The sequence below is a fragment of the Beta vulgaris genome, chromosome 3, assembly GCF_026745355.1.
Source record: "Beta vulgaris subsp. vulgaris cultivar EL10 chromosome 3, EL10.2, whole genome shotgun sequence".
Classification (NCBI taxonomy): domain Eukaryota; kingdom Viridiplantae; phylum Streptophyta; class Magnoliopsida; order Caryophyllales; family Amaranthaceae; genus Beta; species Beta vulgaris.
The window spans coordinates 25143514-25215602 of NC_079204.1; the positions used below are offsets into that span (position 1 = coordinate 25143514).

General features: G+C 35.6%; 1 protein-coding gene, 1 long non-coding RNA gene and 1 other non-coding gene across 4 annotated transcripts; all 3 read left to right on the forward strand.

Moving 5' to 3' along the window:
• The first annotated feature begins 12251 nt into the window (after positions 1-12251).
• LOC125496171 (small nucleolar RNA R71) lies at positions 12252-12355 on the forward strand. The gene has a single exon (XR_007272872.1). It is a non-coding gene; the product is annotated as a small nucleolar RNA R71 (small nucleolar RNA).
• Positions 12356-39892: 27537 nt separating this feature from the next.
• Positions 39893-42964, forward strand: LOC104906789 (heavy metal-associated isoprenylated plant protein 33). The gene is given in 4 exon segments (XM_010695603.4): positions 39893-40401; positions 40507-40582; positions 40814-41670; positions 41672-42964. Coding segments are annotated over 4 exon segments (1803 nt in total). The 5' UTR covers positions 39893-40371; the 3' UTR covers positions 42512-42964.
• Positions 42965-45809: 2845 nt separating this feature from the next.
• Positions 45810-47716, forward strand: LOC104906790 (uncharacterized). Of its 2 annotated transcripts, none has more exons than XR_791942.4 (2): positions 45810-46314; positions 46784-47716. It is a non-coding gene; the product is annotated as an uncharacterized LOC104906790 (long non-coding RNA). The 2 variants fall into 2 exon arrangements; XR_008968783.1 differs by having other exon boundaries at positions 47316-47716.
• Positions 47717-72089: the final 24373 nt, after the last annotated feature.

Genomic DNA, 72089 nt, shown 5'->3' on the forward strand with positions numbered 1-72089 from the left:
ATTCTTTATGTCTCTCATTTTAACTTTTAACATTATTATATATTACGGGATAAAATTCTAATCTACGTGATAATCAATCATTGGCAACAATATAATTATTCTGCACTGCCACTTGGCAGCAAGCGATTGTTTTGGAGATCGAACCACAGTTTGCCAACGTGTTAGGTTGTTGTAGCAACTCCTAAAATGGTGCAAGGTTGTTGTGGCAGCTCCTAAAATGGTGGTAGGTTGTGATGGTTTCTAAAATGGTGGCGAGTGAAGGAAGAGGCAAGCATTAGTGGTCAAATCAATTGGCAAGTTGTTGATAAGATGAAGGAAGATCCCTAAAAAATAGGAACTAATAAGTTGCAACACATTTGACGGATTTTGTTTAAACCGTCATTCTTTCTATTATAAATACTCCAATTGTAAACCATTCAAATAGATAAACTCTCTCCTACTCACTCATAACCCTAAAAACTCTATTTCACCTCACACTCTCTATCAATTTCTTTTATATTCTTAATTTGACATATCTCTCTCTAAAACCTAAGTTGCTCGTTCGTACGTCTTGCCAATCAGGCGAAAACAGTGTACATGTATTGTAAGTTGATATTATTATTGTGGATTGGCGCAAATCTGATTCCCCCTTGATTTTCTCCCCATCTAGAGAATTTTTACGTAAAATTGCATTGTGTTTTTTTCTTTATATCTGCACCATATTTCGCCTATTTATTATGCTCGTATTACAACTTAATTGTCAACCCCTTGTCAAGGCAAAATGATCATTGTGTGAAATTTGCCCAAAACATTATATATCCATTTTGATCATACTTTTTTATCAATATATTTAAACAAATGCTATTCAATTTATCTCGACGTATATTTTTAAAATATCAACATTTTATAAATTTATTAATCGCTTCTTGAAGCTATGATGGTTAAATTAAAGTAGTGTGCGGAAAACTTGAGAGGTCAAAATGAAAAAAAAAAAAAAAAAATCAAACAACAAAAGGATTATGTTTAGAAGCCTCTTCAAAAAATTGATCATATTTATGGTTTCCTTATACTTTGGGTAATTATAATGTATATGTAGATACAGGATTATATGAGTAGGAATTGCGGGTGAGCAAGATTTATGCCCTTGTTGGAGCAATTTTGACTTATGAGTATATCTTAGATAGGTCGGGTGGTGAGCGGGTATATATGTCAAAAGTCGTTCTTGCTAGAGTAGTGGTTAGATGGTATATTTAGACGGTGACCTCCATCCACCAGTGTATGAGCCCATATACAAAATCTCAAATTATTATTAATTTTTTTAAAAAAATAAAAAATTTCATACTTTGTTTACTTTTAAGCGACATTTAAAATTCAGCTTTTAATGCGTTCTTCACGTGGTAGCTATTATTTGTATCTCTATATTTTGGACTTGTATTATATGTAAGTCTATATATTTAGGAATATGTTTTGCTTAGGAAGGATGAGCCTGTATTCTTGGCGCGATTTTAAAATCTTAAACATTTTTTTCATTGATATCAAAGTTGTAACACGTTTTAGTTGGTGGATTTAGTTTTCATGCTTGGTAGGCAAAGTTATCAATGACCCATATCAAAGGTAGTAATGTACATCCTTTGATCCCTCTCCCAACCATTTATAGCAGAAAAGAAAAGAAAAAAAGCAGCCTATGGTAATGATATCCCCCTTCTTTCTTTCAATAAAACTTGGAAACAATGATAAACAGTGTGATCAATAGTGTGCTTTCATAAAACTTTCATCACATTGGACCCCGCAATTGATAGACCAGAAGAAGTAAGATATTTTAAACCCATGAACCTTTATAACATCTCTTTTAGTATTAGGTAGGCTGACAACATTATGCAAAATATCGTAGGAGAGTTCCATAAGTTATCAACTAGGTTGAGAATAGCAAAAAAAGGTACTCTCTATGGGAGTATACAAGCTTAATAAAATTGATATATGCAAAGCTTATGATAGGATTCGATGGGATCTTATTGAAGCCATTCTCGTGACGATGAAAATCTCGGAAATATGGATTCATTGAATTGTGCAGTGTATTTCAATAGTTTCATACTTAGCCTCAATTAATGGAAAACCAACAACCTTCTTCAAGCCTTCAGCTGATCTCAGGCAGGGGACCCATTATCTTCATATTTTTGTTCATTCTCTAGATGGAAACCCTCTCTTATGATCTAATTACATCTTAGAACAAAAAGAGAACTTCAAGGTATCTAAATTACTCAATATGTTGCTTCTCTGACTCATCTATTATTTGTAGATGATACCCTTTTCTTATTTAAAGGCACTAGTAGAAAAACGCTGATTTGCGTCGAACATATAAAAAAACCGGCGCAGTTAGTGAAACACAACTTATTTGTCGGTTAGTGACATGCTAAAGTCATATCACCTAATCAAAAGTAACCTAAGGTCCACTAAGTAGTAGTCAGGGAAGTCAGGAGTGAATCCATAGGGAGATATCTAAACTCTAATATTATACTAACTAAATCAGATGGAAAGGGTTGGTTTACTAAACTAAGGAAAAATATCAAATAAGGGAAAGACTAGGGATAATTCACCATGTATGCACTTCAGGATATCAAGAAGGATTGAGAACTAGAAGAAATAATCTAACTAAGGCACATGTAATTTATGTCGTGCATTACCTCCCTCAAAGCTCTCTAAGCCTCTCTCGCATGATCATACATCGCTAAGTCTACTATTGAACTCCTATACAAAATCCTACCTCTCGGTCTATGACCTTATATTGCAACAATAATCAACTAAGTTGGCCAAACTTGTAGAATAACTTTAATAACTCAATGGCAAGAATCAAACAAATCAATGAATTAAACAATCATTTAATAAAGTCCTCATATGCATACATAGATCCTATAATCCCTAGAAAATAAACTACTCACACATAATTAGAGAAAACATAATCACAATTAAATAAGAAAACAACATGATAATACAACAAATAAGAATTGAAAAGGAAATAGTCAGGGATGAGAAATAATACCAATTGAAGAACAAATATTGAAAACAATTACTTTATTGAATCTTAAATAAATTTATAAAGTATAATAAACTAGGATTCTTGAGAGAATAAAAGTTCTTAGAAAACTAATGACATAAATAATAATAAGAAAATGTAGTGTTTCTACTTTAAAAGGATAAGTATTTATATAAATATAAACTCAGTGCAACATGCACTTCGAAAGCCTTAAAATATCCCCGCCCAGGTCGTCGAGGCGAATTTTTGCCCGACCGGGCGGTTGTCAAGTACCAGAAAATCTTCATATTGCACAACCGGAAGATCTTCGGCAGCTTGTTTCCTCCAAGAGATCGTCTCGCTCGACCAATCCGGGTGGATTTTGCCTGGTCGAGACCGCAAGTAATTTGCTGGCAAATCTCTTCAACAACATAATTTGGTTAAGGCATGGCGTCAGACCGACTAGGGCAGATACCGCCCGACCAGACAATCTTTAGGTATAAGACGACTAAAATTCTAGTTTTCAAATGCCATAAATTTTATGTTTTTTGTCGAAATTAAGCAATTGACCACTCCTTGGAAAGCTCTTGAAACATAGAATCTAACCCAAGTAAACCGATGCATTTGGGTTTGTAGAACTTTACATATCATGAGAAGAGTGAAAAGGAATCAATTTTCATCCTCTTTCACTATTCGCTTTGCTTCAAAACTATTCTAACTTAATACTCGTGTTCTCAAAATACATCATCTCTTGTAGTGGTAAAAACGAGTACAAAATGCACCAAGATATACTAATTCCTACAATGGTAAACCTGAATCCACAAACACACTACAGCTAGCACATTAGTACTAAAAATGGCTCCGAAGAGCACAATTAAGATCAATAATCAATGAGAGATGGGGTTAAAATCTCTATATAAAATAGACATATCAAACTCCCCAAGCTAGACTTTTGCTTATTCCTAAGCAAAACCTATCTAAAAATCAAGAGTTCAAGGAAGCAATAGTCGTTTCACCCTAACATAAGATCGTTGCAAAAACATTTAGGTGACTCTAGATTGATTCCAAGAACACCACAAATCACAATCTATAAAGCTCAACAGATAAGCACTAATCAGGGATAAGAATCAAAAGAGGCCACTAGACATGCACTACAAATCGATGAGAAGGATCTCACAAGGGGAATCTCCACTCATTTGTAAAACACTCTCCAAGCCGTTAAAATGACTGCTTTTATCCAACCCCGAGTGTCCAATAAGTGTGTTTCTAATGCACTTTATGAGTTTCTAACGCACTTTATGAGCTCTTTTTAGCTTGGTTTGATCCTCTTTCCTCCCTTTTCTTCCTTGTTTCTTCCTTATTCCTTCTCTATATCTTTCATTTGATCATTGTTGATCATAATGAGATTTTGCTAGATTTTCGGTCAATTTTAGCTAGATTTCTAGTACATTTGCTTTCACTTTGTTTTCCCGTGCTTTGATTGCAAGTATGGCCTTTTTCGAGGTTGAGGGTTGGGAGATACGACATAAGGAACGAGTTGGAGAGGCCGAGCATGGACAGATGTGCACTCGCACCACTCTATAGGTGCCCGCACAAGTTAGTTCGCCCGCACATCAAAGTGTCGCACCATCTGGAATTTTGGGAGCCCCAATCGCAGGAGCTTTAGTGCACTTGAAACAGTCAAGTAGTGCGCTCGCACCTATCACAATGGTGCGCTTGCACCTAAGAACGATGGAGGCATGTTGGAGTACAGAAGAAATGGTGCACCCGCACCTGATTTTGGTGCGCCCGCACCATTTTAATCTGCGAAAAAAAGAAGCAATGCTTGTTTCAATGAAAAGATTTGTTTAGTTTTTTGACTTATGCTTTATTCTATAGTTTTAGAGAATTATTCTAGGGTTCATGCTAGAGAGATAAACAGCTCAGCTAGTTTTGTTTAAGATTTGGAGATTCTAGATCAAAGTTTGTGATTTCTACAAATTGAAGGTACATTTTATTCAATTAGTTTCAAAGTTTTCAGTTTTCATTTTCTCTTTTCTTGTTATTCTTAGTTCTTAGTTATTATTAGATCTCATATATTGTAGTTTCTTAATTGCTTATTTTTATTATAATTATTATCCCTTAATCAGGTTTAGCCCTAGATTAGTTATAGAATTCATGTTTTTGTGCTTAGAATCCATGACTAGTGAGTAGTTTCCTATTTAGGGTTAGGGTGAAAGTATGAATTAGGGTTTAAAGGTATTATTAATGTGATTGTAATGATCTGCAGATGATTATGCATTGATCTTGGTGTTTTTAGCCTAAGGATAGATATTGATCACATTTATGCTTTCGTATTTTGGTTTCAAATGTTCTGAATCGAATTTTCAACTCTTTTATCATCCGCATGAATCAACTTAATTTCTAGGTCAAGATATAGGGTAGAAAATAAGGGGATCCTTTATTTGGGGTTTTTTCAAATTCATTGAATCTCTTAATCAATTGACTAAAAACCATTCGAGAGAGGATTTAGTTGATTGATTAAGTAATTATTCTTAAGGACCATTCGAGAGAGGAATCAAATGTTTTAGAGGAAAACTAAACCTTGCATAATTGTCGCCTTTGATTCACAATTGCTTTAATAATCGTTGTCCACTTTGATCCATATTAGTAACCTTAAAAATACCTTTTTCAATAACTGGGAAAATAGTTTTAGAGAGAGAAAACACTTCCTAATTTTCCTCTACCATGACGGGGAAGAAAAGGGGCCAGAAACGAGGAATTTCGTCGGAATGATACGGATCATGAGTCCCAAGTGTTACCGGAAGTGGTAAGGCGTTTAGTAACAAGACAGTGCCAAACACAGTGCTAACCACTATTCGGACATCTAAAGAAGAATGCGCTATGAGAGATTGCAGCGTATGGGAATTTGGGTTGTCACTTGGACATGGGCCAAGTAATGCTTGTATTACTTGGGTGGGCATCGAGTAGTAGTAGTATGTTATGTTATAATTACTCTAGAAGTTTCTTTTATGTTTTATATTGTTAAGTAGTTAAATCGGTTGTTTAGTACATGGCTTGTCCTATATAAAGCACATGTATTGTATTGGAGATAACATTAGGTATTGTATTATATGTTGTTGATCAATCAAATAAAATCCTTGAGAGTATTGCTAAGAATATTTGAGAGAAAGTTTAGAGACTAGCTTGACTAGTGGATCAAAGTCGTTGCCTTTGTTCCAAACTTGAAGTTGTTGCCTTCAAGATTCTATCCATCTACACCTTCAAACACATTCCATAAACGTTTCATTTAACCGAGGAAAAACCTCCATATCTATCTGGAACATCAAGTTCCACATCTAGTGGTATCAGAGCTTTGCCCAAGATCCCAGGGCGACGCTTGTTATTACAGCCCGAATTCATCCGAATTTGCAGTAAATTTGAGGGCCTCGAACTCCCAGCATACTTTGAATCTACTGAAGATTTTCGATCCTAAACTTGACTACATCTTGTCTAGTTTATTGTGTTAAAATTTCGGGGAGTTTTGATATAGTTTCGAGATCGTTCTTTGAAGGTGTGCAAAAATTGCTGGAATCATGAAAATCAATATTAAAACGAATACTGGCAGCGTTTGGCAACGAATTTGGCTACCAAATTTTAACTGGAATCTTACAACATATAGGGATACATTGTGTCCAAATTTCACAAGGTTTGGTCGACTTTTGAAGAAGTTACGAAGTTTTTTGATTTGGGTAGGTACTTGAAGCTTGCTTGAATATGGGAACTCCTATATCACGAAAGGAGTTGCAGGAGTTAATGACGAATATGATGAGGGATTTCAATGAAAGCTTTACTTCAATGAATGTATCCATACAAAACACCAATAGAAGGGTGGAATCTTAAACTGGAAATTGGGAGGAACAAGGTGGTCGAGGGCGTCCAAATAGAGAGACACCATTAAGAAATCCTATGGAGAGTGATAGGGACTTTAAACTCATGGAGTTGATGGAGTTTACTGGTGAAGGAGATGTTGAAGATCTTCAAGAATGGATTTGCCAACTCGAAAAGCTTATGGATTATTGGGGTTTGAAATTCTCAAGCAACACTATAGTAATGATGATGATTTCAAGGAGATAATTACTACTCCTAAGGGATCCTATGTTGTTCAAGATGGATTCTTATTCAAGGAGAATCGTCTATGTGTGCCCAAGTGTAGTGTGCGTGAGTTGGTAAGAGAAATGCATGCTGGAGGTATTACGGGACATTTTGGGGTACATAAGACATATGACTTGTTATGTGAGCATTTCTATTGGCCTAAGATGCTTAAGGATGTCCATCATGTGATTGAGAGATGCACCACATGCCAAAAGGCCAAGAGTACTTTCCATAAAGGTTTGTACACTCCATTACCGGTTCCTAGTATGCCTTGGGATAGTGTAAGTATGGATTTCATTGTTGGCTTACCAAGGACAGCAACGGGAAAGGATTCAATCATGTTAGTGGTTGATCGTTTTAGCAAGATGGCTCATTTTATACCGTGCCATAAAACTGATGATGCGAGTAATGTGGTAAATTTGTACTATAAACAAGTGGTACGACTTCATGGAATTCCCAAGAGTATAGTGTCGGATAGGGATACTATGTTTTGTAGCTACTTTTGGAAGACTCTTATGAAGCTTGTGGGAACTAAATTGCTATTTAGTACTTCACATCACCCACAAACAGACGGACAAACCGAAGTTACAAATAGGACATTGGGTACTTTGCTACGAGGCTTGGTGAGTAAGTCTACAAAAGATTGGGATGTGCATTTGGCTCATGCGGAGTTTGCATACAATAGAGTACCTTCCTCTACAACAGGTTCATCTCCATTTCTTATTGTGTATGGGATTAATCCACATATTCCTATTGATCTTGTTGAGTTGCCACAAGGAATGTTGATTATGTTGTTGGGTCACTGAAGATCAAACTCATCTATTGTTTAGATGTTGCTATCGTATGCAGAATTTATCTCACATTAAGAGTTGGATGGATATAAGTTATCCCCGTGTTGTAATTAATAGCGTGATCAGATGTATAAATACTTGTGGTAGAACAAAATTTCAGAGAGTAGATTGTAATGCTACAATTGTTGGAGTGGTGTAGGGTATTTGGCAAGCTCGAAACGAAAGCAAATGGAATATGAAAGTCGCTACAGTTCAGCACATGGTCCAGAGGATCAAGGAAAATGTAAGAAGAAGAATTTTTCTAGTTCTTCCTAGGAGAGTAAATAGAAACTGGTTCTACACTCCACAAGTGGTCTCTTGTATAGTTAATTGTTTTATAACAGTTTCAAGAGGGACGGGTCTAACCTAGTTGGTTTGTTCCCTCTTGTCTTTATGTTTAGGTTGTAATAGTATTTTGGTGGAAATATATCTTTTTGTTACTTACCAAAAAAGAGGACCTTAACTCTAGTGTTTGCTTATTTGATATTGCAACACCTTCCTCACAGTTTTGGAGGCATCAACATGTCCTCCACAAGGTAGACAGTGAGAGTGCTTAAGAATGTCATGCACCTTCCACTCAAGAATACATCTCCTATATAAACCATGAGCACATCTTTTGAATAAATAAGAATTCTCCCAAAAGTAGAGACGAGCATCATGGCAAAACTTTTTCCTTTGTTGATATCTTAACTCAGGAGGAGATTATCCACATACACAGAAGTTGGCAAAATCAGCATACCATGGAATTTGAACTGAGACGGCAAAAAGATGGTCGTTTGGAAATGAGTCATCAATAGGAAGATCAACATGTGCACCGTCATAACTCAACCTAGATAAGTGATATGCAACAACATTCTCGACCTCATTTTTGTCACGAATTTCCATATCAAATTATTGAAGCAAGAGAATCTATCGAATGAGTCGTGGCTTAACTTCGTTCTTTGCAAGGAGATACATCACGGCAGCATGATCAGTATAGAATATGACCTTAGAAACAAGTAAATAGGTCCGGAATTTGTCTAAAATATACAACCGCAAGCAGTTCATTTTCTGTTGTAACATAGTTGACTTGGGCCTCATCGAGTGTCTTACTAGCATAGTAGATAGCATGTAAGACATTTTCCTTCCTCTGACCAAGTACATCTCCAATAGCATAGTCACTGGCATCGCACATGATCTCGAACGGAAGAGTCCAATCTGGAGATCGAATAATAGGACCAGTAATCAAAGCTTGCTTAATCTTATTGAAAGAAACAAGACACTCATCAGTAAAAATGAATAGGGAATCTTGAGGAGCAACTAAGTGCTTTAGCAATTCTAGAGAAATCGTTGATAAAGCGGCGATAAATCCTCGCATGACCAAGAAAGCCTCAGACTCCTTTGACATTCAGAGGATGGGGTAATTGTATAATCACTTGAATCTTTGCATTATCCACATGGATGCCTTGTTCAGATTTAATATGACCAAGTACCACTCCTTCAGTAACCATGATGTGGCACTTCTCCCAGTTCAGTACAAGACACACATCTTCACATCATTTCAAAACTTTAGTCAAATTCATCAAACATGCATCAAAATCAATTCCATACACGCTGAAGTCATCCATTACAACTTCCATAATGGACTCAATAAACTTAGAAAAGATGGCCATCATACAACGTTGGAAGGTGGTGGCGGCATCGCATAGTCCAAACGGCATCCTCCGATATGTAGAGGTATCATAGGGGCATGTAAAGGTGGTCTTCTCCTATTCATCGGGATGGATGGTTATTTGGGAAAAAAAACCGGAATATACATCTAGATAACAAAAGTTAGAGTGACAAGCTAGCCTTTTAAACATTTGATTAATAAATAGGAGGGGAAAGTTATCTTTCTTGATGGCAACATTTAATTTCCTATAGTAATGCACATACGCCAACCAGTTACTACTCTTGGAGCAATTAATTCATTTTTTTTCATTTTTTACAACAGTAGTACCTCCTTTTTTAGGAACCACTTGCACTAGAGTCACCCACTTAGAATCATAAATGGGGTAGATGATTCCAGCATCAAGCAATTTCATTACTTCTTTCTTTATCACTTCTTGCATATTCGGGTTCAAACGACGTTGGCCTTGTATACTAGGACGATGATCATCCTCCAAGTGAATCTTATGCATGCAAAAGTCAGAGCTTATACCTTTGAAATCATCAATACTATATCTAATGGCCTTTTTATGTTTTCTAAAAGCATACAGAAGTTGAGACATTTGACCATCATTCAGTGAAGCACTAATAATTATAGGATAATTTTTTCATATTCATCAAGAAAAGACTACCTAAGAGAAGGGAGAAGGGGGAAGGGATTTGAGCTCAGGTTTCTTTACCTCCACCGATTGAGTATCATGTACTAACAGTTCCTTCTCGTGACTAGTAATACAGTTAAGCACTTCACCTGTAAGAGTTGCTTCCAAGTCATCCACTTCAGCACTTAAGGGACTACTATCACCTGTAGAAGATTCAAAACAAAGCAAAGCCTCTAAAGGGTCCCGCACGAGGAATTGAGGCATATGATCATTAACCATCACATCAATGGCATCAATTCTATAACAAGCTTCCTCTAGCATGGGACTTTTCAGAGCATTAGTCAAATGAAAAATTACCTTATCTTCTCTCAAAGTCAAAGTTAATTTATCATTCATAACATCTATAATAGCTCCAGCAGTATGAAGGAAGAGTCTTCCTAAAATAATTGGGATCCGAGTATCCTCTTCCATGTCAAGCATGACCAAATCCACGAGAATAAAAATTTTACCTACCCTCACAAGGACGTCCTCTAAGATACCTAGGGGGTATTAATAGAACGGCCAGCCATTTGAAGAATAATATTGGTACATTTTAAATCTCACACGTCAATCTTTTTGCAAATAATAAGAAGCGTGACACTAACACTACCACCCAAATCACATAAAGCTTTATCAATAAAAATGGTGCCAATGTTACAATGAATATAGAAATTCCCTAGATCTTTCGATTTAGGTGGAGACTGATTTTACAAAAGAGCATTACATTTCTCAGTGAATGCTATAGTCTCAACTTCATTAAAAATTCTCTTCCAAGTCAAAATTTCTTTTAAAAACTTAGCTTATGCAGGAACTTGAGTAATAAGTTCAGTAAAAGGGATAGTTACCTGGAGATTTGTCACTGCCTTCAAAAACTTACCAAACTGGTGACCAATCTTAATCTTTAACATGCGATTAGGGAATTGTATCTTTATCACAGGAGGGGTAGATGGAAAATTTTCATATATTGTCTCCTTCTCTGTATTTTTGGCATCCTCAAGAACCTTGGAAGTTTCAATGAGAACTTCATTCTTTTCCGGCTCAACCTAATCATCCTGAGGCAGCTCTGGACCATCGTATTGCGGTCTACTCCTAAGAGTGATGGCATTGGCAGTATCTCTTGGTTTCATTAGTTGTGAAGGCAATGCCCTAGATGGCCTACTAGCCGAAGAACTAGCCGACTGAGCGAGTTGAGTCTCCAAAATCTTGTGATGTGTACCCAAATTTTCCGGCTGGGCTTGGGTATCAGCTTGAAAAGCATTAAAACCTTTCTGCATCTAAAAATCTGTCATTGCTAGTTGAGCTGAGCTTTTTCAACTTTGTCATTGCTGAAAGATTAGTAGGAACAGTTTTTTGTGGAGCTTGATTTCTCTGGAAGCCAGGAGGAGCTTGTTTTTGAGGTTGATATTGTTGAGCTTGGTTTTGAGGCATATATGGTTGTTGAGGTTGAGAATTCAACACATTATTTCTCTTATATGAGAGGTTTGGATGATTTCTCAACCCTGGGTTATAAGTGTTAGAATAAGGATTGAATTGACCCCTGGGTTGTGAGTGAAAAGCATTAATTGTCTCACAGTTGCCCTCTACATTAGAAGATAAGAGAGCAGGGCATTCTTAAGAGTTATGCGTAGGTATCCCACAAGCATCACAAATGAGAGCATTGTAACTATAACCACTAGCCATCGCGTTAACACTCATGTGGGAGGAGGAATCATTACCTAGCTTCAAAGAATCGAACTTCTGGTTTAGAGCAGCTAGTTGCTCGGACAGTAAAGAGTATGCCTCAACGTCACGCTTGCCTTCTTTTTTCACAAGTGAGCAAATAGTGGACGCTTGATGCATGTTTCTCATAAATTTCATACCCTTCCTCTATAACCTTATCAATGAAGAACCCACTGGAGGCTCCATCAATAATCTGCCTTGCTTGTATCTATATCAACTCTAGTGTAGAAAATCTGAAACAAATATCACTTGTTTAAACCATAATGAGGACAAAGGCGTTGCAGATCCATAAGTCTTTCCCAAGCTTCATACAATGACTCACTTGAATCTTGTATGAAAGTCATTATCGCATGACGTATATCTACAGTCTTTTGATAAGGATAACACTTGATAAGAAAAATCTTGGATAGTTCTGCCCAAGTGGTGATAGTGAAAGGCAACTTGTTATACTAGAAAAAGCTTTGCCACACAGAGAAAAGCCAAACAAGATAAGTTTCGTCTCATCAGCAGTAACACTAGCTTGTTTCCGAGTAGCGCAACATTGTAAATACCGTTGCAAGTGCTGATTTGGGTCTTCAGATGGTAACCCAGCAAACTAATTATTCTGAACCATATTCAGAACATGAAACTTGATTTTAAAATTTGTAGTAGCGATAGTAGGCATCCGTACATCAACGGGTACATTATCAGGTTATGGTTGTGCATAATCTCTGAAGGTTCGAGTAACATATCACCCATTGTAAAAGAAATAGGTGTGACATAGAATTCTTATTATTTTGGTGAGGATGGTGGAGTAGGTCTCTTTTGGGAAAGTGTCCCTGCAAAAAACTTTGCTTTCTTGGTTTTCTTTCTGAGTCTACGAGCAGTGTTTTCAATCTTCGGGTCAAATGGAATTAGATTTGGGGATTTCAATTTCCTGGTCATACAACAAAAACACTAAAACAAACGCAAGATGTTCTGAAGAACAAGTGTTCTTCAGAGTAAGTTACTGTAATACTATAATTCAGATAAAATTTAAAATAAATCGTCTGCCCAGCATCGGCGAAATTTGACAGACTAAAGTCGTATCACCTAATTAAAAATAACCTAAGGTTCCCTAACTAGTATTCAGGGAGTCAAGATCGAATTCACAAGGAGATAGTTATACTATTATATCTAAACTCTTATATTATACTAACTAAATCAGATGGAAAGGATTGGTTTACTGAACTAAGCAAATAATCAAATTACAAATATCAAATAAGGGAAAGACTAGGGAATGGTTCACCATGTATGCAATTCAGGATATTAAGAATGACTGAATATGCAAAGAAATAATCTAACTAGGGGAATGTAATTTCTCTCGAACATTACCTCCCTCGAAGCTCTCTAAGCCACGCTTGCATGGTCATAGATCGCTAAGCCTACTATTGAAAGCATATACAAAAAATCCTACATCTCCGTCTACAACTTTGTATTGCAACAATAATCAACACAATTGGCCAAACTTGTAGATTAACTTAAATAAGTCAATAGCAAGAATCAAACAAACCAATGAAATAAACAATCAATCAATCCCTCATATGCATACATAGATCCCCAAATCCCTAGAAAATAAACTACTCACGCATAATTGGGGAAAACATAATCACAATTAAATAAGAAAGTAACATGATGGAATAACAAAGAAGAATTGAAAAGGGAATATCAAGGGATGAGAAATAATACAAATTGAAGAACGAATATTAAAAACAATTACTCTATTGAATCTTGTTTGAAGTTGTAAAGTAGGATAAACTACGGTTCTTGAGAGAGTAAAAGTGCTTAGAAAACTAATGACAAAAATAATAATAAGAAAATGTAGTGTTGTTACTCTAAAAGGATAAGTATTTATATAAAATAAAACTTAGTGTAACATGCGCTTCAAAAGCCTTAAAACATCCCTGCCCGGGACACCGGGGTGGTTGTCAGGTACCAGAAAATCGCCGTCTTTTCCGATAGGGCAGTCTTCAGCAGCTTGTTTCCTACAAGAGATCGTCTCGCCCGACCGAGCCGGTTGGATTTCGGCTGCTCGAGCCCACAATTAATTTGCTGGCAGATCTCTTCAACGAAAACATTTGGCTAAGGCATGGCGCCCGACCAACAGGAGAAGATAGCGCCCTATCGGGTGGACTTCAGGTCTAAGACGACCAAAATTCCAGTCTTCAAAATGCCATAAATCTTGTGTTATTTGTCATAATAAATCAAGTGGCCACTCCTTGTATAGCTCTTAAAACATAGAATCTAACCCAAGTAAACCGATGCATATGCGTTGGTAGAACTTTACATATCATCAGAAGAGTGGATGGAAATCAATTTTCAACCTCTTTCACTATTTCCTTTGCTTCAAAATTGTTCCAACTCAATGCTCGTGCTCTCAAACTACACCATCTCTTGTAGTGGTAAAAACAAGTAGAAAATGCACCAAGATATGATAATTCCTACAATGGTAAACCTGAATCCAGAAACACACTAAAAGTAGCACATTACTACTAAAAATGGCTCTGAAGAACACAATCAAGATCAATAATCAATGAGAGATGGGGGTAAAAGCTCTATATAATATAGTCATATCAGTTACAACCATAATCCGACGCAAATTATTAATAATTAGCGCCGGTTGTTAAGGTACCTTTGACGAAAATTACCCATCTACATCAGTTATACATCTTCATCCGATGCACATTAGGAGGACAATAAACCTTTTGGAATTTTGCACAAAATTTGGTCAGATTATCAACTATGGAAAATCCAAAATCATTTTCAGTCCTAACACCGCTCGCAAGCTCATAATATTGATGAGGAAGCCTTTAAGAGTCCAAAGTTCTTCCTCAGTGGGAAATTTTCTAGGTTGCCCAATGGAAATTGATGGCAGGAGAATTTCCCATCTCAATGATATCACTAGCATAATTCTCCAAAAAATATCTAGTCATTGAAATTCATCAACCTCTCACCATCGGGGAAAGTAATTCTCGATTATGGTTTCTGTAGCCTTCTATACCATATCAATGTATCTTCTTCCTTACAAAATTAAAAAAATTAAAAAAAAAACCCCACTTTTCTTAGATTCTGGTGGTCCTCCTCTTTAGATAAACAACCAATGTACCATAAGAAAATAACCTTACTTGAGAAACATAAGAAACAAGGAGGGCTTGATTTAAGGAATGTTTCACACCTAAATCATTCTCTTCTTTTAAGCTCAGCTTGGTGAATTCTTTATGAGAGAATTCCCTATTCACATCTTGATCTAGGGTGTTTAAGAGAAACTGATTATAGAGAACAGCTGAGTAGCTTCCTAAAATAGAGTACACATTCCTTGGAGCTTAAAAACACTCTTTATTTGCTTTATAAGAAAGCGTATTTAAGAGAAACTGATTATGCTGAATCTCTAATAGTGGGGTTAGAAATTGAATAGTGTTTTGGAATTCATTCGCGAGTGCTTGTGAGATTAAGTGTGAAATAGCACACTTGAGTAAGTGTGGGGTGAGTCGTTTCTCTAGAGTAAGAGACACAAGTGTGAGAGAGTCTTTTTGTTACTTTGAGTTACTGGATATGAAAACTATGATAGGAGGAAACCACCCTCGTTGCACCTGAGGTTTTAACATATTCGACCATAACGACATGTGGGTCTCCCAGCCTAAAAACTAATCGTCGAAAGACTCCAGATATTCGGCCTGACGACCTCTAGTCGCTCCTTATGATAATGTAACCCTAAAATCCTCCCCCACTAGGCGCTTGAGGACTTCTAATATTCGGCCATAGGGTTTCCCCAACACGCGATCGCGGGGTTGCTCTGATACCATTTGTAACACCCCAACCCATACGGAGTTGAGTCTATCGTCAACAATGCGTATCTAGGGCCAACAATTATCCTCAATAGCCAACATAAGCTCTTTCGGTGCATTTTGTCCTCACTCATGCGCACCTCGAGAAACTTCCAAGAGGTCACCCATCCCTAGACTACTCCCAGCCAAGCACGCTTAACTTCGGAGTAACTAAGGAAATGAGCTCCCTGAAAGAAACATGCCTCTTGTTGGAATGAGCAGCCTGCTAAATCCCTTTAAAGCAATCATGAGGGGTATTAGATTAAAAGCAAACAAGCAAGATAATAATTATAGGAGTAAAACATAGGCAAAATTGTTCTCAACACCCTAAACTATAGCGTAGGTGCACCAAATACCCCCAACTAAGACTTATAAAGTTATAGGTAGAACACCCCAAAGTAGAGACATGGGTGCATTCCATACCATGAATGAGGTAGGTGATCGGAATTCTCACCGGCGTCAGGAGATTCTTAATTTTTTATTATTAGTTTCCATTTTCCCCCTTTTTTATTTTCTTCTTTTTTCCCATTCTTATTTCTCTCTCCTCTCATCATGTTTGATTGTAAGGAAGCCATAACTTCCCTTTACATCTTTTTTTTTCGTGTATCCTTCATCTTAAGTCAGAGTTGCTCTATTCGTATCCCTCAAGTTCCCCATCTTGACTGATCACCAACCTATACCCATTTGACCTAAGAACTATGTATTTCATTAGTGACCACATTGAATAGGAAACAAATTCTCAAAACTCCAGAGCCTTACCATTCTCTCTTGTGTGTGACTCTCTATCTCTTTCTCTCCTTTGTCTTGCTTCTTCATTGGCGTTGATGTCCTTGTTGAAAGTGTCTTGGTTGCATGTAGTTGATATCAACGTTCAAGTCAGTCATCAATGTCGCTGCTCTTCCCTCTCTCTATTTATCTATCTATCTCTCTATCTCTTTTTCCTTTACGCGCGCTGTTGGTGCTGCAGCTGATGTTCGTGTGCTGGTGGTGGTTGTTGGCGGTGCTGCTGCCCGTATCTTCTCCGTGCACTTTTTTTGGTTTAAGTACAAAAAGTTAGTGTAAAAAAGAAGAAAATAAGAAAAGGGGGGATAATTGAAAATAATAATAATAAAAATTTACGAATCGCCTATCGCTGGTGAAAATTCTGATCACCTACCTCATTTATGGTACGGAGTGCACCTAGGTCCATATTATGGGATGTTCATGCTATAAATCTTAGTTGGGGTGTTTGTGCACCTGCTTTATAGTTGAAGGTGTTGAAGTCAATTTTGTCTTTTTATCATAAATTATCACATCGAAAAAATGGAAGACTAATAAATTGCACTTGTTGATGTTATATTTTGGTTGTTAAGTAATAAATTGTGATAACGAACCAAACTATATTATTACTTCAAAAAATTGAAATGTTTGTATTGAGTTGCAAGTATAATTATTTTAATTGTGATAAGGCAAAATCAATGAAGAAAGGTTGCCCTAACTCTAGTATGACAAAAATTTATTGATAATACATAAATTATCATATTATAAAACTCTTATTATTCTCACTCTTATATTTTGACCAAGACAAGTCGATGGGTAGATTTTTCTCTTTAATAGATAAGAACAATCCATGCATAATCAAAAACTCAATTTCAAACCTTGAAGTATACAACAAGGATTGATTGATTATGGAATGTAATTATAGATGATTGTTTCATATTGTAATTATTCGTTTGAATAAATACTCACCCTTTTGATTGTTCTTTTAGCAACTGCCATGAGTAGCTTGACATTTAAGCCTTTTGTTGTTAAGACATTGACCAAATGTAGAGCAGATGTTTTCTTGTTTTCAGGTGGGAAAGGTTCGTTGATGTGCCAAAATTGGCCTGTTATCAGCAAAAACAAAACGTTACTTTTTTTTTAGGCGATGAAATTACCATGTTTAATAATAGAGGGTCCTCGAATTCCTATAGAATACATGTGACTTTCAAGAGGTAAAAGGGCCCCTTGTCTGTCTTCCAGAGTTGAAATTCAAAAAAGAGAATGCCAAGGACAAAAGTAACAAGAGAGGTTTTATCACGGGTTAGGCTTTTAAGAACGACAATAATGATTTTGGTTTGTAGAAAAGTAGGGCCCATTCTTAACTTTGGGAAAAATGTCTAACTCTTTGATTTTGACTCCTCTGTTTCTTCCTTCTAACTGCTCCTTCAAATGTGATTTGATCATTAATCCAACTATCTTGTTATTAACTACTCCTAGCAGGTGTACTAATAGTGGGTTTTTTTTCTTTTACTCCCGCAAACAAATAGTATTAAGATTTGATAATTGGCAGTCACAATCTTCTCACGTTAAATGAAGCTTTAAATATAAGTACTCGGTATGGGTCAATGATGCATATACTCATATTGTTATCTAGTTCAGCATGTAAATACCAAATACTTCCTCTTGTTTACACGTTTGTCAATGCATTATTTTAACCATTAATATCTTCAATTATCAATAAGTAAAAATTATAAAAAGTTGATATTAAAAAAATTCACATTCAGGCGAATCTAACAAGATCCCACATGACTATGTTTTTCCTAAAATCTAAATCACCAAAGCATATTAAAGTTTAAACTGTGAATAGTAAACACTATGCAAATGTTGCACTTATTTAGAAACGGAGGAAGTATTACCTCGGCAAGTCACAAGGGTTTGTATATTATATCATCATTAAGAGTGTGTTCTCCTCAACTTAAAAAATTAAGTTTCAGGTCCAATAAGTTCAGATAAGTTCAGATAAGTTGCAATAAGGTCCAATTAGGGCAATAAGTTCCAATCAGGTTTAATAAGGTCCAATAAGTTCCAATCAGGTGCAATAAGTTCCAATCAGATCTAATAAGGTCCAATAAGTTCCAATCAGGTCTAATAAGGTCCAATAAGGTTCAAATAGTCAATGTTCAATAAATATTTGTATTATTGCTCATTATTTTATTATTCATAATTTCATATCACTATTAGCTGATTATGTTATTATTAAAATTTTAATTAAAGTACCACAATGATTATATAGTATTATACTTGTATTAATGTCTATATTTTATTAAATATTTGTATTATTGTCTATTATTTTATTATTCGTATTACTATTAGCTGATTATGTTATTATTAGAATTTTTTATTAAAGTACCACAATGTATAGTATTATATATATACTTGTATTATTGTCTATTATTTGATTATTCGTATTACTATTAGCTGATTATATTATTATTAAATACGAAATTAAAACTTAGGATTATAACTTACTTGCTTATGGAATGTAATAGAGTAATATTACTCAATAGAGGACCCCCAAAAAAACCGCTCATTGAATCGTTCTCGACCCGAAACCGCAACCCCGAAGAAAACTATTTTCCTCTTCGAAAAATCCACGAAAAAGATCCGAGAGGTGTTGAAGGTGGATGAGTGAAAATTGATGGATGATTATGATTGGTGATTTACTGTTTGTGACTCTAATGGAGTGTTGGAGAAAAGCTAAAAAAAAAAAACAGAAGGAAGAAAGGAGAAGAAATGAATGAAGGCAGACTTTGTTTTGGCTACGGTGATATACGAGATTTTTTTCTCTTTTTTTTCCTTTTTATTTTCTCCCTCCTTTATAGTAATGCATAATATGTAATTGGGTACAAGCAACAAGTGAGAGATGAAAGTAGAGTGAGAGATAAGGAGTTAATGCATTCTACTACCTTCAAGTAAATGAAAGTGGAGTGAGAATTTTTCATATGTGCCAATTTTAACTTGTTAGCAATAAATGTTAATCAACTTTTGATTTTCTACTAGTGCTTTATAAAATCAAAACAAGACTATTAGATAAATTAGTGGTGAAAATTATGTATAGGCAAATATATAAATAGTAAATTTTTTTTGTTAAAGGACGAATCTTAATAATTATTACTTCATAATAAATTTTGCTCGGTAGTATTTACGTTAGGGGTAATATTTATGTTATTAATTGTCAATTGTTTTGTCTTATAAGGTCAAATAAGTTTCAATCAGGTCCAATAACGTCTAATAAGTTTCAATCAGGTCCAATAAGGTCTAATAAGTTTCAATCAGGGCCAATAAGGTCTAATAAGTTTCAATCAGATAAATACGTTCCAATCAGGTTCAATCAGGTCAATAAGTTCCAATCAGGTCCAATAAGTTCCAATCAGGTTCAATCAGGTCCAATAAGTTGAATCAGGTCCAATCAGGTTTAATAAGTTCCAATAAGTTTAGTTCATGTTCAATAAGTTCAATTCAGATAAGTTCGAGGCCAATAAGTTGAAGAGAACGCACCGTTAATCAGGTCCAATAAGGTCTAATAAGTTTCAATCAGGGTCAATATGGTCTAATAAGTTTCAATCATGTCAATAAGTTCCAATCAGGTCCAATAAGTTTCAATCATGTTCAATCAGGTCCAATAAGTTGAATCCGGTCCAATCAGGTTTAATAAGTTCCAATAAGTTCAGTTCAGTTCAGATAATTTCAGGGCAAATAAGTTGAAGGAGACGCACCCTAAATTGCAGGATCGTAAGTTCGTAACTGTTACGACTAAGAAACTAGTCAAAAGAGTGATGTGCTTAGAATGATAGTCAAATCCCGAGTTAGATTTTAATCTTCGAGTCTGGTCACTGCCAATCCTGCAAAACAAGGAAAAACTGGCCCGGGGGTGTTCCCGAAAAAGCCCCTCCAACGCTCAAGTCAGTGATGGGTTAGAGAGAGAAAATAAGCAAGTCTAGAGAGAGATGCACTAGTTTAGTTAGGTGAGAATTGAATACCTTTGTCTGATGAGACAACCCCTATTTATAGAGGATGCGACCTGTAATAAATATGGGCATTTTAGTCAGCTCCATCTGATGGAGGATTATATTAGATGTAGGGGTATTTTAGTAACTTTTTCGCGGTATGCATCTCCCGAGTAGGGAGATCTCATGAATACCGAGTGCTCCAAATACTGAGTCGGTAAGCCAGGTTAGTAGCACAGACCGGAATGTGGGCATCTCTTAGCCCCCGACTCGGGAATCAACCCTCGGCCAAGCAACAGTCGGCCAGTGCAATGGGAGTGTCTAAGAGATCCCGATAGCGAAACTTGCAGACCGTGGGAGGTCGCGCCAGGCACGCCCGAGAGGGTCATTCCCGAGGGGGTCCAAGAGAGACAGCCCTATGGGGGACCGAGAGGGTCAGTCCTGAGGGTATCCGAGAGGGTCAACCGCAAGAGGGTCAACCGCAAGAGGGTAATCCCCGAGGGGGTCCGAGAGGGTCAGCCCCGAGGGTGTCCGAGAGGGTAAGCCCCGAGGGGGTCCGAGAGGGTCGGCTCCGAGGAGGTCCGAGGAGGTCTGCCCCGAGGGGGTTCGAGGGGGTCAGCTCCAAGGAGGTCCGAGGGGGTCAGCCCCGAGGAGGTCAGGCCCGAGGGGGTCCAAGGGGGTCAACCCCGAGGGGGTCCAAGAGGGTCAGCCCTGAGGGGGTCTGAGGGGGTCCGAGAGGGTCAGCCCCGAGGAGGTCCGAGAGGGTTGCACCATAGGGCTTCTTTGCTCGGGTTGGTTCCTAGACCGAGGCACTCATTTCCCGAGTCTAGTTAGATGCCAAAAAAAACTATACTTATTCGTTTTTGTGCTAAAGTCACTAGGATGTTTCTCTTATGACCGAGAAGGTGATTATCAGAGAATTCTCCACTCGTGGGTGTTCCTCGGAAATCCCCTCTGACGCTCAAGTCAGTGATGGGTTAGAGAGAGAAAGTAAGCAAGTCTAGAGAGAGATGCTCTGGTTTGGTTAGGTGAGAATTTAATACCTATGTCTGATGACATAACCCTATTTATAGAGGATAAGACCTGTAATAAATGAGGGGATTTTAGTCAGCTCCAGCTAGTGAAGGATTATGTTCCCTAGAGGTAGGGGTATTTTAGTAACTTCGTCATAGATGGGCCATTTCAGGAAATGGGCCCAAACAGTAACCATAGTAGAGACACTCTTGGAGATCATTAGTATTGCAATTTCTTATAGACTTTCATCTTTCACTAGTGGAAAAATAAGGAAGGGTTGCGCTAAAAAAGGCCTGTAGGGCTGCGTATTTTAACAGCAGCCCTTTCTATAGCAGCCCTTCACTTTTTAAGTAGGGCTGCACTTTTCAAACGCAGCCCTTCATATTGGCACAAAAACGCAGCCCTTCTGACCCATAAAAAAATTTTAAAAAAAAAAAATTTACATTTTTTTAATTTACTCTAAATATACCAAGAACAGCTGAAATTTACAAACGAAATTACTTGTGACCGCAACATTATAGATGAAAGGATCAAATGAATACTTCAACAAAATGAAATTAAAAATTAACAACAACATCAAATTAGTTCCACAAAAAACAAAAAAATTAACAAAAATGAAAAAAAACCCTAAAATTATAGATTTGAAGTTCCTGCCAACAAACGAACGGAAATAGAAAAAAAAGGAAAAACGAAAAAATAGAACAAAAATGAAAAAAATGAACGAAAATGAACAAAAAATGAGAAAAATAAATGAAAATAAACAAAAATGAAAAAAACCCTAAAATTATAGATCTGAAGTTGCTGCCAACGAACGAACGAATGGAAATAAAGAACGAACGAACGGAACGGAAACGCTCCGCCTGCAAGGAGCGAAAAAAGAAGATGAAATTCCAAATGAGAAGTTCTTATATACGTTCATTTTTTCCTTCGTGGTAGTTTAGGTCTCGGCGCGTTCTTTTTTGGACGGAACGAACGAACCCAACGAACGACGAACGACGAATTGAATATTGAGCCGTGAAGATCCGTGAGGGAGTAAAGGACGGAGGTTTTTTTTGAAGAGAAGAGGAGAGAGAGAGAGAAAAAATGGGAGAGGAGAGAGAATGAAGGGTTGCGTGATGGAGGAGAGAGATTGAGCCGTGAAGATCCGTGAGGGAGAAGGAAGGACGTGAGAGAGGAGAGAGAATGAGGGAGAGGAGAATGAGCCTGCTTAATATGATAAGCCTGCGCTTGATTCTTTTCAAAATTGTTTTTAAAAAAAGCCCATAAAGGGCTGTGTTTTTTTTACAAGCGCAACCCTTCTGTTATGTAGGGCTGCACTTTTTTAAAAAACGCAGCCCTACAATAAAGAAGGGCTGCGTTTTGAAGAATGTGCAACCCTTTCTTTTTTTTCCCCTAGTGTTTTTAGGTGCATATTAAGACGTTATTTCATATATTGTCTTGGTTTTGTCTTTTTAGTTTTGTTTTAATACACTGAAATTTTTATGTATAATATCAAGGAAGTTCTCAATGAATTATAGGAAATCCCATTCATATCCTCCTATTCCTTGCAAACTTATCTCCAAATGCTAAAACTATCTACACTTTTGTCAAAGCTCTTGCATTATCACTAAACTTTCCTCAGAACTCCATTACTACATAAATGAGCTATTGCAACCCCTAAAAATCGTTGCAATAGACTCGATAATCGTTGCAACAGAGCTATTGCAACGGTCAGACAACCGTTGTTGTTGATGCCCTTGCATTAGCTATAATACAAAGGTCTTGGACACCTAATGCAACGGTTAGTTGCAACACCAAATAATTGTTGCAATAGTTCTAATGCAATGCAGTTATTGTTAATGTAACGCCTCTATGGTATATTATGAATCGTTGCATTACATATGATGCAACACATTTCATAGTCTAATGCAACACCTGTATGGTATCCCATAAACTGTTGTATTACATATGATGCAATACATTTCAAATAAAGTCTAAGGCAACGCCTCTATGGTACGCCTCTATGGTATCCCGTGAACCGTTGTAATTTATTTTCATATTGTGGCTAGTTGCAATTTGATGTCATTTATTTCATGTCATTTGAGTTTTCTCTATAAAAAAAAGCAGTGATTTTGGTTTATTACACCGTAAATTATGATGTAACAATCATAATAGTTATACATAGGAATTTATGTATATTTTTTAATCACTAATTAACAAATATGACGGTATCATTGTAAGTTGTTACTACAATTATATAATCGAGCATACCTTATAATTAAAAAGTTAATTCATGGAAAAATTTGAGATTTTACTTGTTTTTACATTGGCTTAATTTTGAATAAATAAAAGGAGTTTGCACACTACGTACTACTAGGGTAATTAAAGATCATTAGAACAATTTAGAAATAGACTAAAAACATATTACAAGAAACTAAAAAGGTAAAAAGCGCTTCTCCATTGGATTCTTGATTATTGAGATGACTTGGTTGACAACATTCAAGCTTGTTGAAGTCATCATTACTGATTCTAATGTAGAAGATTGGCCTCTAGTTGGATGGATTAGTATTGAGCACCTTTGAGAACCTCGAGAATTTAGAAACCATTGAAAGAACTAAAAGGGTAGTAAAGACTCAAGTCAGTGAGACTAACAACAAACTTGCATTGTGAGTTTCTCACAAGCAATATGAGTTACTACAACTGACTCAGGAAGCATACTACGAACCCAAAAAAAATGAGGAGCAGCGTTCAGATAAAATGTTTTGAGAATGATGAAAAGCAATATCATCACTAACCTGGATTGCGAATTAACATCAGTTAATATCACACACAAACAAATAACCCTAACTCCTGAAATCGAAGACCCCCTTCCACTCAAATCTTTTTTCCTTGACATACCACCCAGAGTATAACTTCTAAGAACATTATCAAAGGGAATTGGGTTCTCCATCCCAGTATACCACATTACACCTCCTGAGAAAGCCCAACTCCATTCATCAAAGGAAGAAAAGATACCAATTAGCAGTGCCTCTACTAACATATTCACGAAACTCAATTGTTCCCATAAATTATCACTCAAAACAACAACCTTAGCAAGACGCATCTAAGAAAACAAAAGAGAAGCCAAAGCAAAATTACCCACCATTAACAACTAACATTAAACATATTCAGACAAAACAGGAAGGGCAAGCACAACTAAACCACCTATAAACCAGACAATAACGAAGGCAAAATTACAGAAAACCAACAAGACCCAACACTAAAAGAGAAATCATAACCTAACCTAATCTTTACCTTTATCGTCCTGATCGGGGTCCATTCGAAATCATAATACGACGACGATAAGGTTAGCTCCGGTGAAAGCTTGTCAAATTCCCTATTTGAATAGATACCACAAGCCTCGAATTTAGCACTTCTTAAATTAAAAAAGAAACCCTAAACTTTACCTTTATCGGTGAGATTATGGACGGAGGCGTTTGGGAAAGATTTAGAGGGAGACTACCCGAGGTTGTGAACTTGGATATGTGGAGTTTCTCCTTGTAGGACTCGATTAACTGACAAAAACTTCAAAAAGAAAACCTAGTGAGAAGAAAACACGAACTAAGAGGAGGTGAGAGGCGACAAAACGACATTGCGCCTCTTTGCTTCTATTCTACTAGGGAAATAGAAGAAAAAACCCTTATACTTGGGCGACGAAGGTGATGCTGCGGTAGTGGAGTAGGGTTCCCGTGACTTTGTGAGCGGCACACGCTTAGGTCGGCTACCAACGAGCCTGCTTTGAGCGGCAACTAATTCGCTAGGGTTTTTGGGATGGGACATTAATATAGAGAGAAAGAAAGTTTGGTCAGACAAATTAATTTGATATATTATTGAAGCCCCTTATGCATGGGTAAATACAAACGAATTGGAATACCATTTTACATTTTACTCTTCGCCGCAAAATGCATAGAAACAGTATGGAATTATTTGAGTTTAAAAATCCAAATTCGAGTATCTCCCTTTTGGTGCTGATACTATTATAATTTGTTTTCCTAACTACTATCACTAGTAGAACAATTGATTAATTATTGCTGCGATTTTGCCCGTATGCAGCAATATATCACGTTAAAAGAAAAGGTAAAATATAAAATAAAGATATTGTTGCGATTTCGGCCAAAAATCGCAGCAATATGTTTTCAACGGAAAGTTTTTGAAAAAAGTTAACTTTTTGACCAGATATATTGTTGCGGTTTTGGAAAAAAACAACAGCAATATATTAAAATAATATTACTGCGGTTCCTTTGAACACCTGGAGCAATAGGCGTCTTATTTATATAAATAAACACGCGACCCACTTAGGGTTCATAACAGCCGTTTCATCCTTTTCTTTTTCAAAACATGGTCAGCCGTCTTGTTCCTCTTCCTCACTCTCCTCTTCCTCTCTCATCCTAACTCCTCTGATTTTCCAAACACCTCTGATTCGCTGCCAAAACTCCTCTGATTCGCCGGCTCTTCGTCTCCAAATACGAACTCCCCTGATTCGCCGGCCAAAACTCCTCCAAACACAAAAACTCCTTCCATCGTCGGTTGTGATTCTCTCGTATTTCCTTCGTCGGTCGTTCGAAGCTCGTCTCTCGACAAATCGTTCGTCGGCTGTGGTTCGCTCGACAACACGTCATCGTTTGAGGACCGTTCACCGACTACAATAAGAGAGCGACGGTTTAGTTCTCGTGATTTTTTGGCCATCGGATGGATTCAAGAGAGCGACGACAGTTTTTGAATTTTTTAGTTTGTTTTTTCCCTTTTTTTTTTATTTTTCGATTTTTTATTTTTTATTTGTAATATATTTTTCTGCAATTTTTTTTGTTTTGGTTATTTTTATTTTAATTTATTAGTGCCACTTGATCTTTATCTACATTTTCATTTTCATTTTCTCATCGATGCCTTGGTTAAAATAATTAATTCATGCTGCTTTTTAGTTTTTTCATTTCAGTTTCTTAATATTTATTAGTTTCGAACGTTTTTAGTTTTAATTTGTTTCTTAGTCTTTTTATTTCATTTTTTGAATTTTTTAGTTTGTTTTTCTCTGATTTAGTTTCTCTTTTGTATTGGGTGTTTGAAACAGTCGATTGTTGTAGCTATGTAACATATTATAATGGTACTATAACTCCAAAAAATCTACGCCTCGAGAATTGAAAAAAAATATTTAAAATGCCCATCTTCTATTGCTGCGATTTTAGGAAGAAACTGCAGCAATAAACCTGTTTTTTTAATATTAAAATAATACCTATTGTTGCGGTTTTACCTAGAAACCGCAGCAATATGCTCAAATATTGCTGCGTAAAACTGCAAGGATATATTAATTACATATTGTTGCTCCCTTAATTGTTGTGCGGCCAAAACCGCCGCAATAGGCCACTTAATGACCGCAACAATAAACATTTATTCTACTAGTGTATGGGGACAATGGATATGGAATTTATATGAACACGCTGCTCTCTTCCTTTTCCTACTTGTGTGAGTTTCTTGACGTTATGACTATTTTTTGAGGGGTTAGTAAGATAATGATTAATGTCCTAAAGTATATAAGGGAAATCTCCACAAGACATTGAATTTTTAGACTTGTTCTACGCCTAAAGGCATTAGTTTAGCGAGATAATGGATAGTACGATTCTCGTTCCTCTTTATGTGATAGTGATGTTATGGTTTTATATAGAGTTTTCCCCCTACTTATATAATAAAAGGGATGCTTGTGGTGCTCTTAGGAGCCATTTTGTACTAACTTTCTCCATCTAATTGTGGTTTGCTGTTCTGTGTCGAATTGTAGGTTTTAGGGAGCTATTCCCTATTTTCCATCTGTTATATGATCGCTACACTGGATTGGAGAGGTTTGATGCTGAGTCACGTGGTCCCGAGGACACTTTCGGGACCCTTGAGCAAAAGAAGAGTTGAAGACTTGGCACTTGGAGCCAAGAAACGAGGAAAAGATGCCAGACCCGATCCAACCGAGTGGTCTAGCCCGATCTAGCGCCCACGAGACACAAATAGCTTTGTTACGGGCCTGATCGAGAGCTCGCACCCTGACGTAATTCGTTGTTGACGCTCGAGCGGGCGGTTGGGCCCGATCATATCGGGCGCCCATGGATATTTCAGTTGCGCCACTACCGAGTTAACATGCGGCTTGATGACATCAGGCGGTTCGGCCCGATTGTATCGGGCGCCTACGTCTTTGATGCTACTCCCAACTCTTTGATCCCGATTGGGTCGGGCATAGTTAGCCCGATCAGGCGACGACCCACCACGCGCTTTTTAATGAATTCTGGGCTACTTTTTAAGACTTTTTCTTATTGGTTTTAGGACTTGTATAAATAGCAAAATTAGAATTTCTATTATTCATCTTGGTTTTGACATTAGTTTTCATAGTTTTCTCTAGAGAGTAATTAAAGAACCCTAGTTTATTGCTTTTTACTTTCAATTCAAGATCAAACCTTTGGATTATTCACAAGTTCAATACAGTTCTTCAATTTGGTAATCTTTCTTTATTACTTTCTCTATTGTTGATTAGATTACTTTCTTAGTTATTTGCCATGTTTCAAAGTATGACTTTTTATATTGATTTTGTTTCAAAGTATGCAGTGAGGGATTGATACATTAGTCTAATTGCCTAGATTTATAATTTAGGCCTGATTTATATTTCTAATATCGCAATACTGAATCTACTTCAAGAGGAGATACCGTATAGGCTTTTAATCGTTAGGCAAAGTGACCCTTGAACATGCGAGAGCGACTAGGTGATCTTTGAGGGAGGTAATGTTCGAGAGAAATTATATGTGCCTTAGATAATTTGACTTATTAGGTGGTTGTTATTCGTCCCTGATTTCCCGAATTCTATGCGTAGTGATCCATAATCCTAGTACTTTATTAATTGATATATACCTTTGTGTTTAATTCTACTATTTGCTTAGTTTAGTAACACAACCATCTTCAATATGATTTTTGTTAGTATAATATTAGAGTTTCGATTATAATAATATAACTTTCGCCCTATGAATTCGATCCTGACTACTAGTTAGTGGACCATAAGTTATTTTTGATTGGGTGATACGACTTTAGCCTGTCAGATAGCTTCTCCTTCTTCCAAAAAGCAATATCTTTTTAGAAATATACATAACATCTAAAGTACTCACATTAAATTTATATATTCAGCATTTTCCTCCTTTCAAAAAACATTTCGGTCATTTAATTTTGGAAGGATAAGAATTTTGATGCATAATGGCATAAAAATGGGAGGAAAAAAAACAGAATTATAAGAGTACAAAGCTGCAACTTCACAGACTTAAATTCATTGCCCAGAAACACATGAGGACTGCAGTGAAATAACAAACAGGATATGAAGTGTGTGGGGACTAGGAAAGGGAGAAAATATATAAATATACTCTCTTTGAGAAAAATCATTTAATGAGGTAAATTAAATGTACCTCTCAATTGTGGATGAACAATCTGACATAGCCCACAAGGGGATTTCATTTCATTCACTCGTTTTGGAAGTGTAGTGGAGAGTACTATATTTCCAAATCCTAAAAAATCTTGTTGAGTTGCATCACTAGCTGTAAGTTCAATTAGGGAAATCATTACTTGCACTATGACACACACCTAGACTAAACTTAAGTTATGTACGAGATTTATGCCATTCTTTTAGCTAATCTTTCTTTTGGGTGTTCCTCCATGTAATTCATAGCTTACTAGATTTCAACAATTAAACGACTCTTTATATATTGAGGCTTCAAATCGAGGTCTCTAATTAAGTTGAAATAGCTGTCGAAGAACTAACTAATCTAAATATTGTCTATTATGCATATATAAAATATCTATGTAATTTCTTAAATGTGCATTATAATTATATTGTTTGGAATGTAAATTCATTAGTCAACCTTTTAAGCCGTAAACTTTGCATTGTATGGCTCATATAGAGTCTGGATACACCATGATGTAATAAAGATGTGGGAGTCCCTATTCTTTTGCCAATTCTTCTAGAAATAATACACACAAGTTACACTAATCTATAGTAATAAGTACATATGATAAGAATCTTACTTTTGGTCACGAATAAGTAACTTTCAAAAAGGAACGGTGCCACGTGATACTCTTTAATGCATGTGCCTCATGTTTATGATCTCATTAAAAATATTATTTGTAACTACTAGGAATCAAACCCATTACCTTTAAAATGAAAGGTGAGAGTTTAACCACCACTCTTCAACGTATGTGCCTCATGTTTATGATCTCATTAAAAATATTAACAGTTTGTAACTACTAGGAACCGAACCCATTATCTTTGAAATGAAAGATGAGAGTTTAACCACCAATCCATTACAACATTAATGTTTAATGTTTCAAAGTAAAACATAATAAAACCTTATAATTATATGTAACAATAAAAACATAAACAATTTTTTTCCTTTTGATATCTAATACTTTTATTAAGGTAATAACATTATTGAAAAAGTACGAAAGGCTAATAAATTCAATTATGAAATTTATGAATAATAGTATATTTGATAATTATAACTGTCCAGGAGCATTGTCCGGGCCAAAATACTAGTTAATCATACAAAACGTGCATTGACAAACATGAAAAGCGGAAATATGAAGAACTTTGTGTAATGGAGGGAGTACTTATCTATTTGTTGAAACTATGATGTATAGTGCGCAACACATGTGAGTGTTGCACATTGATAAAAGAAGAGAGATGAGTTCACTTTATATTGCAAAGGGATTACTCTCCTTATTGCCATATGGTTTTAGGTGGAACCTCTTTTGTCTTGTGAAGTGGACTCTCTCTCCTTAACGGGTGCGACCCAAACCCTTTTTTTAACATGGTATCAGAACCAGGCCCACAATCAGGACCGTTAATTACTCTGGGCTAATTGAAAAAGGGACCTCACATGTGAGGGGGAGTTTTGTAGCTATGATGTATACTCCCTTCGTTTCCTAAAGATCTTCCTTGTTACTGTTCCTACAGATACCAAGGAAGATCCATTTGTGTGGGGTAGGTAAAGTAGGAGAGAGAAAGGGGTTAAGATAAATAAACAAATAAAAAAGGGTTAAAATAGGAGAAAGAAAGGAAGTAAAATTGAATTAATAATGTAATGGACCATATGAAAGGGACATGAGAGGGTAAAAAGGAAAAAAAATTCCAAATAAGGAATAAAGTAAAAAGGGGAAGATCTTTTGGAAACGCACTTAAACGGAAAGAGGGAAGATCTTTAGGAAACGGAGGGAGTAGCGCACAACATGTTGTGTCCCACACTGATAAAAGAAGAGGGGTGAGTTCACTTTTATATTGCAAAGGAGCTACTCTCCTTATTGCCATATGGTATTAAGGTGAAACCTCCTTTATTTTACTATATGAGTTAAAAGAATCACTTAAAAAATAGTTTAAATAAAATGATCAAATCCCTTTAAGATGAAAATACCATTAATTGAAAATTTAATCAATTATGAGATAAAGATTATAAAAATTGAAAATGATCCTCTCCCTCTGTTTCAAAATATAAGTCATTTACGCTTTACGAAAATTTGTTTTGACCACAAATATCTCTCAAATACGATAAGTAAAAATTATAAAAATTATACCGTTAGATTCGTCTTGAAAAATACTATAATAATATTATTTTTTAAAATTTTATATCAACATAAATTGAGAGTAATTAACGGTCAAAGTTTGACCTCGAACATCGTGCGTGCCTTATATTGTGAAACGGATGGAGTATATGAAGTGAAAGTACTAGAAACTCGTACAGGTAAAGATAATATTTCTCTAGCAAATTGTTATGAATTTGAGGTCCATGATATAATCTTAAAACATGCTAGAAAGCAAGAAAAAAAGAGTGAAGTAGTTAAGATAGATAACTGAAGCATCACATTGGACGCATTTACTAATGTATTTTTAATTGTGCAATTCTATAAGTTAACTTTAACGATTATCACCTAAATTCCGAGTTGTCTACCGCGCCTTTTCCTCTATATTCGTCTTCTGTTCTGTCTGTTATCATACTATTGTTTTATGAATTATCGATTCTTACCAATTTTCCTTATTAGCGTAATATTACTATTACATATATATCTTGATCTCTTTGCACCATGTATGGCCACATCTTAAGTTGATTGTGTTGTCATTATAACTGCAAAATTTAACAAAATCTCCTTTTAGAGCATGACATTTGGCCGTAAGTTTGAACCAGAATTCAAGCTTGAGAAATTTTTTACTACTCCGTACTACCTCCGTTTCAAATTAATTGTTACATTTTGACATTTTACACTATTCACAAATTGCACTTTGACCCTCGTTTGTGATTTATACGTGAATAAAAGCATACTCATGTGGGATCTTGTTAGATTCGTATTAGTATGTATTTTATTAATATGTACATTTTATAATTTTTACAAATACAAAACTAAAGATATATGTCCTCAAAGTTTTGCATTGACATGGGTGAAAAGTATAAGTGTAACAATTAATTTGAAACAGAGGTAGTATGTTATTACTCCCTCCGTCCCAATTTATTTGCTACATTTTGTCATTTAGGTGTGTCTCTTTTTATTTGCTACATTTGCCAATCTTACTACAAATGATAATAAAACAAATCCTACAAAACATCAGCCCAAAACTATTAGCCCAGCTAATACCCACCCAACCCATTTAATCCCCCAACCTCCCCCATTTAATCCCCCAACTCCCTTTATAATCCTTCCCTCCAAACCCTAATCTCATTTTCTTCCGTCACTTTCCTCTCTCTCATTTTGACTCTCTCTCTCCTTCTGACTTTCACTTTCCTCTCTCTTCTTCTTCTTCTTCAAACCCTCAGATCTAGGGTTTTACTATCCAAATTTGTTCAAAAAAACAGTAGATTAATTATCTACTCTTTTCTGCGAACATTATAAACCTAATTTTTGTGGTTTTTGAGTGATTTAAGAAAAGTGAGTCCCCTGTTTCTTGCTTTTTTTGGGTATTTGATGAATGAGTTAACTCCGAAATCAAAGAAACGACTCTTTGATTTGCTTGACGAGTTCGATGCGGAAGCAAAAAATTCTAGGGTTTCAAAAAAAACCCTTGGATTTTGGTTCGTTTTGTTGGGCTTGTGGCACGCCTTCAAGAAAACCTCCAGATCTTCAATTTGGTGGTGTAGTTGAGGGCAAAAAACCTGAAAACTTGGAAGATCCACCTCCGGAAGGCTTTAAATCATGGCGAGCTTACCTCTGTTGGTATAAAAACCATCTCGAAATGGTTTCCGAGCGTCCCCTTTCAAATTTTGGCTCAGATTGGTCTACTCCTTAACTTAAATCTCTGTTTTTAAAATTTTAGGAAGTTTTTTTAACATGCTTTGCCTGTGGGGTTGCGTTTGATTAGATTGCATGTATAGGTTTTGTGTTTTTTTCTTGTTTTTGGCTCGATTTGTTTATACGCATGTTGTTTTTGCCTCGATCTGTTTAAAAATTTGTTTATTTTCCCTTGATTTGTTTTATGTATGTTTATTTTGCCTCGATTTTTTTATATATATGTTGATTTGCCTTGATTTGTTCGAAAATATGTTTAGGTAGCCTTGATTTGTTTATTTTTTCCCTTGATCTGTTGTTTTTGCCTCTGGATGTGGGTAAATGTTATTTTTTGCCTTGATCTGTTTAAAGATGTTTATAAATTATGTTGTTTTTGCCTCTGTATGTGTGTAAATGTAATTTTTTGCCTTGATTTGTTTGAAAATAAGTTTAGGTTGCCTTGATCTGTTTATAAAAATGTAATTTTGCCTTGATTTGTTTAAAAATATGTTTAGGTTGTCTTGATCTGCTTAAACATGTTATTTTGGCCTTGATTTGATTTCTTTATATGTTTAGGTTGCCTTGATTATTTTGGCCTTGATTTGATATGTTTATATGTTTAGGTTGCCTTGATCTGTTTAAACATGTTATTTTGGCCTTGATTTGATATGTTTATATGTTTAGGTTGCCTTGATCTGTTTATAAATATTATTTTGGCCTTGATTTGATTTGTTTATATGTTTAGGTTGCCTTGATCTGTTGAAACATGTTATTTTTGGCCTTGATTTGGTATGTTTATATGTTTAGGTTGCCTTGATCTGTTTATAAATGATATTTTGGCCTTGATTTGATTTGTTTATATGTTTAGGTTGCCTTGTTCTGTTTAAACATGTTATTTTGGCCTTGATTTGATTTGTTTATATGTTTAGGTTGCCTTGATCTGTTTAAACATGTTATTTTGGCCTTGATTTGATATGTTTATATGTTTAGGTTGCCTTGATCTGTTTAAACATGTTATTTTGGCCTTGATTTGATATGTTTATATGTTTAGGTTGCCTTTATCTGTTTATAAATGTTATTTTGGCCTTGATTTGATTTGTTTATATGTTTAGGTTGCCTTGATCTGTTCAAACATGTTATTTTGGCCTTGATTTGATATGTTTATATGTTTAGGTTGCCTTGATATGTTTATAAATGATATTTTGGCCTTGATTTGATTTGTTTATATGTTTAGGTTGCCTTGATCTGTTTATAAATGTTATTTTCGCCTTGATTTGATTTGTTTATATGTTTAGGTTGCCTTGATTTTGTGTGTGTATTGGTGTGATCCTCTAGGATGAAATGTGATGTTACATCCAAATTATTACTCCATTTTGCATTTAAACAGTGGTATTTTGATTAGGATTGTAGTATAAAGAATTGATGAGGCATATGAGTTACATTTTGGTTTTTGTTTGGCTGTCCAATAGAGTTTTAATGACATATAATATGTTTACATGAGAGGTTAACTATGTTCCTTGGTCTGATGATTTAACAACCTTTGGACATTATGCCTTTTAATACCAGTATAGTCATATTGCCACCAAATTTTTGTGCTCTTCTTTTCAACTTTTCCTCTGTTTTAATAGCATGTGTTGAGTATTATGGATGAGTGCGGACTCCCTGAGAGGAACTTTAATACATGCCTAACTTGTGTTTTGAAAAATTGGCCTTCATTATCATTTTGTCTTAAATATGATGAGAAAAAAATGAAATCTGATTGAATTTTTTGCGACAATGTTTAATTTGATTTTCTTTTTTTCTCATCATTTGTTTGATACAATGATACCCTGTTTTTTTAACTTAACTTACATGAACTATTTTTTTACATACTTCACGCACTGTTTTTTTAACCTAACTATACATTGAACTCTTATTTTTTCATAACTTCACATGAACTGTTTTTTTTTTTTAACTTAACATAACCCAAAATGTTTACATATTATAAATGTAAAGGTTTATACAAAATGTTTCATGTACATATACAAAATGTTTAACAACCTATATATGTTGTATTTTACTTACAAAAATATGTTCTTCTTGCACTCTAATGCCCAAAAAATTGGCCTTCAAATGCCCATTGCTTGCTGTTTTTGTTTATATTATCCCAATACCATCATCTGAATCTTCATCCCCATAGTTTGCTTCTTCTTGTTCATCTTCAAGATGACCTTCTCTGCCCATTTTCTGCTCTCTTCTACTAATTGTGGCTAATGACAATACTGTTGGTAACTCACCCCTCCTCTCTAGTGATTTCTTCCCATATGTGGTAGTGGTAATTGTTGTTACCCTTCACTATTAGAGTCTCCTTCATCACTTGTTGTAGAGTTAACCAAATTGATTGCATAGCTTAGGATCATAGTTGTCAAATGCCTTGTTCACTGCCTTCACCAACTTTTCACACTTCTAGGTGCTATTGATCTTTTAAGTTTGAATTGCATTAAAAAAACCAAGATCTAACACATTCATATCTGGAGATTGTGCTGGCTGATTGATTAATCTTATATCAAATCCATCTTTTTGTGCTCCAAAGTAAATTGCACATCATTACTTGCTATGTGTGGCCTTGCATTGTCTTGGACAATCCATATTTGCTTGCATCCATCCTCTGGCCACTTCTCTCTTATAGATGGCAGTATGTGCTTTATCAGCTTCTCTCTTATGACATCTTTTGTGATGCTTAATTGAGGTTTGGTTTCAATCACCCCTGCATCTCTGTTACAACTTGACCTCCTTGCTGCCACCTCTTCTATGAATGGGAAGATTCCTATCTTCCCATCAAAACGACCTCTCCATTGACTGTTATGTGTGGCCTTGCTAATGCAGCTATGAACATGATTTTGACTATGAATCTCTTGCTTTTGCATCTTCTATATGGCTCTACTTCACCCGGAGCTAGGTAGTACCTTTGAGAAATTTTGCTCATGCAAAACCATTTCTCATCCACATGAACCAAATTATACATGTTGCTGAATTTTGGTATTGTTTGGATAGTGTTTGGTATGATGGAACCCAAACACCACAACACCCTTGCAACCTTATGTGCTGAGGTTAGATGTGGTTTTATGGCATTAGTGTGTTTTTTTATAGCACCCCTTTTCACCAACCTGTGCAATGTAGACTTGTGCATACCTAGGGCTGTTGCTGTTGCTCTTACACTTGTCCTCTTTCTTAGAGGAATTGCAATTAATCTTTGAGGATCCAATTGAATTCTTTTTCTTCCTACCCTCCCTGTTTTTCTGTGATTTACCTCTATTATTGCATTTTGTTGGAGTTGTTGTCTTACATTCTTCCATATTCTACCAATTGTCCACCTTGAAGTCTTCAATTCAATTGCAATTCTTTTTATAGCCCCCTGAGGTATAGTGAATCTGCCATTAACTTTTCTGTAAGCTACTTGTTGTAGCCTGTTTGCAACATGACATCTTGCATGATTGTGCAAAAAATGGGTCCTGTTGACCACTTGTTCTGGTTGTTGCTGTTCTTCATGTTCTTGATCTGATTCACTATCTGTCCAATCATATTCTGAGACTTGGACATCTGAGTCATCATCTAACCACTTAACAACAACCTCATCTTCACCATTTCCATGTTCTATTTCTGTGAAGAAATCTTCTTCTTCTTCACTTGAAGCTGCTGGTGCTCTGTTAAGGTCAAAGGCCTCTGGTTGTGGTTGAAGTTGTAATTGTGATTCTGGTTGTGGTACTGGTTCTGGTTCTGGTAGTGGGTCATTCAGATCAAAAGTTGGGTAATTTTGTGGTGAATTAAGAGCTGATGGGGATGGTGTTGAAGTGTTATCAGTAGAACTGTTTAGGGGGGGACATAGCTAAGCTATGGATGCCAGACATGTTCAAGCTGAGAAAGCTTCTACACTTTTCTCAAGTGAAGCTATGAAATCAGAAATGGCTTCTAAAAAACTCTATGATGATTTTTCTGAGAGTTAATCTACCCAACCCCCCCCCCCAAGGAAATGGCTACTGTTTGGTGTCTTTGATGGTGGTGGCTGGCTACTGGTTGGTGTCTTTGATGGTGGTGGCTGAGATATTTGGAGATTTGGTTTGGTTGATGGCAGTGCTGAAAAAATTTAATGCAAGTGCAAAAGTGGTTGTGTATATATAGTCCCCTGTTGCTTAGAAATTTTTTTCAAGTTTTTTGGGGGAAAATTCAATTTGCCCTTAATTTCGAATTTTTGGGGAAAATTTCAAACCCCTGTTATGTAATTTTGCTATAAAATTTTGGAGGGAAAATTTAAGTTCCCTTTGGTTGTATAATTGTAACTGAAATTCAATTGATGAATTATTCCTTGTAAAATTTTGGAGGGAAATGAAATCCCTCCTTCAATAAAAACTGGTGCCTTCTTTTAATAGCATGTGGGCCAAGTCCCCTTTTTTGGCTTTTAATCACCTTTCTCACAATATAATTAAGCACCATTACTTTTGTTTAATTTCCCCTCTGCATAGTGGGCCACACAGTTTTCTTTGGTCTTTGTGAAAAAGTGCTTGTAGCAAATAAATTGGGACGAAGGGAGTAGTTCCTACAACCCTTTTTTTGTTGTCCATTGATTTTACTTTACTAACGTCTAGTTCCATGGAATTGATAAGAGCCAAAATTCGTAGACTAGATCTAGTGAATGTAAGAGTAAATGATGGATCTTTAATTATCTGTAATTCTTCTATGAGACATTTTTTTATAAACAGTTCAAAGAGGTAAATGGAGTTCTTATAGAGACAAAATTATACTAATATAAAAACTTGTAAAGTACTCCATACGATTGACAAACACAAATATAATAGTCGTTACTCGTTTGATTGAAGATAGGGAGTGAGAATTCTTAGGAGGTTGTTTTTCATGAAAATCTATTTAATAAGAAGTGAAAAAGGTTGTTTGGTTGGTCATGGGAAAAAAAATTATATAAATTTCACTTAGGGGATCTAAATAAACAATTTCTTCCATTTTATAAACTTCCTTATTTTATCATTTGAACAATTTCATATTCTTCTATTTTCTAATTTTTAAACTTTTCCAATGATATTTTTGTATCAACCATATAAGAATTAAGGAGAAAGTGTAATATTCTTTTGAAAAGTTGTAGGAACCCTGTAATACCTAATTTTTTTTTCTAAGATATTCCTTGAGCTTATAGAAGTATTTCCGCGAAACAGGACTTGTGGATTGCAAAGTACAAGTTTTCAACAAACCTTCAACTATAATGACATCTTATGGAGTTAATTAATGGTTTGCCACAACTGGAGTTTAACCCAAGTTAAGTGGTGCAAAATGATAAAAAAGGAAACCATAAAAAAAAGGGGAAAGGGAAAAAAATCATGCTGCATATTCAACTTGCACATCAGAGTAAGATCTTCAACTCAACAGTCAAAGGCAAAACCTGTGTAACAATCCACCCCCCTTCCAAAGAACAAAAAAAGAGAGGACACCCAAGCCAACTCATCAGTGTTTCTCAACTTTAATCTCTCTTTCTTTAGCTTATGACCCAAGCCAAAATGAGAACACTCTCACATGCCTCAACTCACTAATTCACACATTTATATTTTTCTAAACATTAAATAAAAATATAAACTAAAAATAATATGTACATGCAAAATTTGCAAATACAACCTTAACAGTTGCTTATAAGAAATAGAAGTGGAAATGTTAACAAGTTATTAAGAATTAACTCGTATTTGGGACTGGGAGTTATCCCGGGTTGATACTGTTTTTCGAACTTAATATGTATTTTTTTCCATTCCTATTTTTATATATTAAATAAAACTCAACATTTGAAAGGTAAAAATATAATAATGTGGATACCTAAAGCATGATTAGAAGTTGGTTGAGATAATAATTGTGTCATGTATGATAGCAATTGCCATGTAGTTTTATCATGAAATTTAGATTGGCGTTATCATAAAAGGATTCAAAACTATTTTCCGGTTTTTTGCATACCATTGATTTTTATTGGATGCTATAACTACTATATATGGTCCATCACTTTATAATTAAATTTTAATAACACTTTATAATCAGCCAATTGAAAACAATGACATACAATATATATATATATATATATAATATATATATATATATATATATATATATATATATATATATTATATATAATATATATATAATATATATATATATATTATATATATATATATATATATATATATATATATAATTCAAGACAAATAAATGTCATGCTGCCACATGTACTCTTCTCTTCCCCACACAATCAAATGAGACATTAAACAATAAAAATGTGTGTTTCAAGACTCAAACCCATGATCTCTCATTTGATATGGTAATGCACTAACCAACTACACAACAATGCTCATGTTGGTCTTTATGGGGGAAAAAACATTTAAAGAAAAATATTAAATACACATCAGTAAATCATTTGGGCATATGACCCGAGACAAAAACTAATTGGTACAAAAAATATAAAACAAAAGATTTAGACTTTCTTAAAAATTAAGAAAATTGACACCAGAGGTCTCAAACTCTCAACTATGGATCATTGTTTTTTATAGATTATAAGTATAGGTCATTGTAATTTTAATAGGATATACATATAGGTCATTGTAATTTTAATAGGCTTGTACAATGAAAAAAATTAGAAATTGCATAGTATAGGTTTTGAACCCGTGACCTCAAGTTCATGTACTAAAGTTTTAACCACTAGACCAAGTTATATTTAGTGATATCATATCAAAGTACAATATTAATAAATGAAAATTTTCTTACCCGGAGCATAGCGCATACCTAATAACTAGTTTTAATTTGCGTAACTTGACCCTACTAAAATCTAAACAATCTATACTTAAGTTATACATAGAATAATCATTAGTTTAGACCTTAATTGAAACATCAAGCGTTCATTTTTCTTAAAAATATGTTCTTTTGTCATTAACTCGCAAGACTGCATATATCAAAACTGAAGAAAAACCTCAGACACTATGGAACTAAAAATTAAAAGAGTATTTATCATTATTTATTCATCAATAATAAATAAAGGGCTAAAAGACTCAAGAGAAGAAGGAAGCCTTTGGACCAGTCCCTCTTCTTCAGCTCACTCACTCTAGTCTCCTCTTCTTTCTCTCTCTATATCTCTCTCTAACTCTGAAATAGAGGAAGCAGTGTTATCAGAGCAAGTTTAATGTCCACCCACCCTCTTCTGAAATCTGAACTAACCCACTTCATACTCTCTCTCTTCTCTCTTCTCTCTTTCTCTCTCTAAACTACACTCATTTCTTTCCTCTCATTATAGTAGGTGTGAACAGTATCTAGTTTGTTCATCTTTCAAACACAACAACAACAACCAAAAGTAATAACTTAAAACCAACAGAAATTAATACAAGACATTTTTCATTTAATTTCATATCTCTTCTTCTCAAATTCTGTTATTTCAGATCTGTTTACTAAATTAAATCTTCTTTTGGGTTATCCTACAAATTCAATATGAGCAAAGAAGAATTCTTGAAGATTCAGGTTCTTTTTTTTATTCATTTTTTCTAATTTGTATATATTCTGATAACGTAAGCATATTGCCATTGTAATTTATATTTATATTTATATATATTTTTGGGTGTGCAGACTTGTGTTCTTAAAGTGAATATACATTGTGATGGATGTAAGCAGAAAGTGAAGAAAATCTTGCAAAAAATTGAAGGTATCTTCCCTTCTATTCACTTGATAAATTCTATTCTTTTTACTGTTCATCTTATAACGTAACTCTTATAGTATTTTGCACTTTATTTTATTTATTCTTTTCTTGGTTCTCAATTCACTAATTACCCATAATTAATCTTACTCTAAATTGATTATTTATTCCATGTTTGGAGATAATTGAAGTTGGTATATATGAAGTAATTTGAAATATTTGATATTGGACATGAAACAGGGGTGTATAAGTTAAGCATAGATGCAGAGCAAGGAAAAGTAACAGTTTCAGGAAACGTAGACCCATCTGCTTTGATTAAGAAACTGAATAAAGCGGGTAAACATGCAGAACTTTGGGGTGCCCAAAAACCAAACAACCACCAAAACAACCCACAGTTGAAAAACAATGATAATGGGAAACAAAATCAGAATCAAAATCAAAATCAAAATCAAAATCAAAACCCCGGGAAAAACCAAAGTCAGAAAGGTGGAGGTGGTGGAGGTGGGGGTGCGCAGCAAAATCAGCCGAAAGGCGGAGGAGGTGGAGGTGGTGGAGGAGGAGCCATACAACCGACACCGCAACAGCTGCAGCATTTGCAGCAATTGCAGCAGCAGATGAAAGGGATGCAGATGGGAGATCTGAAAATGGGGCAGCAATTTCAGGGGATGAAGATGCCTTTTAAAGATAATCAACCACAGCAAGTGGGTCAGGGTGGTGGAGGGAAAGCAGTGAAGTTCAATGTGCCACCACATGATGATGAATTGGATGATGATTTTGATGATGATGATTATGATGATGATGATGAGTTTGATGATGATGACTATGATGATGATGATGAGTTTGAAGATGTTGGTAAGATGAAGCCGCCACCTCTGAATTTGGGTGGGGGTGGGGGTGCGCCGAATATGATGATGAATGGTGGAGGTGGTGGACCTGGTGGTGCAATGATGACACCTCAGCTGATGAATGCGATAGCTCAGGCGAAGGCTAGTGGTGGGGGTATGAATCCTCAGTTGATGAATGCTATTGCTCAAGCCAAGGCTGCTAATGCTGGGGGTAATAATGGTGGTGGTGGTAATAACAACGGTAAAAAAGGCGGGGTGGGGGTGGGGGTGGGGAGGAGGTGCCGGAGGAAATATTCCAGTTCAGGTGAATGGAGGTAAAAAGGGAGGAGGAAATGGAGGAGGAAATAATAATCCAAATCAAGGGGGTGGAGGTGGAGGTGGTGGTGGAGGGGGTAAAAATGGTGGTGGTAAACAAGGTGGTGGGCCCGTGCCAGGTGATAGTAAAAATGGTGGAAATAATGGCAAAAATGGTAATAATGGGCAACATCATGGTGCTGGTGGCGGTGGTGCTGGTGGCGGAGGAGGAGGAGGTGGTGGTGGTGGTGGTGGTGGTGGGAACATGATGATGATGAATGGTGGGGGAAAGAAAGGTGGGATGAATAATGGAGGATTACCACCTAATCATCATCCTGCCATGGGAGGTAATGCAATGAATAACAATCCAAATGGAGGAGGGTTCAATCATGGTATGGGGGGCATGCCTGCTCATCATGTGGGTGGTGCCCCCAACATGGGTCAAATGCCACCCATGGCCCAAATGGCCAACATGCAAATGGGCCCTATGGGTTCGATCCCGGCCGTTCAAGGTCTTCCAGCTGGCACTGCCACATCTACGGCAGCACCCGAATACTTCCATGGGGGCCCACCGCCGGAAATGATGGGCCCCAATCCTAATAACCCATACCATCAACAGATGATGGCCCAAATGATGATGAACCAACAACGGGCCAACGGGAATGAGCGGTTTCAGCCTATGATGTACAGTCGACCACCAGCGCCGATGCATTATATGCCTCCTTATCCTCCACCGGCGGACCCTTATACCCACTATTTCAGTGATGAAAACACCTCTTCAAGTTGCAATGTAATGTGATATACTATTTGGCTAACATTTGAGGTGTTTTGTTTGGTCATGATCTCGGTGAACAAGGGTAGTTCTTCTCAAAGGCATCAAAGATATCACTATAAATGATGCTAAAAAACAAAAACGAAAAAAGCGACCGTTGTTTTAGCTAAATTTTCCTTAATTTAAACTTGTTAATTTTACTCTGTTATTTAGTCCTAAGTTTTATTTTCAGGATTTCAATTATCATAGAGACGGGTACGTTATATATTATAGATATAATTTATATAAAAGCAAACAAGTTTGTAGTGGAGGATATGATAATGTAAACTTGTAGGAGAGGTATGAGAAGGGACAAGTCACTCGTTCACCGAGATGTTTATATGTGTTTATAATGTTTCAAGAAAAAAAAACATATTAATAAAAAAAAAAAGAGAATGGGAGTAAATAAATTCCCTTCTCTTCCCCTCTTTTTCTCTTCCATTATTATTTTGTTGTATAGATTTGTTAACGTTTAGCTCATTTTGTATGCTTATCTTTTTGCACCAATGCTGAGCTTGCACTTTGCTTTAACTCGTTGTGAATGGTCCATGTGAGATATCCTTTTCATAATGATATCGAGGATTTCACTATCGACGCAAATTCTTCTACTATTCAACATCATAGTGAGTGAGTGGCTTGTCCATCAAAAAATTAAAAAAAGAATCATGTTGGCTTAATGTGGGTAGGGTCTCAATCCATAAGTTGCGCTTAAAGTGGATTATTGGCCCCATTTCCCACTACTTTCTTTTAGCTAAAGTGTTTTAGGTAGAAATCAAAGCCAATCAATCTATTCAAAAAGTGTGTTTAAGCCTAGCTAGATACTATTTCACAAGTATTTTAATCTAAGCTTCCTGGCTCTCACCCTCTCACGGGATCATACTTCTATAATATTTTCACTCTATAGATTAGAGCCCGGGTTAAGGCTAAGCATAGTCATTCACATCATAGACACAGTTTCTACACAAGTTACCCCCAGGTGGCCATTGGGCTGGGTGGCTCAAGCCAATCTGCATTTCGGGTCACTTGATTGGGTTAAGGCCGATCTCAACCTGGACACAACCTAATCCACCAACCTGTTCGAGCTATACCACGCCGATAGAAGTCCAAAGAAAATTTGCCAATTTTTTACCCATCTAGTGTGGCATGTGTCTAGACTTGCAACTAGAGGTGGTTATTGGACAGGGTATCCTAATGGTTAAAGGGTTAGGGTCAATTTAACAGGGCTTTTATTGGACAGGGTCATTATTGGACAGGGTCATTATTGGATAGGGCCATTATAGGGTCAACAAAAAAACCCAATAATTTTAAAAAATAAAATAAGTTTTGTAAAAAATAATTACATATTCGGATTCGCATTCATTTATACTTACTTTTGGCTCTTTTTGTTTCTTGTTTTTCTTGCTCGTTTACCGACCCGCCCATTATCGGCCCGCTATAAGCCCTCTACCCATTTGGCCCGACCCGCTACCGACCCTTTATGAGGCGACCCTCTTATGACCCGACCCGCTTCCGACCCGCACTGACCCTGACCCGACCCGTCCAATAACCAGGTCTACTTGCAACCTATCCTACCTACATAACTTTGTGTGTGATCTTGTGTCTAATTTTCATAACTCAGCACACTCATTGGTCACTATTTAGGGGATTATGATTCTCGACCAGGACATGTACACATGAGAATAGTACATTGTGATATATTGATGAATTTACGCTATGTTTAATTGACCTTATTTATAATGATATGAACTTATCTAATCTAATTTTTTTATGAACTTATCTGATCTAAGTTTTTATGATCTAATCTGAACTTGTCTGCTCTAATATGAACTTGTCTGCTCTAATCTGAACTTATCTTTTTATAAAACATATTATTACTAGTATTATTATTACTTTGTATTTTATTACTTGTATTACTAATACTATTATTTTATTACTATGCACAACTTTTAATAATAATAATAACAATAACAATAATTGTATAGAAGTTACCAATAACCACCCGACATGGTGTGCCTCGTTGGAATACCAACATGCTAAGCAATAAAGGTGAAAACATGTCAGGCTGCCAAGATCCCAACATGGTGTGAATAGATCATTAATAAGACATGTACAACACCTTGACATGACCGCCAACAACCTCTTGGCATGATGGCCGCCATTTTCAGTAGATGTTGATTGTCATCGTAGCATGACAACACTTTGGCATGACGGTCGACAACCTATTGGCATGATGGCCGCCATGTTCAACAAATGTCGATTGTCATCGTAGCACGGAAATACCTTGGCATGATTGCCGACAACCTCTTGGCATGATGGCCACCATGTTCAGTAGATGTCGACTGTCATCGTAGCACGACAACACCTTAGCATGATGGCCGACAACCCCTTGGCATGATGGCCGCCATGTTTAGTGATAGGTGTCGACGATCATAAATGATATGTAGATCAATCTAATAAGCATGTCATAGTTGGTGCCGACAAGTAAGACCTTGCTGGCATAGGCACGTGGATACGCATATATCGTACATGTGTAAAGACGAGATCGTACAACAAGGAATCGACCTACATGGGCAACAAATATACCTGCCCGCAATGTTCTCAAGGTACTCACTTTCCTACCCACTTTTACCTTGACTACACTTAATCTTGTCGACCTTGTCTGACTTATGCATCTGAGTGGTTTTTCTCGGCAACCCCCGATGTCAGTCATCTTTGTTACTTGCGCAGACACTCGATAACTAATTCTCAGGTTCAAGATTAAAAGATGGACTGGCGGGAAGTTTGACATTGCTTTTTTTTTTTTTAAAAAAAATAGTGGTAAGAAGGTTACCATAGCCAATTCGGTTGTTATGAGTAATGCAATGGGTCAAATGAGTTATCATTAGAGAAGGGAAGTTGATCTTGATAAGGTAGTACATAAGGGACAAGTCCATAAGATTGGCTTGGTTCTTTTAGAGGTACGAGCAAAATAAAGCGCCAAATAAGATGGAATAGAAATTTGTGAAAAGGTGAAAGGTATTTTTGGTCAAGAGAAAAATCAGTAGACTTTTCACCAAAGTACAACAAGACTTTATCATTAGAAATTCCATTAATGTTCAATTGAACCTTCCCCTTATTATAAGCCTTGTACCTAGGGCTGGCAATGAGTTGAGACAGCTCGCGAGCTACTCGAACTCGACTTGGTCAAAGCTCGGTCAAAGCTCGAGCTCGAACTCGAACTCGACTCGACAAGATATGATAACGGGTCGAGTCGAGCAACTCAATACTCGACTCAAGAAGCTCGTGAGATACTTTCTCTCTCTCTCTCTATATATATATATATACTTTTTTATTTTTTAAAGAAATTTTAACTTTTTTTTTCTATAAAATACTTGTACTTTTCTTCAAAAAAAAACATGAAAAAAAAGTATATAAAATGACCAAAAGGCAAAGTAAAGAATTTCTCCTATAAAAAATAGAATTATATCAAAGGATGAGATTTTAAGAAACCCAACAATCTAATCTTCACCGTCCATTGTAAAAAAAGAGTGAAAGAGTAAAAAACAAGACACAAATTAAACTCAGCCAGTTAGCCCTAACACACCTCCCTCTTGCACGCCTCTGTCTTCTTTCTCCAATCTCCCTTCTCTCTCCAATCTCCATCGACATTCATTTAATCATCTCCACGCTGAAGGAGGGAGTTCAGGCGACTGTGGCAGCTTCAACTCACCACGCTCCCGAACACCACGACAACGACAAGCGATAGGAATTCCCTCACACCACCACCACCTCACCTCGGCGCCCATTCTTAGGTAACTCGACGCTAGCTTCTCTTTTTGTGTTGTTGTTTTAGATATATTGAATTGTGGAATCAGAATGGCATGTTCGTGAATTAGAATGTTTGAATGGAATTTAATAAGGGATGCTGTGGAATTAGAATGTTTGTGAATTATGAGTTTTCAAGTTCAGTTCCGCTAATTACACTAATTCAATTCTTAAGTTCAGTTTCTAAGTTCAGTTTGCGATTTTAGTTTCTATTTTCAGTTTGCAATTTTAGTTTGTGAATTCAGTTTACGATTTTAGTTTGGTTCTTATTGATGCAAGTGTGTATTCAGAAGGTATAGATGGACTGCCTGTTATTATTGCTAATGCTGGTGTGAATGCCATTCTTTGTCAGTTTATAAGTTTAGTTTGCATGTTCAGTTTATAAGTTTAGTTTGCATGTTCAGTTTATAAGTTTAGTTTGCAAGTTCAGTTTATAAGTTTCGTTTGCATGTTCAGTTTGTTGGAAGTTGGAATGCATATAGGTAGCTGGAAGTGGGAACTGAATTTGAGTCCGAGTTCGATCTTGAAAATTTGAAACTCGCGAGTTTTCGAGTCGAGTCGAGTTTAGCTATGAGTTTTCGAGTTCAAGTCGAGTTTAGTCAAACTCGAGCTCGACTCACATCATTGCCAACCTTACTTGTACCTATCAGATTGAACATTAAACAAATTACCTAGGTTTTTTTCTGTTAAATTTCACCAATTTCCCATTAACAACACTCATACACATGCCATCAGAATTTTCAAATTTTGAACATAACTCACCCATTTCAGCCTCAAACAGACCCTCATCAGAACACAAAATTTTAGACCATTTTTGAAATTCAACAAAATCAAGATTCACTCCATTTTACTTTCTTGCACCATGCAAGATCAACACATAATCCTATCATGTATTTTGAAGATTTTGATTTCTTACCCCTTTTTATCAGCATATTAATGATCTTTTCTTGCTCTGTTTCTTCCTCACTGGCTGCTTCTTTCTTTGGAGAAATTTCTTCATTTTCGGATGATTGCTCAAGAGAATTGTCGGTTTCTTCATTGGAATTTGAAGATTAATTGTTGCTCTCTTCATATTCAACCAAAGGTGAAGATTTTTTAGCATGAAAATTTGATGGGGTTTGGTTTCTTCGGAAGTTTTGCGTTTTGGAGCCATTGATGAAGCTTGGAGAAGGGCGAAGAAGATAAGTAGTTTTGAGAGTTGATGGTTTGGGTGAAAAGTAAGACTTGCCGTGTAAAGAGAGATGATATGACAGAGTTTTTATGTAGGGGTAGATTTATGGGTTTTAAGAGATGATTAGTGAAGGCTTTTCACTTTCCTCTTAATCCATTGTATTTTAACTTTGGCTTTGAACTTAGACTGATGTGATGCATTGCATTGTTTTAGAGATAGATATTTTCGTGGAGAATTAATGAAGGAAAAGAAGGAATGAAAAATAAAGAATAAAAAATAAAATTAGGAAAATAAGAGTGGGAGAGAAAATATTCACAAGGGAAAAGAAAATAAAAAAATAAAATAAAAGTGAACTCATGCAATTTCCATGTACAAGCTTTATTTACACAAATTTCATCAAGTGTTGCTCAATATCTATTGTGTGGACAATAAGGGGAGTATTATGAAGACTAATGTGATCCTTTACAATGACTGTGTAATGTATGAATAAATTAAGAAAATATTGTTGGCCACTTAGTGTAATCTTGTAACTAAGGGTTTTATTTGAAGTAGCATAGTTAATGAATTCTAATCATCCCTAACTCTAAGCAAATTTTCTCAAACTTTTCTCTAGGAAGTGATTTAGTCAAAATGTCAGCTATTTTATTTTCTGTTGGACAAGATTCAACTTTTACAAGTCCTTTTTCTACGTTGTCCTTAAGAATATGATGCCTAATGTGAATATGCTTGACCCTTGAATAATGTACTAGGTCCTTGGAGAAGCAGATTTCACTATTATTATCACAATAGGTAGGAACACACTTAAACTTAATACCGAAGTCTTCTACATGTTGCTTGATCCATAGGACCTTATAACAACATGCAGTAGCAAACTAGCAACCACATACTCTACCTTTGCAGTGGACAATGCAACAATATTTTGCTTCTTTGAACTCCATGAGACCAAGCTTGTTCCTAGGTACTGGACAATGTCTGATGTACTCTTACGATTATCCAAGTCCCCACCATAATCCGCATCCGAATAACTTACTAGGTAAAAAATATCACTTCGAGGATTGAACAAACATAAATCATCGCTTCCTTTCACATACCTAAGAATTTTCTTAACCGCCATTAAGTGAGATTCTTTGGGATTCGATTGGAATCTACACATAAACCAACACTAAAAGTAATATCAGGTCTACTTGTAGTTAAGTAAAGTAAATAGGCAATAATACCTTTATATTGCTTCTTGTTTACACACTTACCATGTGTATCTTCATCCAACCTTGTCCCTGTTCCTATGGGAGTGTGGTTAGTTTTAGATTGTTCCAGTCCATATTTCTTCAATAGTTCCTTGACATATTTTTGTTGATGGATCATTGTTTCTCTTTCAATTTTCTTAGCTTGATTTGCACTCTCAAAAAGAAGTTCATTTCTCCCATCATACTCTTTTCGAACTTACTACTCATAATATCAGCAAACTCCTTACAAAGAAGATCATTACTAGCACCGAATATTATATCATCAACATAGATATGGACTACTCATATGTTTGTTCCTTTTGATCGAAGGAACAAGGTTCTATCAACTTTACCTCTTATGAAATCATGTGAAAGGAAGAATTTTGACAACCTTCCATACCAAGATCTAGGAGCTTGTTTCAACCCATAAAGAGCTTTATCAAGCTTATATACCTGATTTCAAAGATCGAAACTTTCAAATCCAGGAGGTTGTTCCACATAGACGTCTTCATGTAAAAAGCCATTTAAAAATGCACATTTTACGTCTATTTGGTACAACTTAAATCCCATAAATGCAGCAAAGGCAATCAAGATTCTAATTGCTTCTATCCTAGCAACATGGCAAAGGTTTCATCTAAATCAATACCTTCTTGTTGATTGTACCATTTGGCTACAAGTCTGACCTTGTTCCTTATTATTGTTTCATGCTCATCAAGCTTGTTCCTGAAGACCCATTTAAGTCTGATAACTTATGGTTCTTTGGCTGAGTCTCCGGGTGCCATACCTTGTTCCTCTAGAACTCATTCAGTTCCTCTTGCATAGCATTTATTCAATCAGCATTTTTGGGTGCTTAATCCTTAGGTTATGTCATAGATAAGAAAGCATGAAAATCACAAAAATTCTTCATTTGGGATCTCATCTGAGTTCCCTTATCAATGTCACTTGAAACTAATGCTAAGGGATGAGAATTTTGGTGTTTTCAAGGCTTTGGATCAAATCTCCTAGTTGCTTCTTGAGTTTATTAAGGTGGTTTATTTTTTTGATCTTCCTCAAGTTCAGGAGTTCCTTCATCTTCCTGAGTTCCTTCTGTTGCTTGTTCCTCCCGAGGATCAGGCACAAGGTTTTCTGGATCAGGAACTTGCTTCTTCTTTTTTCCTGCAAGAATTAGTTCCTCATCATAATGATAAGACTCTTCAGTTCAAGTCAACCTAATTTCAAGTCAACCTACAAGGAGTTAGTCTCATTAAATATAATATGGACACTTTCCTCTACACACATTGTTCGTTTATTTTGTAAACATGATAAGCTTTACTGCTTGAGGCATATCCTAGAAATATAGCCTCATCACTTCTAGCATCAAACTTTCCTAAGTTGTCCTTTCCATTATTATGTACAAAACATTTACATCTAAAAACACGAAAGTAAGAGATATTGGGTTTTCTTCCTCTAAGGAGCTCATATCGTGTCTTCAATGTAATTGGCCTCAGCATGACTTTACTGATGATGTAGCATGTTGTATTTACTGCTTCAGCCCAAAAATTCTTCGGAAGTCCACTTGTAATTATCATTGCTCTTGACATATCCTTTAGGGTACGGTTCTTCCTTTCTACCATACCATTTTGTTGTGGTGTCTTTGGAGTTGAGAAATTATGGTCTAATGCTTCATTCCTTCAAAATTAATTAAACTTGGAGTTCTGAAACTCTTTACCATGGACAGGTCTTAGATGTTTCAATTTAAAACCACTAGTTTATGGAATATTTTTAGCGAAGGTTAGAAATTCATCAAAAGTCTCATCCTTACTATGAAGAAAGATAACCCATGTGTATCTTTAAAAATCATCCACAATTACTAACAAATATCTCTTACTTGATCGCATTTGGATGCGTATAAGGCCACATAACTCCATATGAATGAGTTCCAATGGACTTTGTGTGCTTACCATTTTCTTGGACTTGAAGGAGGATCCCACTTGCTTCCCTGTAACATATGGATCACAAACACCGTGGTTCAAGGACTTAATAGTTGGTAAACCAACTACCAAGTCTTTCCCACTTAGTTATATAGTAGGGACAGGCGCGCATGACCGCAATGTTTCTGCCATAATAAAGGATTTTCTTTGATCACGCTTAAGCATGTGAGATTGTTCCTAGGAACAAGGTTCAAGTCAACCATATATGTGTTTCCTTTTGTTGTCCCGTTAAGGATCTTGGTTCCTGTACTTTCATTGCTGACAACACATGACTCATCATTAGTAAACTTCACTATGTTGCCCTGATCACAAAATTGAGAAATTCTAAGTAAACTATACTTTAAGCCCTCGACCAAAAATATATTATCTATGGAGTGTGACGAAGACTTACCAATTTTTCTTACAGCTACTATGTTAATTACCTATTACGTTGTCTCCGAAGGTCACAGTTCCTCCATGATAGGCTGAAAGTGAGAGAAACTTAGATTTATCGTCGGTCATATGCTTAGAACAACCCCTGTCGAGGAACCACAAGTTATTCTCCCTCACTTCAGTCTGTATCCAAAGAAACTAGCCAGTGGTAGGAACCTACTCCTGTTTGGGTTCCTTTGTTGGACTTAAATCATTTAGCTTTCCATATCTGCTTCACTAGGTTAGTATTTCTCTCAATACGTTCTTCCCTAGTGGAACAATCAAACACTATGTGTCCACTGTTCCCACAGTAAGAACATATTTTACTGCTTGGCAGATCAACATATTTTTTCTTTTTATTTTTCTTCTTGTGGTTGAAACCAACTCCGTCTCTTCCTTTGTTTTGGTACTTTTGTATCTAACTTACTGGATCAGGAAGTTTGTTCCTAGAATAAGAACCCAATTCCTTCTTAAGTACTAGACTTTCACTTAAAACATTTTCATAATCAGTTTTCAGTTTTTTAAAATCTGTTCTGGTACTAGTAAAAGAACTTGTTCCTTGAGGAACAAAGAGTTTCAACTCTGCCTATTCCATACTTAAAAAAAAGTTCTCGTTTTAACCTTTTCAAAAGCTTCTTGAATGCTTCGATTTTTATCAAAAAGGTTAAAGAACCGTTTTTCTGTATCAGTTTTATTTTAAAGAATAAAGCCAGTTAGAATATTTCTTAATAACTTTTAAGGCATTCTGTAGATGTTCATTTTTTACACAAATAGCCTTATAGTCATCTAAGCTTTAAAGAAGTAATTTCACGAGTTGAATTTTGTTGAGTTCTGTAAGCTCTTCTTCTATAGTGTTAGAATATACCTTGGTGTTTGACGATTCTCCTTCTTCTTTAAATTTGTCCATGAGGCATAGGTGAGAAGCTTCTTCTTCTGTCTGCTCCTACTCCTCATCAGAATCAGATTATTCCCATGCGGCAACCATCGCTCGCTTCATGTCTGTTTTTGAAAAAGATTTTGGCTGATCCCTGTTCCTTTCCTTGAATTTTCCTTTTCCCTTTTCGGAATCCCATTGAGGACACTCTTTTATAGAGTGATTGGGACTTCCACACTTATGACAACTTAATTGGTAGGCTTCCTTGTGACCTTCCCTTTATAGTTCTTGCTAAAGAACTTCTTGAATCTTTGATTGCACGATCAATGCGGCTTCTTCGTCGTCCGTCTCTGACTCTTCTTGATCTTTTATCTTGAGAGAAAAAGCTTGAGGTCTTCCAGAGTCTGACTCGTGAGTCCCTAGATTCAATTTGTAGGTTATCAAGCGACCAACCAATTGCTCCACAATAAAGATGGTGAAATCTTTAGTCTCCAATAAAGCTGTAATTTTAGCCATCCACTTCTCATCATGGGGAAGACTTCTTAGAACTTTTCGAACTAGCTCCTCTGGAGTAATCATTTTTCCAAGAGACTCAAGTTCGTTTATGATGTTCCAAAAGCGAGTGAACATGTATTGAACAGGCTCCTTCTGTTTTATTTGAAACAGTTCATACTTATGCATAAACATATCTATCTTCGATCTTTTCACCTCGTTCCTTCATGAGTGACTTGAAGGAGTTCCCACATCTTTGCTTTCCAGTCTTGCATCTGATGACTCTATTGTGTTCATGAGGAGCAAGGCCACAATGGAGTAGCTTTTTAGCCAAATTGTTCATCTCCATTTTTTCGAAATCATCTTTACCAAACTCTTCAAGAGGTTTCGGAATCAACTCCCCTTTATCATTTTTCTTTGTAACTTCGAAGTCGCCAAGCTCAATTACCCTCTATACTTGGTAGTTTTCCGCTTTTATGAAAATCTCCATGCGGTTCTTCGAGTATGTATAATGCTTCCCATTGAACATTGGCGGTCGTTGAGTAGAATATCCTTCATCAAGTTTTTCTCTCGGAGTGTTCATGGTGCCAGGTACAAGCTCATCAGGGTTAATTGATTTTTGAAGGTAGTAGGCTCTAATACCAATTGTTATTCTAGTATGAACACTAGACCAACTATAAGAAGGGGGATGAATTGTAGTTGAGGAAAAAATTTCGAATTCAGATTGCGAATTTAAAATAACTTAAAAAATGAAAGAGAAAAAGCACCAAGATTTTTACAATGAGAACTTCCTAGGCCCAATATGAAGAAAAACCTTGACCACGAGGGATTTAACTAAATACTCTCTTTACTATAATAGGCCAAAAGACCCTCTTTTACAACCTATTAAGGGACCCTTCTCTATTCCTCTAGGAACTTGTTCCTAGTCACTCAGATCCCCCTAAACTGATGACACTCATTTTGACTTCACTCGAAGTATTCTCTTTTCTCTCTTTCTTTCTCTCTCTTAATTACAAGGATATTCTCTGATTTTTCTCTTACCCAAACACTGTGAATATTACAATGATATGTAAGAGAAGAAAATATAGAATAACTTTCTAAGTTAGAGATTGACTTTTGAATTCTTGAAAGTTGCATTTTTCTTCGAACAAATCTTCCTCAATATATAGTTGCTGTAATTTTTCTTTCTGAAAATGTAATGCTCCACGTTCACCAAGTTGTGCGCTTGTATAAATAAGGAGATCATGGCCCAAAAAGCGCTTCACTTTCTCTGCATTTATTGCAATAGTAATCAACCGCTTCACTAGCCGTTAGTGGGCTTACATTCAGAAGGTGAATTGAAGCAGTTAGCAGATTCCAAGCATATTGTTCCTGAATTTAAGCTACACATTATTGAACCTATTCTCAATCAATAACAACAACAACAAACAATCTAAAAACTGAAGAATCTTTTACGCAAAGTATCTAAGTTTATAGATATATCAAACATAACATATGATAAAAATTCAAAGTGCATAAATAATAATATCTTGACTAAATTAAATAAATAATCTTCTCCACAAGATATATATAAAATAATATTGCATTATTTTTGCGTTTTTGTATTATTTTCAAATAAAAAACTATACAAGACCTAATTATTTGGCATCATCAAAACATGAAATACAACATATCTAAATCAGGTTCAACTCACCTTAAAATAAATCTAATTGAGTAAAATTTATTTTAGTTTAGCAAAGACAAGTTCAATTGCGCAAGAGCAGCGCGTGATAGCCTAGTGGTGTTGGCATCATCTCCGATCCCAGAGATCCCGGGATCGAGTCTCACCCTTTGTAAGGAAGGATACCAATTTCCCCTTCCTTGCAAGAGACTTCATCTAACCTTAAAAATTAAAGTTCAGTTGCGCAAGATAAGTTCACTTTATTAGAAAAACAGAAGAACTACATACTTCCTCTGTTATGTTTTAAATGAAACATAGGATCTTGACACAGGGATTCAGAAGAGGAGAGGAATAGAAGGAAAGAAAAAGAGGGACCCTTGGGATCAGGAGAGAGATAGAGAGAAGTAAATATCAAATAAAGTAACGTTTTATTTATTTTGAAACGATATAAAATGGTAAGTATTTTATTTACTTCAGAAATGAGTAAGTAAGATAAAACAATAAAGATCGGTAAAAATAAGTTTAGTTTAGTAAACATAAAGTTCAATTTAGAAAATATAATCAGATCCATGAAATTAAGTTCATTGTAGTAAATGTGAAATGAACAAAAATTTCTTTTTAATTTGACTTATTTGACAAATCTGCACTCATTACACTTATTGCAACTTACATTAAATCCATATATGTACAAAAAATTTATGAGTTTGTCTTGTAAGAGACCGCCTACTTTTAAATTAAAATTAGGCAAAGCTAAGCCCAATACTAAAGCCCAATAGTGACTAGGTTAATTTATTTCGGTCACTAGTTTAATCCATTTAGTTACTAGGTCTACTTTTATATTAAAATTAGACCGTCTCTTTTAATAATTTGTGAAAATTTATATAGGCTACCCTTCTTAAATTAAATTTGTTTTCGAAGCTTAAGATACTTTGCCAGAACGAATGGAAAACTTAAGATAAAGATCAACATTGTGGCTTTACGTTTTACATTTTGTCACTTTCTACAATATAGTGATAGAATCCTGAACGGCACCATCCTAATTCTAGCGGTATAGCTCTTATTACACAAAAATCCAATGACATGTAAGGTGAATATCCGACGACTCCTTTCACACAGGCTCACATCATCCCCACAATCGTCATAATCGTAACCGCTTGACCGTCAGTTCTAGGATGAAAGCCCTTGAATTGGTTTCTAGGAGCAGGAGGTTACCAAAATCTTGCCTTAGTTTCTCCTCAATATAGGCAGTAATATCAAGTCACGATCATAAATCTCGATTATACAAGTCAAGGGAAGAGCAATGGTTAGAGAGAAGAGATGTTGTATTATTATGTCTCCATTAACTACAATTATATTACTTATATATGGAACATAACATAAACTTAACCTAATAAATTTAACTTAATGGGCCTTGCCCATAGATATAGACCTATGGTCCCATATCCTCTAACACCCTCCCGCAATTGCAACGGCGGTAAAACGAACGGTACAATTGGACAAATAACAATTAAAAAACACCGATAAAAATAAAATCGAACTCAAATTCTTCAATTCTTCAATTCTTCAATGAATAAACCTCATCTCAAGGTACAAGGAGAACCCATAACCCGGCCAAAACATGTGTTATAATCGGTTTTGAAACAGATCTGAAATTGAGACCAAAGAACCAATTTTTGTGAAAGTTGTGATGGAATGATCATCATCACAGAAACAAAAGAACAAATTTTCGATGGAATGAACATCATCGATATTTTGAAGAAACTAGTCTGTTTTGAAACAGATGTGAAGTTAAACCAAACAATAAACCTTAAAGCATTCAAACAAAAAAATTATAAGTCTCACATGAGACAAATTAATCAAAGACCAACCAAAGGTGCAGCCTTGGAAATTAAAGAAAAATATGACGAAATATGACGAGCCACATCAAAGGTGCAGCGGCAGTAGCAAACAAAGGTTTATTATATAGACCAATAAACCCCAACAATCAATATGACAATTAGAAGCCACAACAACGCAATGAAGACGTGCAGGCCATCCAACACACAGAGTAAGGCAGCAAAGACACCAATCAAGCTGGTGCCCAAAGACAGCAGCGGAAGAGCCAAGAACAAAACAGACAAATAAAAAAAATCCCAACTTTGAAGGGAAAAATCTGGCTGGCTGGTGGGTTTAAAACTCAAACCCACCAGCAAGAGAACAAATTTTTTTTTTAGTTTTTACCCAAGATCATAACTTGCTCTTGATACCATGACAAATTAGAGAGAAGAGATTTTGTATTATTGTGCCTCCATTAACTACAATTACATTACTTATATATATATAGAACATAATATAAACTTAACCTAATAAATTTAACCTACGATCCAATATCCTCTAACAAATGGTGTCCTCTTTGAAATTTACTTAATTGCCCTTCCATAACAGAAATACTAAAAATTTCCACATAAACTTGCCAAAAAAAAATCAATCAAATTGTTGTTCAACACAATCAACTCGTAATATAAAAGCTCAATTACATAAACTTGCCAATAAAAAGATTCAATAAAAAAAATTCATAATCAAGAACTTCCCAAACATTAATACCACACAATAACAAAAAAAATGCATCGCATTCTCATTACATAGACAAGTCAATTCAAACTCAAAATTATTTTTCCGTAACACAAACACAATTACAAAAACAAACTCAAACAAACAAAAAAAAATCAGTTTTCTTCATAGATTGGAGTTTCACGACATTCTCAAATACGACATTCTTGCGGATACTTTACTGTTAATCAGGTATGCAGTTCATTATTGAACATAAAAGTATGTGTAATGTTCTATGTTCAGTAAATCGTAAGAATTAATATATCTAGATTCATTTACAAAAATAAAATAATATTAAAATCACTCACAACCTTTGTTAGTTTTTTACATCAGCGAATTAATATATCTAAATTCATGTAACTATTGATCATTCACATTTTAAGAGTAATCATAACTATAATACAAATGGAGTATATAATAACAAGTTTTGAAATTAGCATACGCATCGCGTGCGTATAAGACTAGTCTATATTTAAAAGTACCCTGTTCATACTGCATGCTTGATGTAAGTTTTGGTCAATATGGCTCTTAGGGTTGCTGATGAACCAAGCATGCTTAATTATGATTGAGTTGTGGTTGGCTTGAACAAAATTCGGTTCAAGCCTAGCTTGAGTGAGTTTGAGCAGGCTCGATTCGATATCTTAAAGCACCAACCGAGTCTGAGCTATTCTTGACTCAATTCGAAAGCTCATGGAAAGGCTGGAAACTTCTAAAATAATAAATCATTCATTCTGAAATAAGTGAAACACTTCTCTTACAAAACTCTCACATAATAGAGAGAACTGTTTCACTTATTTCATAACGAAAGAAGTATGTAAAATTTTAAATGTCCTAAATTGGTTTAGAAAGTAACCAAAAACCTTTTTTCCTCTCTAGATTATTGTCACAACCCTTTAGTTATGTATCTTATTTCCATTTGTCCGGAAGGGTTTGCGTTATATGTAGAACGAATAAGGCCTTTTAAAGTAGATTTGAACAAGGAAAAATTTACAACGATAAACGGAACTAAATGTAGTCATATTATCATTATGTTTTACACTATGAGGGTGCCTTCTCAAAGTTGTGTTGATTGACTAATAACTTATTTGACATGTTGCCTATTCTTTTATATTTGGGATTCTATACCATGTAACCTTGTGATTTGAGCATTTTTTTCATATAGCTCCCACATTTACACCCATTTTTAAATTGACCCCCACTTTATTTTTCAAGTAGCTACCACAGTTGCAACCATTCCTATATGAACACCCACCACGTTCCAAATTCCTTGTTGAAATCTTCCTCTTCGTATTAATTTTACTTCTTCAAAGCTTTCTTTCTTTTGAAAATCTTTTATCTTCTTCCTGACGTTTCTTTTTTAAAAATTTGTTACCATATAACACATGATTATATAAATAAGCATTTCGAATCAAATATGGGAAAGAGAGGATGTTCAAACAGTATTAGATACCTTAGATCCTGTTCGGTATCACTATCAGTTTTTATTGGTTTTTATGATTTTAGAATCATATGATATAAGTAGTATCATAAACTTAAAATTGATCATAATGATAGTAATCATGCTAATTTTGAAAACTGACAACTAAAAACTACTTTCTCTGATTTTCGTATTATGATTTTTGGTTTTCAAAAAAGCTGAAAACTGAAAACATAAAACGATAACGAACAGGCCCTTAGTAATGTGGTCCTAGAAATTGTTACACTTATTAGCGTATTAGAGTTTAGGGTTACCTCGAGAAGAGGTACAAATGCGAAGGATATTTAATTTGAGAATAAAAAATAAAGAACACAAGGTTATATGATTTTTCAATGGAGGATGTCTCCTCTTTATTTTAGGTAAAGATGATTGGTTCAAGAACCAACCCCCGACTAAGCTACTAGTCTATAAGTTATACTCCTTCCGTTTCATTTTAATTGTTACACTTTGATATTTTACACTATTCACAAATTTCACTTTGACCATCATTTGTGATTTATACGCGGATGAAAATATAGTCATGTGGTGTAACACCCCAGAATTTCAAAGCGGAAAAGAACGAAATAATAATAGTATTAATAGGACATTGCGGAAACATCGTCTTCTGGGAATGTCACTATTACAAGAAATGTGTTTACATAATTAAGTGATAAACCAACATAAGTGAATAGTATAAATAAATTAAATTAATTAGAGTAATATCTAAAAGAGAAAACTGACTATCAAACTAATTAAATGTTTAGGCCCAAAACACATAGCTTTTTAATGCTCACAACTCAACCCGAGCCCCAAATCAAAGAAGATTCCCATCAACATAACCTGCAAAATATACAACAACTTCCACAATCAGTCGGGAGTAACTAGCAGTTCTCCCAGTCCAAATAGGAACAGATAATGAACTTAAAGAAATCAGGAAGCAACGCCAAAGAAACACAACACCAAGATATCATGCTCTCAACGAGGTACAACAAGTCACAAGCAACAAGCATGCCTAATAAGAAAGCTCAACGCTAAAACCCAAGTCAATCCATGCAACAACCACAATTCAACACACCATCAAGATCAAACACAACAGACCATGCCATCTGTGAGTACACTCATTGGACCATGCCGCCCTTTCCGAATAGCAAAACTCAATGGATCATACCACCCGTGAGTAAACCAATGGACCATACCGCCCAAGGTTAAGTCATCAAGTTCCTAAGACAATCCATGCAACAAATGCGGTTAAACAAGTTCAAACACAACAGACCATGCCGTCTGTGAGTAGACTCATTGGACCATGCCGCCCAAGGCCTACGTTGCATATTCGAGGAACCATACCGCCCTTTTCCAATAGCCAGCATATTCGAGGAACCATACCGCCCTTTTCGAATAGCCAGCATATTCGAGGAACCATACCGCCCTTTTCGAATAGCTATAATCTACGGATCATACCACCCGTAAGTGAACCAATGGACCATATCGCCCAAGGTTAAGTAACCAAATCCTATGACCATACCGCCCTTAGGATCACTAGTGGAAAAATAAGGAAGGGCTGCGCTGAAAAAGGCCCTTAGGGTTGCGCTTTTTGACAGCAGCCCTTTCAATAGCAGCCCTTCACTTTTTAAGTAGGGCTGCGCTTGTAAAGCGCAGCCCTTCATAATGAAGGGCTGCGCTTTTACCAAAAAAGCGCAGCCCTTTAAACTTAAAAGAGATGCGCTTTTACCTAAAAAATGCAGCCCTTTTAAGCATGAAGGGCTGCGCTTTTTGCTAAAAGCGCAGCCCTTTTGACCCAAAAAAAAAAAATAAAATTTTTTTTTTTTTTTTGCATTTTTTATGTCAAATTGACCCAAAATCACAAAAACAAATACTTCAATAACAAATGAATATATTATATTCAGTAAATATTATAATTAAACAAATAAATTACAAAAAGAAAAATTAAGATATATATAAACGAAACCAAACAACAATAAATCTGCAAACTTTGCACAACATGTCTAGATTGCAAGTTCTCCAGAGACAAATAAGTAAAAAAAATTATACATCGTTGCTGAATGAGGTACTTGATGTTGCTGTAATTTGACCAATCTGAATATAGTTGATTGTTGTGCTTCAAACTACATATGAGTCACACACAAAATAGCCTGAAATTTGGATGGGAAATGTTCACGGGAAAATAAAAGCACAAAAACGATAGAATTTTTTATTGAAAGGAATCAAAAGAGACAGTAAGCAGAGGTGATAGAATTTTTTTTGCTTGGTCACACATACCTGGGGAGATGGATTTTTGAGGGGTTGATGAAGAAGAACAAAAAAGATAAAATTCGAAGAACAGCCGAGTCTCTTATCTCAGAACAGAAACGATGAAGAAATTCGAACAAAAACGAAAACGAAAAATTCTATCACCTCTGATTCGAACAAAAACGAAAACGAAAAAATTCGAACAAAAACGAAAACGAAAAATTCGAACAAATTCGAATAAAAACCCCGAGATTCAACAATAAAATTTTTTCCTTTTTTTGCTTTTACCTTTTCCAGTCTCTCTCTTCACTAAAAAAAAAACGAAAAAAAAAAAACAGATCTCAGAAATTCGAAGAATAGTCGAGTCTTCGATATGAACATAGCACGGTTGATGAAGAAGAAATCTTGAGTAGGAGAGAGAAATGAGTGGAGAGGATCATCATTCAAACCCTAAATTCCCCATTTTCGTTTCCAGATCCATCGATCTTCAACGGTAATTTTGTCGATTCATTTGCGAATTATGGAGTTTAATCTTTTCGCAGGCGATTTTCTCAACTTTTTGAGGTTTGATATTGGGAAAAGTGTATGAAAACAACTAACACAGGCCATGGGAGAATCTGGGAAGTAAAAAAGGAGAGGAAAAGGGAGAAATTGAGTGAAGGGAGGAGAGAGAATGTGAGAGAGAATGTGAGAGAGGCAGGACTGAGGAGAGACGGGAAAAATAAAACCCTAGCGCGCGCTCTTAATTTTAAGCCCAATGCACTTCTTTTCAAAATAAAATTTAAAAAAGGCCCATGAAGGGCTGCGCTTGTCCCAAAAAACGCAGCCCTACTTAGTTGGAAGGGCTGCGCTTTTTTAACAAGCGCAACCCTTCACTTAGCAGGGTTGCGCTTTTTCTAAAAGCGCATCCCTTCTGAATGTAAGAAGGGCTGCGCTTGTTAAAAAGGCGCAGCCCTTCTGTTATGTAGGGCTGCGCTTTTGTAGAAAAGCGCAGCCTTTCACTAGTAGGGCTGCGCTTTTAGAAAAAGCGCAGCCCTTCCTTTTTTTTTCCCCTAGTGGATAATCAAACTCAAGTTCCTAGGACCATGTTGCCCTTAGGATCATCACATGAATTCCTAGAACCATACCGTTCATAGAATCAATCAAACTCAACCAACACAAGTATACACTACAAGGTATACACAAATCCATCTAATCCATCTTTCAAAGGTATACACAACAAGGTATACAAGCAAATCGCAACCATATAACCAAACAAGGTTCAAATGTAAGTATACAAAGCAAGGCACATGCCCTCCACACACACTCCAACCAACTAACCATAAGCTACCCAAACAAATTGGGCACATACCCTTAACATATTTACTCAACCAACCCAAACTTATTCAAACATATTTGGCATACATACCTTACATAACATCCCTATAATATTAGGAAAGACTTACTAATGAAAAGGAGTAACCATAAACACCAAAGACATGCACCAATTCGCAAAAGGAAAACCTCGTCAGGGAAACTAACGAATGGGAGCTGGCGTTTCCTTGTGGAGCCGGTGCTCCAGTGAGGAGCGAGCGCTCCAGACAAAAGCCGGCGCTTCTTGCTGGCAGCGACTGCTCGTAGTCTTCGAGCTAGGCTCGTACATGATCTAATGACCAACTCAATCCACACCAAACATCATCCACCAACACCCTTAACATGAGACACATCACTCAACAATCAAATACTCCAATCTCCAATAAACAAACCAAGTTACACCAAATCATTTGAACAACAAAAACATGAAATCCGACAAACTAACTAGCAAGAACCAACGAGATGATCATAACAACATGTTCACTATATGAAAAGTAACACAAGAACAACCATACTTAACATGATAATACGTTAAACTACAATCATACAATCATCTAAGTTCCGCCTAGCATGATTCTAAGTTCTCTAACGCAATTCTAACAACCTAAGTTCGTCATTTATTCTCTATCGAACTAGAATAACGCTAGTTACCTGGATCATCGGGAGGAGAGCTGAGTCTAAAGGGATTTGAAAAATATGCGAGCAATCCAATTCCTCCATGAACGATAATTGTAGCAACAAGTCATTAGGCATTTTCTTCTTGAATGTTGGAAAAATCTTTTTTTCGTACTGCTCTGTTCCGATCATGATTCCCAGTGATCCAAAGCTCGGATTCCAAATCTCTCCGGTAAAAGTAAAGAACAAGATATTATAAGCGTTCTGTCCAAATTTGAAGACGATCCAACGGTTAGATCTCTGGATATGGTTATTTTTGTGAAGGTGTGACAGGAAAAACCGGGTTGAACCTTTCTCTTATTTTTCACTTCTCTTCCTCTTTGAAAATGACGAGGCTTAATGAAGAATGATGCTGAACTTCTCTTAAATAAAATTAGAATTTTATGTCAAGGAAAGATAAAGGGTTTAGAAGAATGTTAATGAGGGATTAAATGAGGGGTTACGAGGTATTCAAAGGTTAGCTTCATAAGCACCAAAACTCTTCATCCTCCACTCCATAATTGCTGATTTTTGGCCAGTATGACATGCCACACGCGATGCGACATTTCATCACCCAAGTCGGTCCAAGTTACAAAAATGCTACGTGATAAAACCGGATCCTAAACGCCCAAATAAATAACGAAACTAATATAATAACTTAAAATAAATATATATAAATATATCACAACATATAAATATATATACACATTTTCATAACATGTTCCAAAATAATTCAAATGACAAAATTATTCATTTTTATGAAAAAGAAAATACCATTTTAAAATAACAAACACACAAAAAAAAAAATATAGGGTTAAAATTACGGGGTGTTACATGTGGGATCTTGTTAGATTCATCATAACATGTATTTTATTAATATGTACTTTTTATAATTTTTATAAATACAAAACTAAAGATATATGTCCTCAAAATTTTGCATTGGCATGCGCGAAAAATATAAGTGTGTAAATTAAAATGAAACAGAGATAGTACTAGTTAAGATTTTGGTTACAAGACTTAACAACATAAAAGACATTAGGCTCAAAAACCCATTGTCACCACAAGAAGAGATATTCCCAACACCAATGGTGGGATGAGCATTGGAAATATAGGCAACGCTCAGGAATTCGAGATGGTACTCTACTAAGCTACCACCTCTTCCTCAGGCGTCTATTCAAAGTGATCACAAGTAAACAAATACTTGTTTCTAGAAAATCGCCATAGTTTGGATAATCCATTATTTTTCTTTTACAATATATCTAACATCATTTAAGTATTTGTGTTTTGTTCTCAAACTTCCACCCACATTTATCCTTGTACATTAATTTTGAATATACATTTTTGATCACCTACACATATTCTAATTCGCAAGTAGATTTCAGGGATCAAGTAAAAATTGTTCTAGTGGCAAAACTTGTACCTCACAGTCTTCATATCGTGAGATCGAATCCCAATATAGACACTTTGAGACGTGATATCCTTAAATTCTCAGGTAAGATAGGGTGTTTTTCCAACATTGAAATTCATCACCACTATTAGTCATCCCATAAACAAATGTTTGGATTATGGCAGTAATTTTTTTTTTAAAACTTTATTGTTTCAACAAAATTTATAGGAAAATTTTCATAAAACTACCTTTTTAATTTTTTTTTTCCAAAAAACTACCTTTTAATTTCTTTCTTTCAAAAAACTAATGTATATAACAAAATTATTTCAACATACTGCCATTTTACAGTAAATGAGGTTTAAATCACTAATAATTGAGTCATTTTAAATTGCTTTTCTTTCTTCCCTTATCGTTTCTTTTTTCTCGCTATTGCACCGACCGCAACATCTACGACGATTGTCATTTATTGATTAGTATTGAATATAAACGTAACAGGGTAGTATACTGAAAGAAATTTTTTATATAAGGTTGATTTTTCAAAGAAAATTTTTAAAAGGTAGTTGTAGGCATGAAAATATTATTGTATGCCATGTCACACAATAATTGACCCATTGAAAATATGGGTTTTTATTAATAAATGATTATCTAAATTAATTATTTTGGGTTTACTAAAAAACTTGGCCTATTTTAACGAAATCATTTATTATTGGGTCATATTGCTTATCAAATAAAAGTTGAACTCTTAATAGGGTTATGTCCATGAGGTTCGAGAGGCAAGATAAGTGAAAACCCTAGGGTTCTCCTAACTATATAAAAAGAGCTCTCATCTTCACTTACCACGGGAGAAAAACAAAAGACTTAGTGGTTATTTGGTATACAGAAAATTATTTAGGCAATACAAATTCTCATGATTTTCAAATTTGGGTAATTGTTTAGTTGATAGAAAGTGGTGAAAATGGGAGCAATGAAAATTCACGAGAATTTGAAATTCCCGCAGAATGTAGGAATTTATTTACCTACCCTCCCCTTGGTCTCTTACAATTTCTACATAAATTCATATGAATTACAACTTCTCTTATAACTACCGGACAATTTAGACTAATTTTTAGGAATTTCATAAAGGAATTAATTTCTCACAAATTGTAAATTCCTATGGGAATTTAATTCCTCTTGCAATCAAACAAGCACTTAAAGAAGAGAAAGCCGATGCACAAACTCTCTAACTGTTTGTTTGGTTGATACGAGAAAATATGGAAATAGAAATTCCTAGGAATTGAAAATTTGGTGAGTTGTTTGGTTGACAACAAATAGCAAAATAAAGGAATCGGAAATTCTAAAGAATTTCGAGTTCCCACAAAATGGAGGAAATTACTTACCAAGGTCCCCCTAGGTAAGTAGAATTTTCCATGTTAATTTAATTCCCTCATTATCAACCAAATAATTTAATCAATTTTCTATGAATTTGATTAAGTAATGTATTTCGAATTGCAATTTCATGAAAATTTTGACTTTCATGTAAACCAAACGATCACTTAAGTCTGCACATGCATCCAAGCCAAACATTCAATCTAGAAGAAGAATAACAAGTATCGAAGGAGATCAAGCCCGAAGGCTCTCATTCAAGATCAAAGTCAAGTAATTTCGGAAGATCGAATCAATTGATACATGCATATTAGATATTGTACTAAGAAAATTCATCTTAATAAATGTTATATTTGTTTCACATATTTTGATTTATTTTGTAGAGATTTAAACTTTGTATTTACAGTAGTTTTTTTAAAAAAGTTGATTATAATAAAAAGTAGTTTTTTAAGATTTTTTCGAAGAGTTTGTCTTGTAAGAGACCACCTACTTTTAAATTAAAATTAAGCAATGGTAAGCCCAATATTGAAAAGAGATTAGCTCAATAGTGACTAAGTTAATTTTTTTTGGTGACTAGTTTGATTCATTTAGGGACTAAATGTACTTTTATGTTAATATTAGATCGTCTCTTTTAATAATTTTTGCTTTCTAAATTTATAAGTAACACATGAAAGAAGAATAAATCATCAACAGTGATGAGTAATTTGCATATGCCCTCTCACAACCTGCCGGCCTTTGATTACGAGAGTTATCTGGTCGACAAAGGAAATTAAAATATATATTTTTTTTACAAGAAAGTAGAAGATATTTGAGTTTACGGGAATGGAGTAGTCGGTACATAAAGCTTTATTGCCGAAATAACTAAATAAACACAAAGCAATGTTTTTGGATCTGATGTTACCAACAATTAATGCCTCTAAAATTTCTAGCAAATACTCCAACGACTTCTCTTGTTACTTTCAACATTTTTTTTTTTTTTTGACAATTACTGTTTCCTTGGTCTATTTTTAATGTGGTGTTCTATAGTAATTAGGGGTGATCACTGATTCAGAACCGGATCGGACTAAAAGCAGTTGGATTGGTGGACCGAAATTTGAAATTATTTTGGACCGGTAACAGACCGGTATTTTTTCGGTCGGATCCAGTTTTGGCATATTGCACCGAAAAATCTATATTTTTGTGAAAAACCTTTTTTCATCTGATTTAAACATATTTATAAATTAGATACATAAAAATTTAATAATTTTAATAACAACATTCCTAAAGGTAATGAATAGTAGAGTTTTAACTTTATAGCTTTAAAACTTTTTTAATATATATATATTTTTTTTTAATTAAAAGATCAAAAATTTCAATCAACCGTCCGGACTGGAAACTCGAAATCAGGATTTTCTCTAAACCGAGGACCGGACGAAAATTTATGACCCGGCCCGAATTCCGGTCTGGTACGGTATAAATTCCGATCCTATCCTAGTCTTTGCACATATATACTCATAGTCCAAGTGGTTTGGGTTGGAGGGTTTTAGTTTTGATAAATACGGGTTACATTTAATATAAGTCAAAAATCAGGTGCATTTTTGGGTCCGTGCTAAACTCAGGTTCACTTCTTAACTTGCGTTCAATCCTTGAAAAGGATAAGTTGAACGGGAACAACTTTCTTTATTGGGAAAGGAATCTAAGAATTGTTCTTAGGTTCAAAGGTCGAGAGGATGTTATTGAAACCCTAATCCCAGTTTTAACGGCTACCTCTACTGAAGCCGGAAGGAGGCCCATTAGGCCATTGTAGAAAGGTCAGTAATTGTTGCTTAGCTTATGCTCGCGGCTATATAACCCAGCCTTAAAAAGAGGTTTGCAAGCTTTTATGCCTACAACATTATCCGACAGCTGAAAACCATGTTTAACAAGCTCGGATTGAGAGATATGAGACTCTCACAAGAGTATGCTTGAGTGTGCGTTAGTTGAAGGTAAGCCGGTCGCCACTCATGTCTTCGAAATGATCGGTTATTTCGAGGCAATGGAGAGGTTGATCTTTCCTTATAGCTAAGAGTTGGCTACGAACATCATACTACACTCACTAGATGAAGGAATCAATTAGTTTAGGTTGAATTTTAATATGAATGGGTGACGAAGACCCTTACTGAGTTTTATGGGATGCTCATGACTGTCTAGCAAAACATCCCTCTTGCATCTAAGAAGGAAGTTCTTATGGTTCAAAAGGGAAAGTGTTTTAAGAAGGAATGGGCGGGCAAGAAAAAACAAGACAAGGGCAAGCAAGTTACCACTCAGACTGCTGATAAGACACAGGCAACGGCAAAGGTGGCCGCAAATTCCAAGTGCTTCTACTATGATCAAATATTGGAAGCGTAACTGCCCGAAGTATATGAAGGATAAGAAGTTTGGGGCTTCTTCTTCAGGTATCTATGTCATTGACATTAATTTAGCAACATGTACTTCTTGGGTATTTGATACTGGCTGTGTTTCTCACATTATTTCGAATGTGCAAGGACTAAGAAGGAGTTTAACCTTGGCTAAAGGAGAGGTAGAGCTGAACGTTGGAAATGGTGTAAGAGTTGTGCCGTTGCAGTTGGGACTTATAGTCTACCTTTGCCTTCAGGATTAATATTAGAGCTTAATAACTATTATTATGTTCCTGCTATTACCAAAATCATTATTTCTATTCCTATTTTGGATAATGAAGGGTTTTCATTTACAATTGAGAAAGGTTCTTTCTCTGTTATTTGAATTCAATATTTTATGCCACTGCTAAAAGGTCTAATGGTCTATATTTCCTAGAGTAAGATAAAGATGTCTTTAATAAAGATGGTAAAAAATATGGATCAAGCGATACTAATTCTACTTACTTATGACATTGTTGTTTAGGACATATAAACGCGAAACGCATTCAGAAGTTACATGAAGACGGACTTCTAACATCCTTTGACTTTGAGCCATTTGATGTGTGTGAATCATGTTTAATGGGTAAAATGACAAAGTCACCTTTTACAGGAAAGGGTGAAAGGGCGAGTGATCTATTGTGCCTAATACATACTGATGTGTGTGGACCAATGAGCACAAAAGCTAGGGGATGGTTTGGGTACTTCATTACTTTTACTGACGATTTAAGTAGATATGGATATGTCTATTTAATGTAACATAAGTCGGAATCATTTCAAAAGTTCAAAGAATTCCATAATGAAGTCCAAAACCAGCTTGGCAAGACAATCAAAGCACTACGATCCGGTCATGATGGTGAATATTTGAGTTAAGAGTTTAGTGATCACTTGAAGAGTCTTTCACAACTAACTCCCCCTGGAACACCTCAGTTTAATGGTGTATCCGAAAGGAGGAACCAAACTCTACTTCATATGGTTCGGTCTATGATGAGTTTTGCTGATTTTCCAATATCCTTCTGGGGACATGCTCTCGAAACTGCTACTTTCACACTTAATAGAACTCCATCAAAGGCAGTAGAAAAGACACCATATGAGATATGGAGTGGAAAAGTTCCAAGCTTGTCTTTTCTACGTATTTTGGGTTGTGAGGTTTATGTAAAATGTTTACTTTCCGACAAACTCACCCCTAAATCAGATAAGTGTTTCTTTGTGGGTTATTCCAAGGAAACCAAGGGCTATTACTTCTACAATCGAACTGAGGGAAAAGTGCTTGTTGCTCGTCGTGGTGTCCTTTTGGAAAAATATTTTATGTCCAAAAAGGCAAGTAGGAGTAATGTATTTCTCTAAAAAGTTCGAGAAAAGCAACAAATGGACATAGTTACCTATGTTAGAGAAACACAAAGACCTGTTGTGGAGCTTGAAGTAGTTCCTCCTTTGGAGCAATCTTCTCCCATAACTGACCAAGTGTTGGAGGACGTGCATCCCATACACGAACCTCCTACATTCCCACTCAATCTAATTCGTGCAAAATTCTCAAATTGTTGAGAAGAAAATTTCTCCTGTTGCAGCCCCTCGTAAGTTAGTAACAAGAATACCAACTAAAAGGTTTGTTGATTTCTTGTTAATAGAAAGTTCTGAGATAATGATTTTAGAATTTGAGGAACCTACTACTTAAAAGCAAGCTTTGATGAGTGAAGACTCCGAAAAATGGCTTGAAGCCATGAGGTCCGAAATGGCATCCATGTCTGAAAATCAAGTATGACTTGGTGATTTCCCGATGGGTTACACCTATTGGTTGCAAATGGGTTTTCAAAGTGAAAACAGACAAGGATGGTAACGTTCAGGTTTATAAAGCAAGGTTGGTTGCAAAAGGGTTCAAGCAAGTTCATGGTATAGACTATGACGAAACCTTTTCACTAGTAGCAATGCTTAAATCTATTCGGATACTCCTAGCGATCGTTGCCTTTTATGATTACGAGATTTGGCAAATGGATGTAAAAACCGCTTTCTTGAATGGGTTCTTGAAAGAGGATGTGTATATGGTACAACCAGAAGTTTTGTGGATCCAAAATATCCTAGGAGGGTATGTAAGCTTCAAAAGTCCATTTATGGATTGAAGCAAGCATCCCGGAGTTGGAATCTTCGATTTGATGAGGCAAATAGTTTGGTTATCTCAAAAACGAAGAAGAGTCTTGTGTTTACAAGAAGGAAAGTGGGAGTAACATAGTCTTCTTGGTCTTGTATCTACATGATATACTTCTCATAGGAAACAACAATCCTATGCTTGAGTCAGTTAAGGAATGTTTGAAGAGTTGTATCTCTATGAAAGACCTTGTAAACATTGAGTACATTTTGGGGATCAAGATCTATAGGGATAGGTCTAAGAAGATGATTGGACTTAGCCAACGAACTTATATAGATAAGATCGTCACTAGTTCAACATGGAAAACTCTAAGAGAGGTTTTCTACCCATGCAACATGGCATGTCGCTTAGCAAGACTCAATGTCCTTTGGGACCTCATGAGATTAAGCGAATGAATAATGTTTCTTATGCTTCAGCCCTAGGATCCATTATGTACTCCATGATTTGTACTCGCCCAAATGTTTCATATGCCCTGAGCATGTGTAGCAAATTCCAATCAAATCCAGGTGATGCACACTGGAGTGCATCTGAGAATATCCTAAAGTACTTAAGAAGGACTAAAGATAATTTCTTAGTGTATGGAGGTGAAAGTAAGTTAATCTTTGAGGGTTACATAGACGCGAGCTTCCAAGCTGACAAAGATGATTATGATCCCAGTATGGTTTCATCTTTTGTCTAAATGGAGGGGAAGTGAGCAGGAAAAGTTCAAAGAAAAGCATTGTTGCTGATTCTACAACGGAAGCTGAGTACATTGAGGCGGATGCAGCAAAGGAAGCCGTTTGGATGAAGAAGTTCATTCTGGAGCTAGTGTTGGAGATGGTATTATTTTACATTGTGGTAACAATGGTGCCGTAGCTCAGTCTAAGGAACCAAGATCATATCAAAGGTGTAAACATGTACTTAGGAAGTTTCATCATTCGAGAAATCGTTGAGAGAAAAGATGTAATAGTTAGCAAAGTTTAAACGGATAGCAAAGTCGTTGATCCTTTGACTAAACCATTGCCTTAGCCTAAGCATGAGACTCATACTAAGGCTATAGGGTTTGAGCATGTAGGAGAGTGGTTTTGATTATGTACTATTTACTTTTAATTAGTTCACAGTTGTAGTTACTCTTATGACATGTTTGGTTATGTTTACCTATAAAAGGCTACATTCTTATTTAATCTTCGTTTAGTACTAAATGAAACGTTTTAAGTATTCTATAACTTCATAGATTGTCAAATATGTGATTTGACAAATGAAACCCTATCTAGTGAACAGGAGTTATGATATACCTTGGTCCCTAGTTTGAATCAATAAAGTTGAACGTAAATGATTCAGTTTCATAGACTAGATTGTAAGTTAATTTATACCGAATTTCATGGGCTATGGGGACATAGAGACGTCTAGTCATTTGCATAGACATGTATAGTTGATACACGTCGGGAAGACCTGGTGGGATTTCTCTAAAAGGTTTATGAGAATCTCATTAATATTTTTAGTGGATTCCTTTGACATGAGTACGATACTATTCTTATTTAAGGATTAGTATGTTTTTAAAACTGCAAAATGTCGTGCCGTAAAAGGAGGCTATAAAGGCAGTGATCGGAACTGCTACAAATTCAGTGGGAGTTTTGGTTTTACAAGACTAGATAAAGTCCTCTTGAGAGTTAGGATTGGTGTCTTGGCCTCTGGAAGAGCGAGAACTGAAAATGCATGGTTGTGCTCAATAGATTAAGAAGCTAACCATTATTTGGTTCATGGTTAAGAATGCTCTAAGAACATCCCAAATCATTTCATAGGGTCGATACGAACAATATGGTAATCTTGTAAAAAAGGAGGCTGCTTCCCTTGGATGATTTTTTTTCTCGAACTGTACCTTGATCAAAACCACAAAATAATAATATATACTTATTCGGTTGGGATAAATTAAAGGGAGTAAAGATGTGAAGAATATAAAAAATTCCTTTTTTTTGCGAAAAATTTACTCCTCACTAGATTTTTTCAAAAGAGAAATTTCATTAATTGAAGACCAAACGATATTTACAATAAGTATTAAAGAAAACAAGATATAATCGCACAAGATCAAATCAAATTACATTTTGAAAAAACTATAATGAACCAGATCAAGCAATACAGTGCAATCCCCTTGTATTTGCTGAATCACACAACTATTGATGGGGAATCTATCATTCTGATATACTTGGGAAAACCAAATTCTTGATTTAGCCATGTTGACCGCATCCAAAGTTTCAATATCTCGACGTTAATGTCTTGAACTTCACCAATGGGAACAATTTTCCATACCATTTTTTAAACTTCCACGTGGGAAGAGAATAAAACAAAACTCCAAACTCCCATCAAAAGAGATAAAGACTCCAAAATTGAGTAGAAAACG